The 69,409-nt window shown below is 33.6% G+C and overlaps 10 protein-coding genes and 1 long non-coding RNA gene across 16 annotated transcripts; 5 read left to right on the top strand and 6 right to left on the bottom strand.

The window, feature by feature from the left end:
* The first annotated feature begins 651 nt into the window (after nt 1-651).
* Nucleotides 652-1,694, top strand: LOC125216142. The gene is made up of 2 exons (XM_048117776.1): nt 652-1,263; nt 1,390-1,694. The coding sequence occupies exons 1-2, from the start codon at nt 720-722 to the stop codon at nt 1,392-1,394; spliced, it is 549 nt and encodes a 182-aa protein (XP_047973733.1). The 5' UTR covers nt 652-719; the 3' UTR covers nt 1,395-1,694.
* A 6,586-nt stretch (nt 1,695-8,280) lies between these two features.
* Nucleotides 8,281-10,506, bottom strand: LOC125208866 (aluminum-activated malate transporter 8-like). Its single transcript, XM_048108361.1, has 5 exons — nt 10,257-10,506; nt 9,932-10,072; nt 9,543-9,815; nt 9,269-9,399; nt 8,281-8,978 (listed from the first exon to the last, which is right to left on the bottom strand). The coding sequence occupies exons 1-5, from the start codon at nt 10,504-10,506 to the stop codon at nt 8,433-8,435; spliced, it is 1,341 nt and encodes a 446-aa protein (XP_047964318.1). The 3' UTR covers nt 8,281-8,432.
* An 11,965-nt stretch (nt 10,507-22,471) lies between these two features.
* Nucleotides 22,472-25,265, top strand: LOC125214903 (BEL1-like homeodomain protein 1). The gene is made up of 3 exons (XM_048116122.1): nt 22,472-23,211; nt 24,193-24,494; nt 24,572-25,265. The coding sequence occupies exons 1-3, from the start codon at nt 22,732-22,734 to the stop codon at nt 25,131-25,133; spliced, it is 1,344 nt and encodes a 447-aa protein (XP_047972079.1). The 5' UTR covers nt 22,472-22,731; the 3' UTR covers nt 25,134-25,265.
* A 68-nt stretch (nt 25,266-25,333) lies between these two features.
* Nucleotides 25,334-27,967, bottom strand: LOC125214904 (BTB/POZ domain-containing protein At3g05675-like). Of its 2 annotated transcripts, XM_048116124.1 has the most exons (5): nt 27,690-27,965; nt 27,270-27,335; nt 26,918-26,978; nt 26,623-26,797; nt 25,334-26,456 (listed from the first exon to the last, which is right to left on the bottom strand). In XM_048116124.1, exon 5 carries the CDS (start codon nt 26,389-26,391, stop codon nt 25,519-25,521), a length of 873 nt encoding a protein of 290 aa, XP_047972081.1. In that variant the 5' UTR covers nt 26,392-26,456; nt 26,623-26,797; nt 26,918-26,978; nt 27,270-27,335; nt 27,690-27,965; the 3' UTR covers nt 25,334-25,518. The 2 variants fall into 2 exon arrangements, with proteins under 2 accessions (XP_047972081.1, XP_047972080.1); XM_048116123.1 differs by having other exon boundaries at nt 25,334-26,823; nt 27,690-27,967.
* A 274-nt stretch (nt 27,968-28,241) lies between these two features.
* Nucleotides 28,242-29,968, bottom strand: LOC125209748 (the record flags this gene model as incomplete). The annotated part of the gene is made up of 6 exons (XM_048109332.1): nt 28,242-28,650; nt 28,748-28,793; nt 29,245-29,352; nt 29,444-29,503; nt 29,732-29,838; nt 29,911-29,968. Coding segments are annotated over 6 exons (594 nt in total), but the record flags the coding sequence as incomplete, so codon positions are not given.
* Nucleotides 29,969-29,992: 24 nt separating this feature from the next.
* Nucleotides 29,993-30,823, bottom strand: LOC125214906. Its single transcript, XR_007175182.1, has 3 exons — nt 30,681-30,823; nt 30,108-30,192; nt 29,993-30,007 (listed from the first exon to the last, which is right to left on the bottom strand). It is a non-coding gene; the product is annotated as an uncharacterized LOC125214906 (long non-coding RNA).
* Nucleotides 30,824-31,481: 658 nt separating this feature from the next.
* LOC125214905 (probable ethanolamine kinase) lies at nt 31,482-35,522 on the top strand. The gene is made up of 11 exons (XM_048116125.1): nt 31,482-31,667; nt 32,084-32,175; nt 32,310-32,416; nt 32,595-32,700; nt 32,815-32,937; nt 33,058-33,149; nt 33,901-33,985; nt 34,485-34,590; nt 34,691-34,757; nt 35,018-35,110; nt 35,191-35,522. The coding sequence occupies exons 1-11, from the start codon at nt 31,543-31,545 to the stop codon at nt 35,308-35,310; spliced, it is 1,116 nt and encodes a 371-aa protein (XP_047972082.1). The 5' UTR covers nt 31,482-31,542; the 3' UTR covers nt 35,311-35,522.
* Nucleotides 35,523-40,698: 5,176 nt separating this feature from the next.
* On the top strand, nt 40,699-42,108 carry LOC125210873 (E3 ubiquitin-protein ligase PUB23). The gene has a single exon (XM_048110487.1). The coding sequence runs from the start codon at nt 40,754-40,756 to the stop codon at nt 41,924-41,926; it is 1,173 nt and encodes a 390-aa protein (XP_047966444.1). The 5' UTR covers nt 40,699-40,753; the 3' UTR covers nt 41,927-42,108.
* Nucleotides 42,109-43,493: 1,385 nt separating this feature from the next.
* LOC125213615 (DExH-box ATP-dependent RNA helicase DExH1) lies at nt 43,494-52,093 on the bottom strand. Of its 2 annotated transcripts, XM_048114259.1 has the most exons (16): nt 51,810-52,093; nt 51,046-51,191; nt 50,072-50,171; nt 49,759-49,974; nt 49,580-49,675; nt 48,531-48,806; nt 48,222-48,425; nt 47,970-48,125; nt 46,637-46,729; nt 46,228-46,442; nt 45,582-45,741; nt 45,174-45,447; nt 44,902-45,094; nt 44,597-44,780; nt 44,097-44,465; nt 43,494-43,915 (listed from the first exon to the last, which is right to left on the bottom strand). In XM_048114259.1, exons 1-16 carry the CDS (start codon nt 51,960-51,962, stop codon nt 43,781-43,783), a joined length of 2,970 nt encoding a protein of 989 aa, XP_047970216.1. In that variant the 5' UTR covers nt 51,963-52,093; the 3' UTR covers nt 43,494-43,780. The 2 variants fall into 2 exon arrangements, with proteins under 2 accessions (XP_047970216.1, XP_047970217.1); XM_048114260.1 differs by lacking the exon at nt 51,810-52,093 and having other exon boundaries at nt 50,072-50,175; nt 51,046-51,173.
* Nucleotides 52,094-52,878: 785 nt separating this feature from the next.
* Nucleotides 52,879-57,507, bottom strand: LOC125211650 (nuclear transcription factor Y subunit A-2-like). Of its 4 annotated transcripts, none has more exons than XM_048111536.1 (6): nt 57,352-57,507; nt 56,777-56,996; nt 54,716-54,774; nt 54,551-54,622; nt 54,082-54,225; nt 52,879-53,531 (listed from the first exon to the last, which is right to left on the bottom strand). In XM_048111536.1, exons 2-6 carry the CDS (start codon nt 56,988-56,990, stop codon nt 53,238-53,240), a joined length of 783 nt encoding a protein of 260 aa, XP_047967493.1. In that variant the 5' UTR covers nt 56,991-56,996; nt 57,352-57,507; the 3' UTR covers nt 52,879-53,237. The 4 variants fall into 4 exon arrangements, with proteins under 4 accessions (XP_047967493.1, XP_047967495.1, XP_047967494.1 ...); XM_048111538.1 differs by having other exon boundaries at nt 54,551-54,613; XM_048111537.1 differs by lacking the exon at nt 57,352-57,507 and adding an exon at nt 57,131-57,187.
* A 7,432-nt stretch (nt 57,508-64,939) lies between these two features.
* Nucleotides 64,940-66,940, top strand: LOC125216481 (probable plastid-lipid-associated protein 4, chloroplastic). The gene is made up of 6 exons (XM_048118195.1): nt 64,940-65,344; nt 65,431-65,544; nt 65,615-65,710; nt 66,133-66,207; nt 66,556-66,623; nt 66,705-66,940. The coding sequence occupies exons 1-6, from the start codon at nt 65,000-65,002 to the stop codon at nt 66,775-66,777; spliced, it is 771 nt and encodes a 256-aa protein (XP_047974152.1). The 5' UTR covers nt 64,940-64,999; the 3' UTR covers nt 66,778-66,940.
* Nucleotides 66,941-69,409: the final 2,469 nt, after the last annotated feature.

Here is a 69,409-nt window from a genome sequence, read left to right as displayed (position 1 = left end):
TATAAAGTTAACAATTGGAAAGTGAAATTATAGGATTGTTTTTAGTAAAAAAATTGAACACATTCTTATGTGGCGTGTGAAAAAAATGAAAGAGCCTGACCAATTGTCTAAGGTCTTCCAACTCACTCGTCAACAAGTGAGGAATCCATGTCGTCAATGACTAGAGGTGTCAATTGGGTTAGACCGACCTCGCTAGAAGCCCACTAAAGTACTTAACTCTAATTAACCCTGTCATACGTGGAAGAAAAAAAAAATGTGCTCCCATAATAGATTGGATTTGTGACTTCCTAATTTGTTTGTACTCTTATGTCTTTTAATAATGAACACGTAGTTACTCTCTGAAAAAATCACAACCCCTAATCAATGGGGACATGATTAATAATGATATACACATAAAACGAAACAAAAAAAAAATGAAATACAAGTCGTGTCACATTAAAAATTGAAACTAAATCATTACTTTTAATTAAAAAAAAATAGTTGTGGAGCTGAGCGGTGATTATATTGGCCACATTGTTTGCTTGGAATCCAAGAAATTACCAGAAAGCACCCTCTCGAAGCTACTCCGAAGCCCCACACAATCTGCACGATTATTTATTAAATTCCCCATTTAATCCCCACGCCACAATTTATTGCCACCTATATCCCCTCTAAACCCACTCCCTTTCCCTTCCTATATAAAAACCCCCTCCTTTTTCCCGTGAATACGACGCGGATTCATGGTGGACCACGGCGTTTTCCCGGTCTCCTTCTTCGACGGCGAGCGGGAGATGGACATCGGTGACGTCAGACTCACCCCTGCCATGGACTACAAGTCCTTCCAGCTGATTCTCAGCGAAATGATCGGGATCTCGCCCAATCAGATCTCGATATACCTCGTCAGTCGGAGGAGGACCAGGAAATCGCCGTTTTCCGACGATCGCCGCCGAATTCCGGTCACCGGTAAGGCGAACTTCGCCGCGATTTGCCGCCTGAAGGAGTGCTGCTTCCTCGTCATTCTGAAGCGGTCGCGCAAGTCGAGGAGCCGCAGGGAGAGGATGATCGGCGGCGGAGGAGCCGATTTCGCGGCTCGGATCGCTCAGCCGGAGCCGCATCTGGTCCTGCTTAGGAGGAGTCAACCGGCGCCGCTGTGCGGAGGAGGAGGCGCGGAATTGCAGTTTCCGAGAGGCGATTTGTTTGATCCGACGTGGCTGGCGGTGGACGGAAGCGGAGATCGCGGCAAGGCCTTCTGCGAGGAGTGCTGGAACGCGGAGAAGAACGGAGGTACGACATCGTTTCACCACTGCATCAATGATGCCGTGGTAACTCAATTCGCCACGCGATTAGGGCCGATTAATCGGCCGAATAAATGCTATTAAAAGCAATTAACTCTATATTTTGCGTGAATAGATTAGATTAACTATTTCTGGAAATCGGGCTCTAATGAGCCATGATCTGATGGGTGCGGCCCATGGCAACACCGTGGGCGCGAGCTCCGTACGTAGGCAGCTTCATCTGCGTGATGACATTGCGATTGACCATTATGCCACTGGGCCTATTAACGGTTATTTTGTTCTTTTGCTATTTCAGAAGGGTAATATTGTAAATTAACGGTTGGATTAATATTGAAGATCTTAGATATGAATTTCAATGATATTATCTTATAATTTTTTATGTATCATGATAATGTTATGGTGGATTTAGATTTCGTTTTATATTTCTTGGTTGAACGAATTTTTGTTTTGGGAAGTTTGAAAGTTGAACGACCATAACAAAATCAACCCTCTCTTCTCTATTATTCTACTTATGTGGACCCACTTTTAGATTTATTGACGGATTTAGTGTGATTTTCTGTTACTCAAATCTTAGTCTAATTTTCTTTTTATTATTTACAGTTGTCAATAAAGAAAACTTACTTTTTTATGTGAATAGTACTTTTTGTACTCATTAACTAGGAATTATTATAGTAAATGGAATACTAAAAGCAGATTAAGTAACAATTTCCAAAGAAAGTTTTTTTTTTCCACCGTCCCAAAAAAGTAATTTATTTTATTGTTTTAGTCCATTCTATCAAATTAGTCCATTTCTATTTTTGAATATTTTTGGTTGATTTGGCTCTGGTGATAATTGACATAGTAACCTTACCTAAAACATGTATTACTCCCTCAGTCCATGAAGGGGGTATTCGGTTTGCAAGATTGTATCCGAATTAAATTTGTAATGTGTTTGGTTCATGAAATTCAACCCCACAACTCAATCCTAGATGGATAATCATGGGATAATTAGTCATAGCTAACTCCATAAGATTAAAATAGTCTAACAACTCAATCCTAGATTGTATCTTGATATTATTTTATCTTGAAAACCGAACACTATCGAAATGTTGTCTATATTTGCTCTACCAAGTTTTAAAAAATGTGAAGAAAAGTGAGGGAAAAAAGTTAGTAGAATGTGGATCTCACATTTATATATTAATTTTATAATAGAATATGAATGTAATGAATTAGTAGAAAGTGGGGTCCATTTAAAAAAAAAAAAAAAGAGCAAAATGAACAACATTTCACAGATGGACTGAAATTGAAAAACTAGACAATATTTTACGGACCAAGGGAGTATTACTTAGTGAGGAAGATTTAGTAACATATTCCAAAGAAAGCTTTATATAAAGAAATAACATAACACAAAATATTATCCACATGAATAACTATGGGCTATATAGGGTTCACTAGTAAATTTACAAAAAAGAATTAGTGGAAGCTATAATTATAATACATGGGCTATGAATAGTTTCACCTTTAGCTATTTAATGGATTACTATATCCACCTTTTGGGCTTACAAATTAACATTCAACCTCAGATTTGAGCCAGGCCCATATCCATTAAATGATTAAATCCATCCAACCGAACTGATTCAAGTAATTCATCCCTTTTCAACAATAAATTTATTATCAAAATACCATAAATTTATAAGTCGCCGAACAAAATTATGAGTATGTTATTTAATTTTTTATTGTATGATTAAAAAATTTTGAAGAGCCATTCGATCGAAATCCAATTCTGAAATTTAACTTGAGGTTTCGAGTTGAAATCCTTTCAACTGTTTGGTTTAATTCAACTTTGTGATCAGTTTGGTTTCACATTTACTACTAATTTTATTGTGTTACTTGGGTTATTACGGTTGTAGCAATTAATTAGTTGATTAAAAAGAAAAGATTTAATCCCCCGCCCTTAAAAAAATCATTTTTCTTATAATCATTGTATCAGAATTTAAAAGCAAAGATATAGAAAAGTAGATTCCTAAATGCACTATCTATTGCGTTTATTTGATAAATATTATTAGCAGACTATAGTCCAAAATTTCGCCTTGATATCATAAGTAGGCTTATTGAAAGAATTGATCAAAACAAGCAAAGATGATGCCTAATCATGATTTAATTAAAACATAAAGACATGGCTGGCAAACTTAGTGGATTGATTAATTGGAAGCATAACACTTACTTTAATACTTTAATGTGGTTTTTAGGTCACTCAAACTGTTTGCCTCCTTAATTTGTAAGCATAAAGCGTTAATTGTAGTTTTTATTTTTAATTGAATAAAAGCCTCGAAACACCAATAGCGGTCATCAAAAAAGTTTCAACCCAACCAAAACACGGACAACAAAATTCACCAAACTAGAACAAACAACAAGCCAACAAACAAAGATACAAAAGAAACGAACACCAAAACCACGACCAACACACCTCCCGTCAACAAAGAAAGCAACAAAGAGGCAAAAGCAACACCACTGCCAAAAGCCAAGAACTATCCCAACCGTAAGCAAAAAGAGGCGAGATGAAGTTCACCTTTGTAACATTTGGCAAGTGGTATTGATTCTTTGACAACTTCCAGACCATCTTCTAGCTTTGACCAGCTAGTCACACATTTCTTCTGGTAGGAAAGGAAAGTTCGGGCACCACCCAATTTAATTCATGAGCAGTGTGTCCACAAAATGAGTCTTTTTTCAACATCCCAATTTGGTTCAAATTTTGGAAAATCACTTGTAGTTTAAGTCACAGTTTGGAGTCATTTGTAAAAATTACCCAAATTTTTGAAAATGCTAGGAGTAGTATTTATAATGAAAATCCAAATGATTTTATTAAAACTATTTTTTTAGCTGATTTTTTTTATCACAGCCTGAAACTCTGCGGTTTGTAATTGGATATATAATATAATGTGATTTATTTTACTTAATTTGAGATATTTTATAAACAGCATAATTTTCTTTATATCTTGATATTAATACAATCAAATGATTTATTTATCTATATATGAGTTCGTCTCCAACCCTAGTTAGGAGAAAAGCAAGTTCTTACGCGTTCTAGCTAGCGTTAGGTATCTTGATACTTTAATTTTTCTTTTTATTACTAATGGATTTTGATATCCAAAAAGATTTTCTATCTAGTGGATGAGATTTTATTTATTTATTCATATATATGATGGAGAGTAACATGTCACACACATACACAAATAAATTCAATATAATACAAAAACTTATCTGATTAGCACCCTCTCATTGATTAAGATTTATGAAATGATAATTCTACTCTGATCAGTACTTATAAACTGATATTCTTATCACTTAGAGTTCAATTGTATTTGAAAATTGAATATAATACTAAATATATCTTGACCCATAATTACTTATAAATGTTGATGATTTTTTTTAGAGAATTTCAATGAATGTATATGTTAATAGACGATTTATTTAATTAAATTCCAAACAAATCTCACCTTCTGTCTCTTCATATATAGATATGGATTATGCACTTATAAAACTTTCCTAAATTTTTTTATTCATATTATGAATCAAATGCGAGCTCAAAATATTTGAATTTGATTTGTCCCATTTATAAAGTTGTGTAGAGTTGCATGTTGTGGAAGTGAGCTCTGATTATTCAGATTGGTTTGAATCTAACTTGTTGCTTTTGGATGCTTATAATCATATTAGGACAAGCTGACGTAATGCAATCGCACTCATCTATACATGTCTGAAAATCTATCTCTCTCTCTGTCATTTTATTTGTTTTTATTTATTAATGCAAATTTGAAGTAACTCTTACTAAAACTTCATCCACGTTTATAGCATTTCATTTCTCTAAGATATAACGATTTTGGAAAGTGTTTGCATGGATCATTATATTGGAACTTTTGAGGGCCATGTTCTTAATTGACTTGATGGTTAAGGTGGTGTGGGGTTATTAATGATATGTCTCCACAGATGGATCATTAATATCATAGAAAAAATTTCGTGTATCCAAATAGTCCATGAGATGACATTAAACATGAAAATTCAGTTTTTTTTGTCAAAATTTCAAAAGGGAGCAAAACATAATGATATTACCAAATAAAACTTTATTGAAAATAATTGATAACAAGATATTAATTAATTATACTATATATCCCCTTTTAGGAAGTTTAACAATAGTATAAATATACTATCTCCCTAGTTAATTATATTGCTAATCAACATGGACAACCACCATCAATCTTTTCACCTAACTAGAACAATCCAAATCTATGATCGATTAGTACATGTGTTCCTGTACTAGTAAAAGTGAATCCCACGTCATCCAATTAATTTTATCAATCACATGGGTTAATCATGCTTAAGAATGTTAATTAACAAGTCATAATAGTGATTCTAGAATATGCCTTCATGCACACTGCAATTTGGGTGGTGGAGATTGTCAGTGATGAGACAGAGATACAACAAATAATTTTAAAATTAATAAGTACATCTACTTTTCAAAATTTCAGACGAAATAAAAAAAAATATGCAAGTTGATCTGTGAGGCTATAGATCATCTTAAAATAAATAAGTTGGTCAGAGAATTGCAGTGGGATCTTAATTTGGGACAAAAATTGTTGTACCATCGAAACTATATTAGGTTATAAAAGTATATATTAAAAAAAGTGCAACTAGTTGTATTGTGGCGTCAATTTTAGACTTTCTGAAAAATAAAAGGTGCGATTAGTGGTGCCCAAATGATTTTTTCAGACCCATTAATTAGTTTCTGCAATTAATTAAAATATAGGTTTGAATTAAATTAATATTCTTTTTGTCTTCCATCAAACCTTTTTGTCTTTTATATTGACTAATTAAATCAAGAAAGATTGATTAGGACTAATCTTTATTGGATTTCAAGTCTGCTACGGAGGTCGTACTAATAGCTACATTTTTTGGTCGGTTTAGTGCTTTCCATCCCATCATAAACCACCCATTAATTTATGTTTTGTTTCATTTGTTAATAAATGTCGTGTCTTAATTTTGTTCTTAATTAATGGTATCAAATTATACTGAAATTGTACATAGATTTTATCTATAATCAGTGCACAAAGTGAGAATTGACCTTTGATCTTACGAGGAAATAGTGTAACGTGTATTTGATTTTTTTTCTATTTATACTATAAAGTTTGAAGAATTAAGAATTTAGTAGTCACATTCGACAATGAAAAAACTAGAAAAAATAATTTGATTTTCTTCACTTTAAAATGTATAATCTTATACGTGTGGCAATGTATCCGAGTTCCCCGGTTGCACAACTAAGGCAGCATGAATAACACGTATATTAATTAACACTAAATTGGACAAATATAAAGTAGGAAAATTTACAATATTAGTGGTTAATATGAAGAAGTTAAAAGTCAACCATCATTGACATTTCATTTTCAACTAGACATGGAGACATTAGGTGATTCTTAGGCAATGTAGTTGGCTGGCGTTGTCTTTTACTAAGTTTTATTTTGTTGGAATATTATCGTGTTGTCATTTTTTTTATCTTAGCTCTTGAAATTTGGCTTTTAACCACTTGTCTCAAATCTTTGCTTGCTGAGTATTGTTTCGAGCATTTTCAACTAATAAAAAAAATAGAGACATTTTTAATTTATTTTTGGTATATTTTTGAATGACTATATGTTCTTCAAAACAAGGAATTACCTATATGTTGTTAAATAACACATGATCTTAACTAGATGTTCAATTTTCCACATAATTAATATTGTTTGGACTGAAAAATAAAATTGCAAACTTCAGCAAACATACTTGACAATAAATACTCATCCTATTTTTGACACGTTCTTACTAATATATGTATGAATATTTGACACGTTCAACCTATACTATTATATTTATGGCAATGAGACTTCCAATTAATATTCTGCTAAGGCCAAAAACTTGAGGTCAAATACTAAAGAGTTTCAAAAGTGAAATATTTGCAAGGACCAGAGCTGAATAGACACTTCAATGTTGACTTAAAAGAATAGGATCATTATATAGAGAGTTTTTGGCTTTTTAAACCAAAACATTTCTTCGAATTCCGATTTTTCCCATAAACTATGAGATTTGTTTTTAAAACCACGAACTTTCATTTCGTTAGGATTTTCCCCCGGCGGGTCAACGACGAAACCCGGGTTGTCTACATGTCAATTTTAATCCTATTTGTCACTAAATTGATTACTTGGATCCTATTTGGCACAATATTACATATAGTCACAATTATTACATAACAAATGACAACTTTTGAATAAAAAACACAACTTTAACATTTTGAATTATGCTATTCGGGTCAGGTTGGGAAAATCCTAACGAAATGAAAGTTCGTGATTTTAAAAATAAATCTCATAGTTAATGGAAAAAATCAGAATTCGGAGAAAGGTTTTGGTTTAAAAAGCTAAAAACCCTTATATATATTGGTATCACTTGACTTATCAATTAACAGAATGCATAGATATTTTCCTTATTTGTGAAATTTAAAGTCCTTATAATGGGATCATTCTCTATCGTGCTAATCAATATTCGGTGCTAGAAGTTATACCCAAATATAATTTTAAAAAGTCAAAAGTTCAATTAAATAATTTACATGTGGATACCAAAAAGTGGTTAGATTAATCTTACAAACATTTGCTACGTGGCCGATGTTTGAAAATACTCTAAACTTGCGTTAGAAATATATTGTATCTATCGTCACTTTATCTATTTAAAATAGGGTATAAATTATACACCCAAGTTAATTATTTTAAGAGTTTGATAACAATTTTAATTTGATAGATACATAATGAAGGCCTCATGCTTATTTATATGTGAATCTTTAAGTTATAGTATAATCGTGTGATTAATAGAGATGAGATCATTTTAGAACTATCTTAAAATAAGAAATTTGAGAATTAAAATTCGTATAAGAAGTATCAGTATATGACTACAATTTTCGTATTTTCATATATAGGAAAATCAAATAAGCATTATAGAATTTGGCTCTTGAATATACATTATTTAATTAATCGGACTTATACGTATACATCATCGACCAAATTGTATAAAAATACACGGTCTCATGCATAAGTACTGCGACACTTATAGTATATTTGAACACTAAGCTAAATTAAACACTAAAAATAATAAATAAATAATAATTAATCAAGTAGTAATTATGTTCTTCTCCGGCAACTCCGCCTGAATCTCAACCACCACATGCTCACCATCATCCACAGGGCTAACAATCCCACGCCGATGAGCCTCGGTCGTCTTCACGCCCTCGAAACCCGCCTCCCTCGCAAGGTCGCCGACCGCCGCCGCGATTGCGTCGGCGAATCCAATGACGTCGATGAGCACCGACGCGGCGACGAGCAGCGGCGCCACCTCCTGCAGGTCCGAGGAGTTCTGCAGCACGCTCCGCAGCCGGTCCGCCGCCGCTTTGGCGCTCTGCAAGTGCGCCTCCGGCCGCCTCATTTTTTTCATTGCGGCGGCGATTTCGGCGAGCGCCTTGCCGGATTCCGTGCTCATTTGCCGGATTTGGGCGGTGAACTCCGACGGGGCGAGGGGTTTGGAAGTAATTGTGTTTGTGTTTAGGGATTCGATTAGGCATGCGCATTCCCTTGTTAGACCTCCGATTTTGGAGTATTGCTTCCATGGATGCTTCAATTTGAACTTGCCGTGGGGAGGCTCCCACCATGCAAAATTTGCCTACACACAATTAACAATTTTGACACAAAATTAATTAATTTATAATACCGAATCTAACTCATCACTATATTTGGATTTAAACTGAAAAATGACTCACACAATGGTGTATTTTAGACTTTAAATTTGGATCAATTCGATACAAGGCTACTCCAACCCGACAATTCAAAGGGGATCTCATTTTTATGTTCCAACTAACCAAGAACATAAATGGAAGTGTCCTAGAAAAGTACTATCTCCGTCCGTCTATTATGTTATCGACAAAATAAAAGGTCACTAATTTATATACTCACCAATGATTCCTCCGTAGCCTTGGAATTAAGCACGCTTTTATAGCTTTTGAGAAGCGATTTCTCGACATTCGTCCCACTTGAATCCTTGCTACTCTCATCCCCACCACAAGCCAAAAGTTCACCTCCAAATCCTGTTAACAAAAAACAAAATAAAATTAACACAATTAATTTTTTAGAAAATTCTCACTTAAAGAATCCAACAACGTGATTACCATTGCCATTGTCTCCTATTCCTTCTAAGAAGAAAAAGACACATCTAAAATTCAATAAATACCTTGCAAAAAAGCAGCAAGCTTCTCAATATTTCCAGCAACGAGGAAATGCAGATCCCGACCCGCCCAAACCGGGCAAACGAATATGGATATGATCATACAAGTCGCCCCGCCTATGAGTATAGTCGACAGCCTCTGATGGGCCAGCTCCAGTATCTGCTCGACCCGATAACCCGACACCGCCACAAGGCTGAATGTCAGTATGAATATCAACACCCCATAATCATACTTCCTCTTCACATTTGGAATAAACCTTGTAAATGTAGAAACCGCAGCTGCATTTGCATTATAGCCATTAATTAGTTTTAAATATTTGTCGATTAATTGATTTGTTACGGACCAAATTAGTCTGTAAACTACACAATAGTTATATATCTTTAACAATTTGTACCTAGAGAGAAGACCAGAAGTCCGAGAACCACGGGCTCGCCTTTCTCGCCGCAGGCACCTGCCAAATACTCGGCCCCGACACCCAATGCCCCGGCTAGCAGCGTCGCGCAGCCTCTGTTTATGCTTTTCGATAGCGTCCCGCCTGGTTCAAATTTGAAATATTTATAAATTAAGTTGAAATGTTACATGTTGCAATTTTAAGATATCCACTGTTAAATGTCGCATTTCACTTTCAGTACTACTAGTTAACTCATTATACTCAGATTTTATTAGTGTAGAACTAATATGCAAAAGTAGAATTCATATTCAACTGAATTTTTACTCACCGACTGTGAATTCGAAGACAACGACGACGGTTAAGACTGCCCACATCCCGGCTTGTCCAAAGCCGTTGTAGAGTGGCCGGAAGTAGTAGAAGAAGGAGACTAGTGTCAAAGCCAATCCGACTTTGGTGGAGTGAATGATCCTTCTTGGATCTTCTTCTCCAATTTTCTTTATTTTCTTGATGAATTCATGGAGTTTTGAAGGAATGGAGGCCATGTATGATTTCTCTTGGCTTTGTGAGTTCATCTCCATGATACAGATATTTTTTTTTGAGATGGAGAGAGAAGCTCAAGAAAGTGATGATGATATGGTGATTTATGGTGAACTTCCAACTTATATAGGCAAAGTAGGAGATGATAGTGTGAGTTTTGCGTGTTTGTGTGTGAGAGAGAAAGTGGAGTAAATGTAACCATGGCATGATTTCACAGCTATACAAAGTGGAGTGATTTGTTTTAGAGTGAATTACATGTTTAGGCTCTATATTTTCAGCGACAAACATTTGCGGTCCCTATACTTACAAAATATTATTTGCGGTCTCCATACTATACCAATTGCTCGTTTCAGGTGCTTTTTCACTTTTTGACCAAATTTTATGACAAAAACACCCCCAAAAGTCTAAAGAACATTTTTGTACACTCACCTCCAAAAATAGGTACTTATTTTGATATTTATGTTAATTTAGATACTTTAACCGTGATTTACATTTTATTCAAATATTTTTTGTTTGGATTGGTTATAGTATAAAATATATGCGTAGTTTTAATCTTGGATTTTAACTTAATAAATTCGATTTATCATAAAGCACATATTCTATTTCATCAAACTAAGATGAATCAATTAAAATGAAATTTATAAAAAAAATGATTCACATTTTAAAAATATTTAGAAATCTTTAAAATATTGTGGCTTTTAAGCACAACTAATTTAATAATATATTAATATTTCAAAAGTATAGAGTAATAGCAATTAAAAATAACATTATATTGGTGTTGTTTTTTTATTGCCTACTAGGTTGCTTCTTCCTGAAGCTCAAAATCTTTTTAATTTTTGTCGGTTACTCTCACAGATTCAGCCCTTCTCATTCATTCAACAATGACCATTTACTCTCCTGTAGAATTTCTACAAGGGCTAAACATAATTTGTAAAATTTGAAAAAAAATTGAAGAAGAAAAACTGGAAAAAATAAAATAAAATTGGGTAGGCGCTTAAGCCACACCCTTCTTTTTTGCTAGTTCTGCTCATAACCAATCCAAACAAAAATTATTCGAATAAAACACAAATCATAGTTAAAGTACCCAAACTAACATAAATATCAAAATAAATACCTACTTTTAGAGTGTACAAAAATGCCCTATAGGTTTTTGGGGGCGTTTTTGTCCAAAAATATGGTCAAAAAGTGAAAAAGCACCTGAAATGAGCAAGTGGTATAGTATGGTGACCGCAAATGATATTTTGTAAGTGTAGGGACTGCAAATGTTCGTCGCTAAAAGTATAGAGTCTAAAAATGTAATTCACTCTTTGTTTTATATATGAAATTGAGGAAAACATAGTTCTTTTTAAGTTACAAGTCATATTCGCATTTGCATTTACTAGAACTATTAAATTTGAAAGGAACATCTTACTAATTAATTAAAGTGAGTTTTGTTTGAATATCTTGATGAAAAAACCTTCTATTCTATAGAATGCAAATTTTAGTACTCCTATGCATAACTAATTTTGTACTACTTTTATATCTACTATCGCTGTTTAGAGATGATTTTATTTTCGTACTTCCATTATCAATTGAGTAGTAGATGGAACTAGTTTTTATATAAAATTGTTAAAATAAAAGAAAGAGAAAATGAGATTAAAACTGAAAAAGGAGTAGTATTATTTTTCGTATATAAATTAAAATATAAGATTATGGCTTTTAGTTTATACTAATTTTCTAAAATTTCAATAGGTGTGAATCTAAGTTGTACTTAAATATAATTCATTGTTAATTAAAATCAATAATTTGAGTTGAATTGCAATTGTGGTTCCAACCGATCATAATTGCATAAATATTCACTCTTTTCATTATCTTTATTTACTTTTCTAGAATTGTACTAGCTGAAACTATAATCATATGGTAATGAGTCCGAATTACTGAATTTTACTCCAAATACTAAAGTGAGGTACATTTGATACTGAGTACTCATGATTATAATATATTTTATTGATAATGAATTAATTAATTCTAAATGTTTTATGTTTGGTCATAGTTATGACGAGAAAAGTAGCTACTTTACAATCATCAAAACTAAGAACTATTTTTCGGCGAAGGTGCAGCTTGCCTATTAATTAATTAAACAATAAAAAAATTCACTTTTAGTTCTCTTCGTCTAGTGCTGTTTCCCACCACTTATCTTAAATAAAACTCACTTTGACACATACCCAAATTAATACTCCTATACATACACACACTTAATATTGTATACACTATTTGCTTCTACGCTAAATTAATCTTGTTTTATGCATCCTTATTTTTAAAGCTATAATTTTATCCACTGGTGAAAATATCCCTTTCTATATTTAAAATTAGTATTATTTTGTTTTCAAATTTCATACATACATATAACTAATTAGATGTATATAGTGGATAGCTAATAACCACTTAATAAAGTTGTCAAAAATTAGTGTTATCCCATTCGATATTCCACAAAATTTCTGCAGATTTGCCTAAACCGGTCGAATTTATAGTTGACAAGAAATAATAAATGTGGAGGAAAAGAGGAAATTGAGTTCAATGTATACTAGTATTATTTTATTAATATATATGAAAGGTTGAGTGATTGTTAAAGTGATATTTATGATAAGTGGACTTGAGTCTCTAAAACGTACGGCTCATATCAATTGTTGCGTACGGAAACCAAGATATAATGACGTCATCATGTTGAATTAATGCGACTCCCCCACTTAATTAATTGCGCTTCACACTTTTGTCACTCAAATCTGCCATCTATTTTCATTATATAAATACTAATCGAATTCAAGTCATGACCTTTATACATATGAGTAATAAGTTTTGTTCATAAAGTTGATGATAATTTGATAAAATCGGTGGTATTCTTCTCTTGCAATTAATTTTAATGAGTTTCCTGTTTGAAATATTTGATACTCACACGTAATAATATTAATTAAATGTAATTAATATGAAAATATTTTGATTTTGAAGAGCTTAATTTTCTCTTAAAGTGGAATGGCCTCCAATTTGCTTCATTTAAAAGAATATATGCTAAACAACTTTAATTTAAAATTTTATTTTAAAAAATATATTGTAAAATTTTAATTTTATTCCGTATTACGGAGTAACATTTGTTCTGCTCTACAAATCATTTCCACTAAATCAAATGTCTAAAATTAAATTTAAAATCAGCCACGACAATTCAATTTGACCTATTCTTCGGCTTTGCGAATAAATTGCAACAAATATATGTGCATATTATTAAATGCTATGAGCATTAAGAAGGAAAAGACAAACTCTACGGTTTTATTTTCTTTTTCTTTTTTCCATTTTAAGAGGAACAAAAACGTTAAAGATTCATTTGGTGATAGTTTCCAAGAAAATTCCTACTTATATATGTTTCATTTTCTTTTTTAGTTTGTCCCACTAAAAATAACACATTTTCATTTTTAGTATAAATTCTCTCACACAATATTATAAATATTATATTTTCTTTTTCCACCTAATATACAATATAAAACTTCTTAAAATCTCATTTCCTCTTTTAAGTGCGACATCTTTTATGGGACAAAGTAGTTTTTTAATTTGGTATACGACATTTCTGCTGACGTTTAAGCGTTGACAAAAACTTCTACCTTCTTACCAGCATTGAAGTTGTATCGATATCAACATCTAATAACTCACAATGCTTTTCACCATAAAGTTGATAACTTTCTTTGTTTTTAGCTCCATATATCACCGATCAAAAATGCTCTTCGTTCATTCCTTTAGTTTTATCATTTTTAGCTCTAAAAAGTCGTAGCTGATGTGACAATTTCAATTGGTATTTCACAATTCGATTTTTGGGTAAAATTTTATTGCTTTTTTATTACTCCACAATATATATGGATGTGTTATTACTCTTTGGAAGAATAATGCTATGTAGCCACAGTGTGGCTGGCCACACAGTGGCAGTTTTGTAAATAATAGAAAAATATAATAATAATTAAATAATTGGTTAAAATAGTGCTCATGTACTTTTACATAATCACTCTTTTCCTCCACTCTACTTATTAGTACTTCTGCCACTCTATTTCCCCAAAATAATTAAAATCAGATCCTTAAAACCATGAACAATTAATCCTCAACTAATAAAGTATGTACATTTATCCCTTTATTGCATATACCAAAAATTTCCGATCATAGTTAAAAAAAAAAAAATTATTTAGGAAAGTTTCACTATAAATTAAATCATTTTTATAAGTATGATAGTACTATGTTATATTCCCTTCATCCAATAAAAATATGGACATATAATATAACAAGAAAATTAAGACAAAATTGATAAAGTAAGAGAGATGAAAATATTGATAGTTAAATTAGTGTTAGTGATAGTAAGACTCACATTATTATTAGTGTTTATGGGTAGTATAAGTGGTAAATAATTTGATGTATAGAAGTAAATAGTATTCATTTTCAATTAAATATATTATTGATATCACTTTTAATTGGAAATACCTTACCATGTTTATTTTCATTTTCAATTAAATATATTAGTGATATTATTCCGTTTCAACCTTCTTATATATATTAAATCACCTTCAAGAGAAAATTCCATAATATTGTACTACTAATCAAATAAAATTTGTAAATTATAATTTAAAAAAATTAGATGTGATATAATTATTATTGTTTATTAAAGTTTTTTCTATTGTTGTATTATAGACTATTACAGTGTCATAACATAATTTTTCAAATTATCATTAATTTCAAATTTTAACACTATTATTAATATTTATAAACTTATTAATTTTATTATTATTATTATTTAATTAATAGTGTAAAACATGACACTGCACTATGGCATGTACGGTAAAAATATTTTATATGTTAATTATAATAATAAATTATACTCCACTACATTTACTTAACATTATTAATTCTTATTATAAACGTAAACCTAAGAAAATAAGAAAAGAAAGGGTACGTTTAAAGCATATGTCTATTTCTGGGTTAATATAAGAAAAGGATAGAATAGTCCTGGAAATTTTGATAGTATCTAAGTGCATTAAATTTCATTAAAATGGGCTCAATTTTCAATTAAAAATCTGATTATGGCCAGCCATAATGTGTTAGCATCACTCTATTTGGAAACCATTTGAACGAACTAGGAATAAATGTGCTTCATGGGTTTGAGGGTGAGTTTGAAACGGTGAAAAGTAGCTTAAATGATACTATTACATCAAACTTAATAGAATTAAGAGGATATTTTCTAATGTTGCAAACCAAAATTGATACTGTGACAATATTCATCAAACTTAATAGAATTTAGAGGATGTTTTCTAATGTTGCAAACCAAAATTGATACCGTGACAATATTCGCGGACTAAAAAAATATTCCCTCAATTACATATACATTAATATATGATTATATATTTTATATATCACGTCCTATAGTTGCAAATTATACAAAAAATGATTGAATTTTTTATATGTTTTTATTTCTCTAATAAGGTGAATCTTATTTTGCACCATGATACATTCAAATCTTCAATCATTTTATCTCTCAAGACACTTTTATACTTTACAAACTTTGTATTGAATCTCACGTCGTCCACTACCAAACTATTGATAATAAACAAAGATAGAAAATGGTAATTTATGCTATTATAAGGAGAGTTTATACAAAACCACTTTGATACATATATACACACACTTAATTAGTTAATTAAGAAGAACTCTATGAAAGTCACTCCAATAAATGGAATGAAAGAGAAGTATAAGCATGTGCACGGCCTCTTATATCATCCACACAATTGGAAAATGGCCTATTTTTATCATCCAAAAAGTAGCACCAATTTTGCCATCTTAATCACTATGATGTTAATGCATTTCGAATATTCTATTTAAACCTTTCGAACCCCACCAAATTCTACTATTACATTTACTATTTAATAGAATATTGATTTAACATAAAAATGTCTGTTATGTAATGAATCCCAATTAATATTTATATAAAATTTGAAATTAAAAAAATCAAGATATTCTAATTATGGCGTTATAGATTCAAATAATCAATATTTAATTGATAAATAAATGGTTCTAACTTTAAGACATTGCCTTCGATTCTCAAGTTTTTATTAATTTTCTAACCTAAGACAAGGGTAGGATTGAAAATCAAGCATGATTTCACTCTGAAATTTCAAATATGACGTTTGAAAAGTGGCAAAACAATCTCACAATGTAACACTCATAGCCTCTACTAAAATTTGAAAATTTTATCAGGTTACATTTGATGATTTGAATGATAAAATCTATCAATCGATACATAACTCATTAAGACATATATTCATAACGGGCCTGTTAGAATTATTCATAATGGGCTTTTAATGGGCCTGTTAGAATAATTCTTAGTGGGCTTTGAATCATTTGTGGGTGCAACTCCTATAAAGGGCCTACATTAAGTTGGGCCTGTTCACTAAACACACTTAGCTTCGAAAACAAATGGACCTCTTGAGATTTAAGAATTGAATCCAACAATTTGATGTAGTTAAGATTTGTTGTGATGCATGGCATATTTTGATTCTAGATATTCATTTTTTGCATTTGAAGGTATGGGTTTAGTGAAGTTGTCATTGATATTTCCCGTAGTCACTGCCTCAGTAATGATAGAAAGCATAATGCGGTAAATAGTACTCCCTTCGTCCGATATTAAGAATTCCAGTTGAGCTAGGTGCGGGTTTTAAGAAATGTTTGAGTGTGTGATAATGGAATATGGGATCCATTTATATTATAATTTGCTTTATTCTTTGGATGTGTTTTTTAGTGTTTTATTTTATAATATTTTTATTTCACTTTTTATGAAAATGTCTTACCGGGACTTCTAATGCCGGACGGAGGGATTACTACTAAAGAATTGTAAAGACTATATATACAATGATAAAGGAAGTAAATAATCTATTAATATAATATACACGTGACACTATTTGTATTTCATTTCATTTTTAAAATTCTTTTCAACCATAAAAAATAGATATATAACTTTTTTTATTATTGTAGTAATTTTTCTAAATAAGTACTCCCTCTGTCCTCCATAATTTGTCACCATTTGACCCGACACCGATTTTAAGAAATGTAATAAAAAGTGAAAAAGTTAGTGGCATGTGAGTCCTACTTTTATATTATTAGTTTTATAATAAAATGTGAGTGGAAATAAGTTAGTTGAATATGGGGTCCACTACCAAAAATGGTAAAAATGAAAAGTGACAAATTTTTAGGGACTGACGAAAATGAAAATAAGTGACAAATTTTCAAGGACGGAGGAAGTACTAAGTTTCATTTTATTAATTAATAATATTTCAATTATTTTTAATTAATCTCTCTTTCTTTCTTTTTTGGTTTTAACCACAGGTGTATCGAACCCGCCTTTTTGGCGGAATCCGACTAATCCTACTCGACCGGGTTTGCGGATTAAAGCCGAAAGTCTTTCAGTGGGTGGCGGGATTTAAACCCGTGATCTCATAGTCACCACAGCTCCACGCTGCCAATTGCGTTGTATGGCTATTTTCCTACCTCGTGCTGCTACACCACTCGACACGTGTCCTGCCGACACGAGTCACAATCAATATGCAAGGTGCTGGGCCCCGCACCTCCTCTAGGCTTTCATCATTTTCTCAACTTCCACGTGGGCCCCTGTGATTGGCTGGTAGCTACATCTGATAAAATCAGAGAAGAAAGAATTGAAGGTGTAGGTCCCGTGGCCGGCGAATCTTGTGCCCATCGTGGCCTTCTGTGGGACCCATTTGTGAGGATTCCTTTTCCTATATGCTTTGTGTGGGCCCATATTCAGCTTATCCTTAATTAATTGCCCTCTCTAATTTAGGGTTTTGAGTTTAACATCTAGGCTGTCTCATTATTACTTCCTCCATATGTTATTAGGAGTTTTATTTTTTGATGATATGAATTTTATGAAATACTCTTTTCGTCCCAGATTTATAGTCATATTTAGTTATGGCATGAGTTTTAAGGAATTGGTAGAGTGTGTAATTAATGAAGTGAGAAGTGGAGTGTGTAATAAATGAAATGAGATGGTGGAGTGAGATGATGGAGTGTGTAACGAATGAAGTGAGATGATGGAGTGTGTAATAAATGAAGTGAGTTGGTTGAAGGTGAGTCCCTTTTTGACTTTTTAGTTTTTTATTTTTGTTTTGATTTATTTTAATGTAGATAATGGCATTTGGGTGTAATTTTAATGAATAATGGAGTAAAATTTTATTGTCCAAATATGGAAAATTCTAAATGTGACTATAAATGTGGGACGGACTTTTATGGCAAAATGTGATTATAAATTTGAGACGGAGGGAGTATTAAGAAAATTGGATGAAAAAAAAAGTTAGTGGAATATAAGTCTTACTTGTATAGGTTAGTTTTAAATAAAATGAGGGTAGAATGAATTAGTGGAATGTGAGACTCTATTATCATTTATAGTAAAAATGAATCAGGAGTCCTATTTGTGGACAAAGGGAGTATATTTCATTTTAAGATAAAGTTAAACTTAATACTATTATTTAATACTAGTTCAATTAATTTCTCTACAAAATTTGTGCTAAATAATTGGAAATTAATAATAGAACAAAGGGAGTACACCGTTACACAACAACTAAAATAACTACTACAATTGTAAGTAAGTATATGAAAGAAATAAAGTCACAAAAAATTAATGCAAACTACAAGAATAGAGGAACTCGATTAATTAATAAAAGAGTATATTAACTTATAATGCTACTAATTAAGAACAAAATATGTTGTATAAACTGTCGTGTTCTTATATAGTAGTAATTAATTTTGTACGAGTTTTAGATATTGTGATTGTAACACAATTTTTGAGTTCTTAGTATTCATAAATGAGGGTACTCAAATTGCGAAAATTGAAATTTGATATTTTAATCAAAAGATTGTAAGTAATTTTTTTTTTACTAAATTTACAAATTAATGTGAATATATACTATTTTTTTCAACTACCACACATGTAGCTTTTTTAATGAGAAAGAGAAACACACTGCCAAAAATAAGATAAATACAAGTTAAGCCAGAGAAGTTGTGTCGAGTCCCTCAACAGAATGTTCCAAAGACAAGAAGGACATAAATCACACAATTTAAGTAATAAGTTGTCTTTTACTAATATAATCCCAACATAGCACGATCAATTTGATTGAATGCACATAAATTACTTTTTAAAATATTAACAATAGATCTCATAACCACTCTCTTTTTTCTTGCTTGATTTTTGTAATGGAAAATCGAACTATATTATGCAATAGAAGTATCATTGATCTACTCCCTCGTCTCATTCAAGATGTCCATGTTTTTTAGTGACACGAGACTTTAGGAGGAGTTGTTAGTTGGAGTAAGTAGAGAGAAAAATGTAGTTGAATATTTTAATGACCGGAAAGAGCCAAAAGTTTGGGTGTAGCGGAGGGTATGGATCCCCTGCTGTGGAAGAATCACGGCAGGGGATGATGTTCCTCACATCTCAATTTTTTAAACTTAAAATATAACACTTAAACAAAAAAAAGAAAAAATTTAAAAAATTGGGATGTGAGGAACAACATCCCCTGCTGTGATTCTTCCACAGCAGGGGATCCAAGCTTGTGTAGCCGACCCTAAACCTCTTCATTAACCCTAATCTCTTGATAAATCCCTAAATCGTTAACTAATCTATATTCTTAGGATTAATTATTTCTTAATTAGCTAGAATTGAGCAACCCTTAACTAAAACTTAATAATCAGATGTCAATATTTATCAAATTCTAATTAGGGTGGCCGCACCATGTGGCCAGTTGCAATCCCTACTAGTACTAATTAATTCGAAACCCTCTAATTTTCTTATTGTTCCAACTTAAATGAAGGGCAAAATATGCATGAAGGAGTCGCACAAAATTGGACGTTTCAAGCAATTTAATTCGATTGAAAAGAAATAAATATAAGTGGGGATTGCTGTGATTTAATTCATGGAACAAGAGAGCCAATGATGTTCATCAATTACTACTATACACATATAGATGGCTTTATTGCACGAAAAGAAGTATCTAGACTAGGGTTTGGACCATCCAATGTTCGTGCTAATAAAGACTATACATACCAAAATTATAGAAATTTCCAAGAATATTTATACATGAATAATATGATAGCTAGGGTTAGTTTGTTTTGGGCAATCGGCTAGGCTGAGGTTTTAGAAAGAAAGTTTGATCAAGTTTTTATGTGATTATATAAGTTAATTTCGATTTATAGGTCCTTTGCTAAGCTTATTTATAAACTTATAAATGCAAAGGTATAGTATAGAAATAACAAAACATAACAGGGTTAATTTTTTAAAAATGATTGTTACTTACAAGTTGTTTGATTTTTTTAGGTTTCCAAGGTATCCCTCCTGCCGATAGCTAGAGGACTAACCCTTGCCCCAACGGTCAATGCCGGTACGGGATTGGCCAAATGGTTGCTCCATTCATATGTGTTTGATTTTATTTTTGATCGTATGCTATTGGATTTTATTTTAGATTTTATATATTGTCTTAGATAGGCACTTTCTTTAGTTAATGTCTACTTTTACCACTGAAATATTAAATTTAATGTTAAAAATTAAATTTATCAAAATTAGCAGAACAAATAAATTGAAGATTAAATGCTAAAAATAATTATAAGACCAATTAACAATGATAAGGCGTGCTATTAAAAAATAGTACTCCTATTAGATATTGCCAAGACACATAATGCAGCCTAAATGGACCTCAGTGGGTGCTGATTTTGACAATGTTATCATAATATCAAGATTCCAAATATAACTATATAGTTTATACGTATACAGTTTGCTGGTAATGTCATTTAATAATATTAATATATAAGATCTTTTTGGTGCTTAAATAAGGTGCTTGAGGTACAAACTAACAAAAGCATGCAGCAATTGATGAGGGCATAAGTATTCATGCTTCCAAAAGTATGTAATAAATCTATGCAAATTATGTTGCAAATTGAGATTCATCTTCAGATTGTTTCGTAACATGTTAACGATTACATGAATAAAATTATTCTATATTAATTATACATTAAAGAAACGAAAATGTTAAAGGGTGTCGGCCTTCATGGGAGAATTAGGGAAGTGTGGAGTCGTTCAATTTTTTGAAGAAATTAATTATAAAAAAGTTTTTAATATTTATATCGTCGTATAATGAACTACTCGTACTTTATTTTAATTGGGTGGCAAATCTAATAAAAAAGGACATGCTTTTCTTTTTCTTTGATAGATAACTGAAGATAATTATTGTTCTTGATCTAGAATGTGTAGAATTTTGAAAAAAGATGAACTATTTTGTGTGAGATCCTAAGGTAAATAGTAAATATGCTATACATGTTCAACTGTGAACACTAAACTTTTACTATATGTTAGTAAATTAATATTAATTAATTTATATTTGTAAAATTAAAAGACATGTATGTCCAAACGTTATTAATTGGTTTGATGGACCACATTTCCAATTGGTTATTAAAAGTTATTGACCAATGAACGTGCAGATGGGGTCTCCATTTTTCAACTAACCTTGAAATAAAGGTGGCTCCTTATCCCAAATTTAATTTAATTACTTGAAAAAAGAAAAACATTAGCCTATGTCTATCTATGTTCTATACCTCTAAGCTAATTTGCTTTTTTGGCTCGGCTAATCTATGTAAACTTTATTCTGTATTAACTAACAATAGAAATTAATTTATTTATCGATTACTCACTTATTCACTTTTATTGAAGGTTAAATTTTATTTTATTTTTAAAATTTTATGCTTGATCAAATATTTTGGGTAGTTGGTCCATCGATTTTAATTGGCATTTAAAATGCTTTGTGGCTTTATATGTGAAACTTTTTTCTCCACCACAGAAAAAAACCAAGAATAATATCTAGAGATAATATTAAAATAATAAAAATAAAAAAGAGAAATCAATAATGAAGAGCCCCCACCCCATCTCAGATCATCTTCTTCCACATATATTATCACAACTTTAATTTCATTTTCTTTTCAAATATTGCAATAGAAGAATTTTGAGTGAGAAGTAGACGTTTCCTCGTTTTTCAGCTGTCTGTCTGTATGAATCTTCTGACACACTTTTGTTTTCAATCTATCTAAAACACACATCTTTGTCAGTCTGAAAAAAAGTTGGATTCTTTGTAAGAATGATGAAGAAATGTAACTGAATTCAAGGTCAATTTAATCCCAACAATTCAAAATTAAGTCTTTTTTTTTTCTCCATGGCGAAGTTTTTTCACGGCGACACAGAAATGCAAGGAAACGGCGACGTTTTACAAACCCTTATTCTAAACCAGCACCACCACCTTCCGGCGCCGCCCTCCGCCGCCAACTCTCAGATTGACTACAGCAGCGGCGGTGTGGCGGCGCGTGAGATGAAGCGGGGACTCTCCCTGAGCCTCTCCTCGGATGAGAAGCACGCGGCGGTGCCAGAGAGAGTTAGGGTTTTCGGGGGAGCGGAGAAGGCGGCGCTGAGCTGCAAGTATTTGAAGGCGGCGCAGCAGCTTCTTGATGAGGTTGTGAATGTGAGGAAGGAGGGTGAGAAGGGTGGGGAATCAGGTAGAGAGGATGATGGGAAGCTGAGGAATGATGCGGAGGCGGTGGCCGGAGACGGCTGTGGTAAAGGTGGGGCTGAGCTTACTACGGCGGAGAAACAAGAAATTCAGATGAAGAGAGCCAAGCTTGTTGATATGCTCCATGAGGTAAAAGTGCTTTATATTTTGAAGGATAAATTGTCGGATAAATCATGAAGTTCGTTCAAATTCTAGTTCGTTTTTCAATTTCGTAAATCACCTTGAAAAACTTCCGGTTTGGATTTGTTTGCAATTATCCGATGTTGAAATTTTTGATGAAATTGGATCTGATATGGTAGTCAGGAAATCATATGAAGTTGTTGATTCATACAGAAAACGATGTCGTTTGGTTGAAAAACATAACAGTAACAATATTTTACACGTTTTGAATATTTGGCTCTAAGATAATTGCAAACAAGTCCAAACTTTTGGTAGTTTTTTTTTATGAAATTGTATTTGGCATGGTAGTCGGGAAATCATGGGTGGGATTCACTGCTAGTGAGCTCAATGATGTGTATTCATAGAAAAAATGAAGTCTCTTGGCTGAAAAACACCAACAATATATTACATGTAAATGATTGGATGGATTTGTTCGCCGTAAACAAATCTAAACTTCATGATTTTTTCAACTAATATTTAAATTATGAGTGATCTTAATTTGATCAAACTTCCGAGGTTTTAATCTTCTTTTAATTTGATTTAAGGATTATCTTTCGTTAACAATCAACCATTTACTTCGACATAATTATTGATTTTGAGCTTATTTAACCATCTTATCCTTCAAAAAGTAAATCATACTCCTTGTGTTCCATAAAGATAAACATTTTTTTCATTTTTGTTTGTTCTGTAAAAATATCCACTTCCATTTTTGGTTACTTTTTTTTTTCAAATAAGTTCAGTTTCATTCTCAACTAACAACACTCCAATCAGTTTTTCTTTCTATATTTCTCTCACACTTTATCAATCGGACATTAAAACCCGTGTTATTCCAAAGTGTTTATGTTTATGGGTCAGGGGGAGTATGTTTTATCGATTTATGGTATCACTCAGAAAACAACTCCCCTTGAATAAATATTTCGTAGAAGTAGAAAATGATGGAGAAAATTGCAGGTTGAGCAAAAGTACAAGCAATACGAAGAGCAAATGCAGAAGGTGATAAGTTGGTTGGAGGAAGCAGCCGGCGTGGGATGTGCCAAAACCTACACTGCTTCGCCACTGGAAACAATCTCAAAGCAGTTCCGCTCCCTCAAAGATGCAATAATGCAGCAAATCCGACGTCGAACCACTAACTCAGGGCCGAAAATGGAGGCGTCCACCTTCCAAATCAACAGTCCATGGCGACCTCAGAGAGGCTTGCCCGAGAAATCTGTCTGCGTTCTTCGCGCTTGGCTCTTCCAACACTTCCTCCACCCGTATACATAAACATTCTTTCATCCATCTTTTCTTTTCATATCATTGTTTTTTCTAAATATGATTCTTGATTGTGTAGTTATCCTAAAGATTCGGACAAGGTCATGCTTGCCAAGCAGGCAGGACTTACTAGAAGTCAGGTGTCTAACTGGTTCATCAACGCCCGCGTTCGCCTCTGGAAGCCGATGGTGGAGGAGATGTACGCGGAGGAGATGAAGGCCCAGCAGCAGACACCCAAGATTGAGCACGAAAACGAGGGTTTGGTGGACGAAAACATAAGTTCGAACGCCAACAACAGCGCGGGATTCAGCCTCATCGGATCATCAGAAATGGACAGCGTCGCCACAGAGTGGATGAGGAGCTCAAAGAAACCGCGAAATGCTGAAGTGTCGCGTTCCCCATTGATGATTGTGTCTGAAGTGGAGAGCCAACACGTTACTACCATAACTGGGACGCCTGCGAATTTCTTCGGATTGTATGATCCGATTGTGGGGATCGAGCAGTTCCAACAACCCTATTCGAGGAACGGTGTGTCGCTCACGTTGGGGCTCCAGCATTGTGAGAGCCTCTCCAACCAAAGCTTTATCTCCAGCAGAAGCGTTGAGGCTTCTGCTCAAGGGAATGATTTTGTTTATTACTAGCAATATAGGGAAAAAGGAGTTGATGCATTATGGTTAGTAGTATATTTCTTGATTGGGGGTTTGTATAGTGATTTTGTTGAGACCAGATGTATTGTTGGGTGGTATAGAAGAATAAATAATGGTTTTATGGAATGGCTTTGTTTTACTTTCTTGCATGGGAATTCTTGATGCTATTTTTGTCCAATCATGACAAACATCCATTAGAAAGTAGTACTGTCAAATAATTTAAATAATCCTCAGAACTTAATGCATCAAAACTATGTAGAGTAAAAATTACACTGAAACACACACCTTATCTACATGAATTAGTACACACTGCTGTTGAATTGTCAATTGTCAATCTTACTAGAAGACTGATGCAATTCATCGAGAAAAGCCGGACTCATCATACTCTGTTAGGAGTTAGGTCGTTTCCATCGTGCAATGCCAGCCTTCGCTTGGCAACTTTCGATCTGTAGCACCACACTTCAAATGCTTCAGTCAAGTCCGGGTAGCGGATCTGTTTATTTTCAAACCACTCTGTCAAGATTTCTGCTTGGTCTGATGATGGCAATGCGAGGATCATTGACACAAACGCTGATTCCAATGATTGCCAAAGCTCGTCGTTGGATTTCAAAAGCATGTCATTGTCGTCATCAGAAGCGAGGGAGTCAACTGAGGGCTTCACGAGTCTAACGAATGGAAGCCAGACTTTGACCATTTGAAGGCGCTTCACAGTTGGCAAAATGAGAGTTCCGTACCCTATAGCTTCCAACACTTTGACAGCGATCTCAAGAACTTTCACCTGTACATGTAGTGAACTTTCTCGACACGCTTCCTCAGCAACTTTCACTATCTTTACAGATGTCTCCACCCAGGTGAGAACAAAATCACTAGAGATTTCCAACTTTGTTACTATTTGAGAAGCCCATGATAAATCATTTAAATAGGCCTGGAACAACTCAATCTTCCCTGCTTCAGCCATTGATTCTTGGAGATCACCAACCAAAGAATCCACAAGGTTAACGAATCTCATTAGTAATTTGTTGACGCATAACTTCGCTTCCATTTTGATTTCATCGTCAGCAGTTAACAGAGGAGCGTCATCATCCTCGGTCAGCAGGTACTCAAGCTGCTCCTGAGATGACACCTTCAGATCATTCATTGAAGACGGTGGAGAAGATGTGGCAAATTGGATGGCTGATATGAAAATCTTAACAACAGCCAAAGGATTGACTGGCTGCAAACGAGCAAGTACCACTTCTGCTTGGGATCCCATTCCAGGAATAACTTTCAAAATCTCTTCTTCCTCAGATTCATCCCAAGGGACTGCTTCCAAATAGCCTACACACGTGGAAACAATTTGGGGGCATACCAGATGAATCGCAACTCTCAAAATGCCAAGAGCATTCTTAACACTGCCTATATCTGCCACAGTCACATCTGAGGTGATATAGAAAAGTCTAAGAATGACAATATAATGGTCAAAATCGGATTCTTCACAATAAACCTCAACACAATTACGCGAGTCAAGAATCTGGCATGTCGGCCAACTGTCAGATAATCGGTCAGCAAAATACTTGCATTTATCTACAAGAATATGCGAATGACAGTATATCCAATCATCACGCCCTTCCTGTGTTCTAATCCTTACAACAACGTCGCTCGTTGATCTGTCACCAATCCTGCACGGCGTCCTAGATTCCTTATCCTAGAATTATCGAAACGTTGAAGCAAGAAATGATTTGCTAAGTAATTTCCAGCAAGCATGATTTTTAGCAATTTAAGCATGCAAGAGAACTCACAGATAATTCCATCCACCGATTTTCCAGTGCAAAACGTTGTAGCTTTTACGCGTTGTAATACCTGTAGCCAAACAAGAAAAAAAACATATAAATGGTTAGGAACCCAGTGATGACCTTCAAAATATTAGTCTATCCCCACAGAAAACTCATAAATTCAATGGACCAGAGTGAAAAGACCGGCAAGGAAGGAGAAAACAGCTCAACATGGAAAGCAAAAAAAATCTGAGGAGATAGCAAAAACAAGAGTTTCAAGATTCAGGCTTTTAATCATTAGTGAAGGATGCTTACAATTCAAAAAACACAACAAAAGAAGCTTGTGGAATCGATGGAAGTCAGTAGGGAGAAAACTCACAATATGAACTTTTGCTTCATCAACTTGTGCAGCATAGCGTATTTACCCTTCATTTTTATAGGAAGTCTGCACCGAGGGGAGCAATTAGGCGCATCACCTCAAATCTGATATCTTATCCACAAAAAAACTACAATTCACTAGATTCATCACATTCCAATCAACACATTCATTCGCATGCCTTCATACCACTTCACAGCATCACTGTTTGCTACTATTTCTCAACTGATAAGTGGAAATTTGTGGATAACAGATAGCTAATTTTCAAAGTACAACACTAAACTCAAGCTAAAAAGCACACAAACTTTTCCATCTCATGTAGATTCGAACATTAAGCAACGGAGAGAAATTTGGCAGATAAAATAAATAAATAAATCAAATAAAAGAGGGAAAAGATGCTGGGTTGAGCGAGTAGGGAGGTACTCTTGTAGCGTGGAGTCGCTGAACCGAGCTGAGGGCGAGAAGTGATGGTTAGGCGTCGTCCGAAAGGGAGGCGCGACTGTGCTGCCGCGCGGTTGGGTTAGACGGCGGCTGTTGGAATCGTCATGTGTGGGCGGCTTGAGTTCTCCGTCGGACAGCTGCGTTTGGTGGTCGAACGGCAAATTCTCGCCGGAGAAGAAAAGGAGAGAGAAAGAGAGAGAGTTAGGGATTTGGTTTTGTGAAACCAGAAAAATGGGGATTTCCTTTTGGATTTCAGAGGAAACATGTCTCTCAAAATTCTTTATTTTTTATAAGATTAATAATCGGTAAATACACGTTATATTTCGATTTTTCAGGTTTTAATTATTTAAAAATACATAACAATTTTTCAAAGGTAATTTTAATGTATTGAATGTGAGAATATTAATCTAAATCAAGTCTACATTTAAGCTACTCTTCCTACACCATTCCCTACTCCACCCCTCACAAACATAAAAACTCCACCCCTCACAAACATAAAATATGATGGTAGCAAAGAACTTCATCGACTTTTCATTGGATAAATAAACATAAATTTTGAATTGAACCATTACATAAGTTTTCCACTACCTTTTCTCATTCTATTTTTCCATTCTTCTTCTATTCATAACAAAATAAATACAATTTCATTACAGGTGTTTCCAACAGTTTATAAGCTATCAAGACCATAATTATTAAAGGTAGCTGAATCTTATGTATTAAGACCGGCATCAAGAGCTCATCCCGGTTTTCTTTTTCTCTTCCTCGTCAAGAAGTTTCAGCCATTTCAATCCAAGATCGCATCCTGCATTAGCAGCAATTTCAAATTGATCTCTTGCCATCTCAACTGGATCATACTCATCAGCTCCAGAATCGTTCCTCAGTTTTCTGTTTGAGGATGCTTTCTTCACATTGAATTTGGTTACTGATTCAGGAATGCGAACACCTAAAGCATTTGTCACAAAATGTTCACTAACAAGCAACAGGCGAAACAGAAAGATCTCCATGAATATACCACAGCACAACAAAAGTAAAGAGCAAACCTGCAAGGAGAAGAGATCCATAGGCTATGGCAGAAGCAGCATGACCCTAAATGAATCAAGCCAAGAAAGTTAAATAGTTACTTAACACATAAACAATCAAACCCTTTAGGTCCAAAGACATACTTCCTCCGTCCACAAAAAATAGAGCAATTTGTGTATGGCACGGGTTTTAATGTAGAATTGATAAAGTAAGAGAGAAGGAGAAAAAGTAAGTGAGAAGTAGTGTTAGTGGAATGATGTGTAGAGTTACTATTTGTTGAAAACTTTCCATAAATGAATGTGCTCTATTTTTTGTGGACGGCCAAAAATAGTAATTGTGCTCTATTTTTTGTGGACGGAGGGAGTATCTAATATTCTTATAACATGAACGATTTTAATTAAGCCACTCGAAATCATTTCAGAAACTTCTACAGGAGGCAACACACTAAGATTAGAAAGATCATTGTTTTAGAACAAATAGCAGATATGTCTAAGAAGCAGAGTTGAAGTTGAACTACCTTTTCAGATGCTCTATGGAAACACCAAATGGCGGAGGGAATGTCCTGGCTCACACAATCGCCGGTCAAGTATACAGCTCCTAAGAGATAGAGGGCATCGGGATGCAACTAGAATATCACAAATTCTAGTAAGGTTTCAAACACCTTATGTAATAGGATGAACCAAAAAATGAACTGAAAGCAGTATCACAATATATACCTGGTCAACTGCCTTCTCCAAATAATAAAAAGCTTGCTGTACCGATTGTGCATAAGGGTTCTGCCAAAATATTGCAACGACGAGCTAACAGGATTCAGAAGACTGACACCATTCTTTGGAATAAGATAAGGAAAAGGAGCAAGTGTATGCAATTGAAACTACAATTCCAATTATATTTACAGACACATTTAGCACTCCTCCTAAGGAGATGTGTTTTATCAGTAGAATTAAGTTATTAGTTACTACAGTACGGACAGACTACCATCTCATCTATACTTTTTCTCACACCTGTTTGTGTCTGAAATTTTCATGTGTTTGTTTTAGGGTGGGGGTATTTTGACTCAGTTTTGTCACGAATTGCGGTCCTGAAAAGTTGACTTGGGACTCTTGTTGCTCTGCCACATGAAATAATATCTTTGAAATCTTTCAGCAGACACTTCAACCATTCCAAGCTTAATTTTAAGTACCTTTCTGTGGATTATGGTTCAACAAATTGAAGCTATAGGGTATAGCTGCTCTAGAAAATTCAAGATGAAGGCAACATGAAAAACTATGCATTCCTCTCTGCAAAAGAAATCAAAGAGAAGCATGGTCAATATACAAAAAATAATTAACCAAGAACATAATCATATTTCATAGAATCAAATTATGAAAAAGAACTCACCCACAAATTGAATTGGGGAGAAACAGTAACTGCAGAGAGTTGCCTATAAACCGATTTCCAACGGAATACTTTGAACATTTTTCACCTATTGCAAAACCAATATGAGCAATACACTTAAGAAAACCTTTCTCACCAACTAAAATAGTAAGACATGCCTAATTACGCATATGCAAAGGGTATCTTCTGACATTACGTATACAAAAACCAAACGGAAAATTATCACTGACATACGAGTTATGCTTTTTATATTACTTCAGTTTATTATATTTCCTAAAAATATAACTGAGTGTTCATATTATGGGAGGATCATATAATCTAGGTTGGAGGAAATTACTCCTGGCCCGTTTACATTTCTACTGGATCTCTAACTAATTTAATGTCGCAGACATTTAAATTAGAAAACCGAATTGCAATTCTCCGTTTGTAAGCAAGAGAGATTGGAATACAGAATTCAATTCTAGTTAGAAAGTCTAAATGAGAATCAGATAACAGCCAAAACAAAAAACCAAAATGAAAATTGTATTCACATAAACGAATAATCAGCTAATAGCATAAATGCGAATCAGAGAATACAGTTTGAAGACAGACGGCGGCGGCGTGGAGGAGACACGGCTGAGACGGCTGCGAGCTGAGAGTTTCTGAATTTGGGGGTTTTAGAAGGGGGTGGATCCTTTGCAGTTTTAAAAATCACAGCACCACATGCTGTGTTTAAAACGCACCACAAATTGAATAAAACGCAGATGAAAAAGTGGGCAATGAAGGATATGAAGTGTAAGGATTGCTTCTTTTTTTTTATTGACTGTATGGATTTCATGGTTATAATTAAACCGCAATCTTAATTGTTAATGAGTTTTTTCGTAAACTAACATTTTTCATAATACTATAAAATATTTTAGTATACGTTTTTTTTGGTTTATATTTTTTTTTGTTTTACACTTTTTACTTTTTTTTTTGTAAAACACTTTTTCCATTAAATACTCAAAGCTAATCATTTTATTGTAAAACTAATAGATGGTGTAATGATCAGAGTTTATATATTTAATTGAAATTTATATTGTTTTGAGTATTAAAGTGAAAATAAAAAATTGTTAAAAGGAAAAGATATAATGTGTATGCAAATTAAACGTGTTTGTGAAAAAACGCGGTCGCAAACCTCATAAGCTTATTTTGATCTTAATAATAAAGCTAAACAACAATTGAAGTTAATAGTTGAAAATTGTAAAGACTACTTTTTCATCAGTTTTTAATTCAATGTGTGCAGCGTGGCGCGTAACCCAGGGGCATTTCTGTCATTTGGGTATTAGGGATTGAAACAAAATGAAAACCGCCTTCCTTTCCCGGGTTGCATTATTCATTTGATTTTGGATTTTTTTTGGAAATGATATAAAAATCCTTAACCGTCGTGGAGTTCAGATTTTGCGATTCTTCTTCATCAATGGCGACGGCGGAGAAGATTTGGAACGCCACGGAAGTGGCGGGGACGCATAGCTCCGACATTCCGTCGTCCTCTCGCACCATCGACCACTCCCTCTCTCTACCGGAACTGAAGCCTCGCATCGTGTCAGTATTTTTGCCTCTCTTCCTTACGTTTATGTTTATTATCACCGTTTTGGAATGAGCTGAATTTCTTTTTCTTTTTTTCGTGTTTCCTGCTCAACGCGGAGGTTTTGGTGTATGTTGCAGCTGTATACGCAGCATTAAGTTCATGTATTTGTAGCAACAGTGTTGCTTTGTTCGTATTGTTGAATGATTGTTTGATTGGGCTGCAGAGAGGTGCTAGTTAATGACTAAATTTATACTCTGTTATGTTTCCTCTTTTGATTATGTGTTACTTCGTCGACTGTAGTCTACGAAGACTGCAATTATAGTCTATTCAAGAAAGGAAGAAATCAATCTAAATCAACCAAAAATTAGCTATCTGGTTGTGAATCTTGTGATTCATTTCACTTACCTTTTGAGTAAATGGTTCTTGGCAGGGAGCTTTTCAGAGATTTATTCAAACAATGGTCGAATTTGGATGAGTCGGATTTCTCCCTTGAGACAGTATCTGGTGGCATTACAAATCTGTGTGCGTATCTTTTTCTCTTCCAATAACAATCTTAGTGTACATGTACATGTGTAGTATGAGGAAATCTCATCGAGCTGCTTCTTTTGGAAAATGGTGTCTTAAAAAGAATCTTGAATTTTCTTCTGTTTCGACAGTGCTCAAGGTGTCTGTCAGACAAAGAGATGGAAATTCTGTTAGTACGACAGTCAGATTATATGGTCCAAATACTGAATATGTTATTGATCGCCAAAGGGAACTGCAGGTATGCTATGGTATTTCTGGGGAAAAAGATATCTTCGTTAATTACTTCACTAAACTTGCAATGACTAGAATGAGTGAAACCGCACATTATGGTGCTTCTTTACTTAAACCCTACTGTGTATAATTCCTTTCCTTTTTAGTTAAGTCAAATTATATATGAATCCTCATACTATCTTTAGGCTATCCCATACCTCTCGGCTGCTGGATTTGGTGCCAAGTTACTAGGTGTTTTTGGGAATGGAATGGTGCAATCGTTTATTGATGCTCGTACACTTACTCCATCAGGTAAGCACCTTGGACCACCTATCTATCAGAAATGGGCATTACCTCTCTTTGATAAATCCTCTCCTTTTGATGGTGTTCTTTCGCTTCAGGTTAACACTAACCTTCTGTTTTCAGATATGCGAAAACCAGAGCTTGTAGTAGAAATCGCTAAACAGCTGAGAAGATTCCATGAGGTGGAAATTCCTGGTTCTAAAGAACCCCAACTGTGGAATGACATCTCCAAGTTCTTCTCAAGAGGTAATCTATGATTATCTTTCTAGCTAAAATGTAGTTCTAGTTTCCTATAGCCTGATTTAGTTTCGTCTTGACTGTTTGTTTGGCTTCACCTTTTTTTTATTTTCATCATCGTGCATGCAGCATTGACCCTCAAGTTTGATGACAGCGTGAAGCAAAAGAAGTATGAGATGGTTTCGTTTGAAGAAATTAATCAAGAAATCAATGGCCTCAAGGTGGTCTTTTGCCTGTGTCCCGCATAAATTTGTCCTTTTAGTTCAAAAATTCAATAGATGATATCTTAAGCTCATCTTGTTAGAATCCAAAAGTATCTTAAAAGTCATGGTATACTTTTTGCTTCGCTAACTATATCATGATGGTGGGAGAGGAATTTGTCTTGTTGCTTTGCCCTTCTATTATCATAGTATTACTTATTTTTTTAAAAAGAGAGAGCAGCTACTTGATTTTTTATTTCATTTAAAAGTTTATTGCTTGAAGCCTTGTAATTCAGTACACCCTTTGCTTTGAAGCTTTGAATGACAAGGTGTACTTTGTATATCTATTGTCTTCTTTTTATTTGAAAATTCAGTTATCTTCCAAATAGTTTTGTAAGATGTGCTATGTATGTCTACTGCCTTTCTTTTATCATAAAATGCAGTTATTTTCCAAATTGTTTTCTAACTATATTTGCTTGGTAACTCTGGAATTTCTTTTGTATCGTTGTGAATAGAAGAATAAACCGAATGTGATGAAGTGTTGTTTGCTAGCGATTTCTCCATTCTTTATTTTCCAGATCAGGAGTAGCCAAATGCAAGGAAAATCCCTGATATACTTCTATGGTTTAAATTTCACTTTGGTCAAAAACACTTTTTTATTGTTTAAAATCCTGATGAAGTCTTGGAAAATCCTGATATACTTCTATGGTTTAAATTTCACTTTGGTCAAAAACACTATTTTATTCATAAACTAAATATGTTTTTGGTACAGGCAATGACAGATCGTTTTAATGCTCCCGTCGTATATTGTCACAATGATCTGCTTTCTGGGAATTTGATGCTTAATGACAATGACGGTACATACCATGCATAAATTTCTATATGAATTATTCTCTCTTGCTTGCTTGCTTGGGTATGGGTAGTTTGGAAAATCTTTGGGCTGTGTTTTAGATTATCCTTCTCTATTTAAACATAGGTGAGTACTGTGGTGCAAATAAATACAAGAATGATTTGTACAACCTTAAGTTATTTGTACTTGTCAAGTCATATGTTTTGTTTATATACATTAATGGTGCTGAACATTTCCATAATTAGATTTCATATATGGGAAAAAGATCTTGAGATTGAAAAATAAAATAAAACTGGGAATTTTTGCTACCATATATGGTACTAGTAATTCATTTCTCAGTGAAGCTGTGAAAACTCCGGGAAATGAAAACTCTTTCCTGGACAGTTTTTTGTTTTTTTTGGAGGAAATTTCTTGGACAGTATGTAAGCTATTATCAGCTGCTTTTATCATATCCCTTGGTATATTTCATTCTTCTTGACCTCCCATGTATCCTTGAAAATTTTCAGGTAAACTCTACTTCATCGACTTTGAGTATGGATCATACAATTACAGAGGCTTTGACATTGGAAATCACTTCAATGAATATGCTGGCTACGACTGTGATTACAGTTTGTATGTTCTGTCCTCTCTAAACAACAAGCTAAGAGTCACTTTTCTCTTTTTAGGCTGATTAAGATACGAAGTTTTACTGTTGAACTTTTTCATGTCTCAGATACCCAAGCCAAGACGAACAATTCTTCTTCTTCAGGAACTATCTAAGCCCTGATAGACCACATGAGGTACATGAAAACTTATATTACATCGTATTCATACTACATAGAACAAGAACCTCATGAAACTTGAATTATCTCCAGTTTTTTTTATATATTTTTCTCTCTGCCTTCTCGGGAATGAACATAACATCTTGAGTGAATTTGCCTGTGAATTGTACTTATTCAACCTTGCTTATTGGGACAATGAGCTCAATATGAGCATGATGACTTATGCATGACTTCCCAAGTTCATAATCTAATAGCAAAAACGGCGGAAAAAACTTCAGGTTTCCATGGAGGCGATTTCTGCTCTTTACGCTGAAACAAATGTTTACATGCTAGCTTCACACCTATACTGGGCACTGTGGGCTTTAATCCAGGTACTGATGATTCTCATATGCACGTATCAATTCGAATGAGTGCAGTAATTGGTATGACAATTTCGTCTTGTTTCTGACAGGCAAAAATGTCTCTGATCGATTTCGACTATCTGAGTTACTTCTTCCTACGCTACAACGAATACAAGAAGCAGAAGGAGAAGTGTTTTTCGCTGGCACACTCATATTTTCAAAGTCGCTAAATGACTAATTCTACCGTGCAGCATGTTGCCATGTACTGATGTCGTTGTAAAAATTTTGGTTGCGGATTCTGTTGTACTTGGATGAATGAAGCTATGTTTGTGGTGTTGTTATACCACCTTGTGTGAAGAAAAGATCCACGGAACGACTCCATTGTTACGAAAAATGAGTTGCTGCTTATCAATGCCAGTGATGTTTTCTGTGTTGCTAGTTATTCTGGTGTTTCTTCAACGATTTTTTCCTTTTTCTTTTTGTTTTTTTAAGGTCTGCAATAGGCAAATGATTATTGTTTTATTCATTGTTATACTTGCATTGTGTTGGTTCTGATTTTTTAATTTCACAATTCAAATATGTTGCGAATTCTTTTACAAATGACAATGAATGGTGACTACACATCAGTATGAAATCAATACGAACATAGCTCGGTGACACGATTTTGTTGATATTGCATGATATGATAATAATATGATAAATTGACCAACTACAAATACGTAATTAATTCAAAAATGTTAGTATTGAACACTATCCTTATAAATTTCGTTGTTTTCGTGTCATAGGACACCATTTTTTATATTTTGATGGCGGGCGATGGTAATTATTTTACAATTGTATTATCTTAAGTCTATCAGAATAAAATAAAAATCTAAATAGTTACTAAAATAAAGTTGCAATAAAAGAATCAAACGGTTGAAATTGTTCTTCTAGACTATCGTCATTCATGACGTCACTGCAATAACATATTAAGTGGAAGAGTGCACATATGTGATTATGTTCTCAATCCCATTAATAACGAATTAAAATCAAAATTAATTAAATTCGTAAATATTATGAATGTATAGTTCTAGTTTCACGTTTTGGTCGTATTTTAAAACCCAATAGTGGCTACATCATTGAAAGAGGAGGCAAATCATTAATAATTCTAGATGATCTCATGTGTTTTTCGACACTTACTACTATTTAGATAATACTAATATAATATTCACATTTTAAATAAATATGAGGATTAGAATTGTCCACCTCGTAAGTGCTTGCGTGTAACATGTAGGGCCATAGATTCGTTCTTGTCTAAAAATGATGTTAAACAAGTGGTTCCAAATTATGACAAGCTAAGTGCGCGTAATTAAATAAATTGTTGGAATCAATAATGGAATCAAGAGATTCAAAACAAGAAAAGAATAGAAACAGTAATTCCACGTAATATAACACATGTTTATGGCCACCGGCGCTTACTTTGATTCTAAACCACAATTTCAACTTTGCAACCTTAATTTTGTCCTATTTTTGTAAAACTAGTCTAAACTCATTAATTAACTTAGAAAGTCTATCTAAGTTCTAACCATATTTTATTCCATAATTTTATTAAAATTTGGCACGAATTTTAGTAAAAAACGATGAGACTCATATAAAAAATGAGTTGTATAGTATAAGTAATGGCACCCGCAACATAGCCACTGCGGACACACTCGAATCGTGGATGCATTGCATGTCGAGGCATGCAAAAAATATTGATGTGATGCTTTAAAAATGGAGTTGTGGTTGGATATAGTTAATAATGAGGTTATGTTGAAAATAACCTAACGGCGAAAGAAATGTATTATGAGTGAAGAATGATTTTCACTGAAAATAGGCGAATAATTATAATATAAAACGAAAATGATAAAAAAAAAAAAAATTCTATTGTTTATAAATTGAGGAAAGTTATAGTAATCTCGACATCGACTCAAAAATAAGTTGTTAGAATGTCACAAACCTAACTATCTTTGAGTTGACCGGACTTTTACTTGAGTTAATTAAAAGATAGCTCACGACTATTTAAAATAGCTAACACTTATTTTAAGTACGAATATTTAGTTTGAAACATACAAAGTACAATGCTTAATTTTAGAAGTATTATTGAATAAATAAATGAAGTGAAATACTCAATTTCTTGATTTTATAGAGTATAAATTAATTCTAGCAATTTTGCTTTTTTTACAAATAAAAATGCTTCCGCCAAGGAAATTGGCTAGTAGCAAGTTCTATAAAAAAAAAAGAAAAAGAAAAAATGCACAATACAATCTTCCCGTTAATTCATGATGAATAATTCGTCCTAATTAAGCCTTGACTTCCATTGTCAACCCCCACTTTAAGTTGACTTTATTAAAAAAACCTTATTTAAGATTTAAAATATAAAGTCAACCTCTAAAATCGAGTTGACAAAAATTGTTAAATAGAGGTGAGGGAGCCGATTCCATGGGCTTAGTTAACTGAAACGGCCCGGCCCGAGCAGGCATAACCCAAGCAGCCAAATATGAAACCAAATTCTGACTTTTTTTTTGTTTAATTTTTTTTAAAATTTCCACTCATTTCATTTAATTGGTACCCACCATTTTTTGTCGGCAGCCAAATACATGCATCGTGATCAGAAGTAAGCAAGACTACTATTTTGTTTATTACTTATTAAATTTTGGACATAAAAATTCAAAAGTTAACACTTTAATTTTGTTTCTTCAAATCTTTGCTTAGGTGTCTCATTTTCACATTATTTATCGGGGATTCTTTATTTCAACTTAGAATGTGTATATCGATGGTATTATTTTTATATGCGTCGATAGACTTTAGTTGTTACACTTTTATTGTTGGGTATAAAACATCTTTAATTGAGTTGGAATTTATAGAGAGGCTATCTTCTAGTAACTAATAAGTAATTGGTATAAAACCTCTTTATTTGAGTTGGACTTTATATAGAGGATAACTTCTAGATTCTAATAATGTCGATATATTGTTGAGTTTTTGTTTAGATACAGTTTAAATTTTCAATTCATAGTCAGCAACCCGTTTTAATATCTTGATAGAAGTTTGGTGAGTTCAATCTAAAAATAAAATTGATGATAGGTTGACAGCAGAATTAACCCATAAAATTTATATAGTGATTTCAATTTTCACTCTGTATTGATATTGTAAACTGTGTGCATTTTATTTGTCAACAAATATATTTTCCAATTAGAGTTAAATGACATACTAATAATCTAAGCTACATTTTGGTACACATGGGCAGACACGCCTTAAAAAAGTAAGGGCTTAAGCTCCTTCAAGTTTACCACATTATTATTTTTCTTTTTTATTCTATTGTTAATTTGCCGATATTGTTGGAAGTAATCTTTTGGATAACTTTTTCCCTCTAATGGAGTGAATTCTTATTATTCACTAACAATAATCTAATTATTTTCTTTTTTATCTTATTTACTTTAATAATTATGTATTAAATCTGAATCAACCCAAAAATGACTATTTCTATAAGATGGGGGAAGTTTTTTTTTTATGTACTACATCATGATTAAGTAGGAGTATTAATTGTGATAATTTATAACACTTTTTTACTTATAATTCACACAATATTCACTCACTAAACAACTTAATTCTTCTTTAATAGTTGATGGCAAAACATCTTACCATACTAATTGTGGTTGCTAGTTTCATACTACTATTTCACATATACACAAATATGGCATATTTTTAAGAGTCTAGAGGAAGTACTAATGTAATATAATCCTATATATTAGGCCGCATGGCAGCGCAGTTGACAACAGATGGGCAGATATTGCTGCAATGAACCCGAGTTTAAATTTCACTGTTGTCGTGTAGTTGCTTCTATCTCTCAGGCATAAGTGTGAGGCCTTGGGAGATGGGTCTCTGGCAGCCAGTGGATTAAGGTCTCTCCCTTAATGGGCTACTGCGTACCCTGATTGAATCCTCTCACATGATATCGGGCCGGAGTGTGGGGACGCCAAGACAATGGGATTCACCTTTTTGTTGCAATAGTCCTATTAATTTGAAACCCTAGATTCATGCGCATGCAACAGAACACTTAGACCATCTCCAACCATTACACTAAACTCAAACTTATTTTAGTGTAAATATCACACTAAATATTGATTTTGCTCCAATCATTTACACTAAACTCAAACCAAAAAGAATATTCTCCACTCACTTACTTTTTATACTTTTGCAATCATATCTATATATTTTATCTAAATTGCACACTAATCCCACAGCAATTTGTCAATAACTTTGATTAAATTAAATTATATCAAATAACATATAGACTTATTAATTAATATGACTATATATAAAATTTATTGTTTATTACATAAATATAATATAATTAAAAAACGTGTAATTTTAATTATTAATCTTTCTGGTTTTTTTTCGTATTTAGCTTATTAATTAATACTCCATCCGTCCCGCTTTAGCAGTCCCATTGACTTTTCTGCACTCGTTTTATAAAAATGATAATAAATAGTTAAAGTGGGAAAATAATAAAGTAAAAAAGAGAATAACGTAGATAAGACTAACTTTTAAGTTTATTGTATCTTCTTAATCTTATTTTATTTAGATCACGTATCTTTTTATGCATATTTTTTATTAGGTTGTGTCTTTATATTTTTATTCTTAATCATATTTTAGATTTTTAGTGTTTGCTTTTGAATTAATTTTTATATAAAAAAAACGTGTATAAGGAAATGGGTCAGCCCACTAATCAATAATTATATAACATTAATAGATTTATTTAGGTTTTTATTTGTTATCTTCTTCTCCAACCTGCCGTGTGCGTATTTTACTGAAGTACTGTAAGTTTTTTCCATCCTTTCCTTCTTGCTTTTTCATTTCTCTACCTGCCTTTGTTCGTTTGATAAATGTAAAATGATTTGGACTTGAATGCAATAAATCAAAATCTAAAAAGGTTTTTGGTATAGTTTTAGTGTAAACCTAAAAATATGTATTTTTTCATCAAAAAACTATAATTGGATTGGTTTTGCTGTACTATTGGAGATGTTTTCCTACTGCATTTTAAGTTTTGCAGTACTGTTGGAGATGCTCTTAGACCATCTCCAACCGTACACCAAAACTCATTTTTGGTGTAGATAATTTCTCCAACCATACACCAAACTCAAACTCATTTTTTGGTTTTTCAATAGAATAACACCAAATTTGGTGTTTACGCTAAAATTTTGTTAGACAAATACTTAAAAATGGTGTAAACTTAAAGATGATGTAAATGATTAGAATAAAACTACTTTTTAGTGTGAGTTATACTCAAAAATGAATATGAGTTGGCGTAAATGATTGGGGATGAGAAATGGGCTGGTGAACTCCATGCAAAGTGTAATAATTCGAGTGAGTGATACAATAACTGTAAATAACTAAATTTAGCAGGAGCATCTATTAAAACACCACGTGCTCCCTTCCTCCCGATATACAAAGTCAAACAATCATCTCTGACACCATCTCACCTTTGAAAAGTCCTAAAACACACAAGTACAACCAATCTCCAGCAACACACAATTTTCCCGTGTTTTGACTTTCACAAACGTTGAATCCCTCCCATATATAAACCCAACTCCCCCAATTCCATCCCTCATCAAAATTCAATCAATCTCAAAACCCTAATCAAATTCTCCAGCAATGGCGGATACCGAAATCGAGATCGAGATCCCATCCTACTTCCTCTGCCCAATCACCCTCGCCATCATGAGAGACCCCGTCACCGTCTCCACCGGCATCACCTACGACCGCCACAGCATCGAGAAATGGCTCTTCACGCAGCAAAAGACCACCTGCCCCGCCACCAAGCAGCACCTCCCCTCCCTCGACCTCACCCCCAACATCACCCTCCGCCGCCTCATCCAGTCCTGGTGCACCCTCCACGCCCTCCAGCGCCTCCCCACCCCCAAGCCCCCCCTCACCCGCCCCCACCTCCTCCGCCTCCTCTCCTCCGCCGCCCACTCCCACTCCCTCCAATCCCTCAAATCCGCCGCCGCCGAGAGCCACACCAACCGCCGCATCATGGCCGCCGCCGGCGCCCCCGAATTCCTCGCCTCCTTAATCACCACCCCCGCTGCAGAGGATGCTCTCAGCCTCCTCTGCGCCCTCCAGCTCCCCGAATCCAGCCTCAAACCCCTCTCCACCCCCAATTTCATCCAATCCCTAACCCTAATTTTACAAATCGGCAGCTACGAATCGCGATCCTACGCGATCAATCTCCTCAGATCCATCACCGAAATCGCCGATCCGTCAACCCTCACATCCCTAAACCCCCAATTCTTCACCGAAATCGCTCAATTTCTGAAATCGGATGACATCACGAGAAAGGAGAGGAAATCGGCTTTAAAAACCCTAGCCTCCGTCTGCATTTGGGGGCGGAATCGAGTGAAGGCAGTCGAGGCCGGAGTTGTATCAGCGGCGATCGATTTACTGCTGGAGACGAGCGAGAAGAGGATGTGTGAGATGTTGATGGGGGTGGTGGAGGTGCTGTGCCAGTGCGCGGAGGGGAGGGCGGAGCTGGTGGGGCACGCGGCGGGGCTGGCGGTGGTGTCGAAGAAGATACTGAGGGTGTCGGGGGCGGCGAGCGAGAAAGGGGTGAGGATACTGCAGGCGGTGTCGAGGCACTCGGCGACGAAGGCGGTGGTGGCGGAGATGATGCAGAGCGGGGTGGTGGGGAAGCTGTGCTTGGTGGTGCAGGTGGATTGTGGGGTGAAGATAAAGGAGAGAGCGATGGAGATTTTGAAGGCGCATGCCAGAGCCTGGAGGAATTCACCTTGCTTGCCTTACCATTTTATCTCTTCTTATCCCTCATGAAAAATGGACTATAATTATTGGATCCATGCAAATTTAGGTTTTTCATTTTTTTTAATTTCCATGTCAATAGTTGGATTTTTGGAGTCATAGAATTTGTACACGAGGGGCAGGAACTGCCCATTTTAGTTACATTAATTAGTTGAACAATTCTATAAGTATCAAGATTTCAGAAATTCGAAACATACACACTTCGGTTGTGATCTTATAATTTTTTTGGCTTTTCATATCCTACATTTAACAGTCAAGCAATCAAATTAAACTTTTACAAGTTACAAGCATTAAGTTAAAATATTGGAGCATTTATGCAAAGCTATTCCCACTCACTTGATAAGACGTTTCTCCTCCAAATTGATGGTTGAATGTTCTGAGCATTGAAGCATTATCCTAGTATCAGAGTAATGGTCACGGATTAATGACCAAGTTGAAAAATATAACGCAAAATCGTAACTAGCTTAACTAGTAGTAGTATAATATTCCACAATATGAAGTTTTCCATATAACTCGATGTCCGAATTTTAAAAAATGTAAAGAGGAGTGAGTGGACAAAATTAGCAGAATATTGGTTCTATTTTTATATATTAAGTTTATAATAATGTGAGTGCAGTGAGTTAATGCAAATATGCAATGAGAGACCCACTAATCAACAATAAAATACTTCCTCCGTCCCATAAAAATATAGGCATTTGAAACGGCACGGGAATTAATGCACAATTAGTAAAGTAAGAGAGATGAGGAAAATGATAGTTAAAGTAGTGTTAGTGGATAGTGAGACTTGTGTTATTATTAGTGTTTAATGAGTTGTAATGGTGGGTCATAGTTGTATAAGTTGTAAATAAATTGGTATATATGGATAATGAGTTGGTAATAACTTTCTATAAATAGAAATGCCCCGAAAATTGAAAGTGCACATATTTTTATGAGACGGAGAGATTATAAGTATATATGGAACTTTATTCATGGACGTCCTAAAATGACAAGATGGATTATTATTTCGTAGACAAAGGAATAAAAAAATTATTCAACGAATTGAATAAACCAAAAATTCGGAAAAGGAAAAATTTATACTCCCTCACTCAACTACCATTGTTTTTGTAGTGGATGACATGCAAGATTAGTTTTAATATAAAATTAAGATATAAAGTGGTCGGAGTATTGTTAATAAAGAATATGAGCCGTGGATATCTCAGTTACAGACTTAATCCCAAAAGAGGACTAGTTAAGAGCTTATTAAAAAAGAGAGACTAGTTTTTGCTGAAGAACTAAAATTAAAAAATAGAACTATTAATCATGGAGAGGGAGTGCTTTTTAGTGTGTACTTTTGGATTTAAGAAATACGAAAAGTATAAGTGAGTAACAATGTCTATTTCTAGACTATGAATTTGGCTTGGCGTATGCATATTCTTTTTTCATAATATTGGTTTGCACCAATTTTCCAATTTATCATGCGGAATTGAAAAGGTCATTCTTCATTCAGAAGAAAGTTCGAGTCTTTTCCATAGACGAACAACATTAATTTATTAACCTATGCCCAAACACACAAGTTAAATATAGAGTAGAGACGCCGACGTCGAATATTCTTTTGAATGAACATTAAAAAACCAGCCAAAATAATGTTCATAAATTTGAATTTCCAACACATCTAGATCAAGTCCTCTCTTGGGTCCAAAGACGAATGCCAAATTAGAAACATCAAGATAGTGATTTTATGTAAATGTTACTAGTATCTAATAATTCTATACGTAGCAATATTCATTACATTTGCTCCATAGCAAATTACTGGTACCATATGATAAATTGCCAAAGTACTAATAGTTTGAGATATGGATTTAATAATACTGAAAACATCATTATGATTCACCTAATCCGCACATTTTGGCTGTGCAACAATTCCATAAGTGCTGTGACTACACCTCTTCCCTCCACCGAGATATCTAGTGTCGGCTCCTTGATCTTTCTTGTTAATAGCCCGTCAAGCTCCCCACGCAACCTCTGCAAATTCATTATCAAGAATCAGCTTCAACTAAACACAGAATACACTCATCTAATATTACGAGTTTCAAGTCCATTTGTGCAAATATATACAGAAAAGATACAGATATCAAATGTATAAAGCTGTAATTAGGATATGTATATGTACAGAGAGATAGAGGGGTTAGAGAGTCAGATATACCCGTATCAAGTCCAATACTGTCTTCGAGGCTGAAAAGTGAAGGTATCCACCAAGCATTTCAATGCCATCTCCACTCTGGCTAGGCAGAAGATTGCCACCAAACATCAGCAGAGCATAATCCGAAATGTTGGTGGAATCTCTTATGTATATGCTACTGGTTTTTACTTTTTCACTGTAAACCAAATAAGGAAGAGGGAACATGAAAATGCCAGCATTGACAGATCCCGGATGAATGTCAACTTTCCCAACTTCTTTAGTGTAGAAAGCTGTTCGCTTTCCTCTCCGTTTGCACTGCACAATATTTGGGTAGAGTCCAGCACAGAGTATTGCACATATCATCTCTAAATCATAACTGTACTGATTGTATGCCTGCTCAAATATAGCATGAATAAAAGATCAACAGAAAGACATTTGAAACTCTTTCACTGGAATTTGGTTAATATGGGCCAAGTGAACAAGACTTTATGGAAACTGGATCTCTTATAATTTTAAACACTTACATTGACTTGTGATTTGTTCACAAAACCAATCCCGGCCAGTAAGTCCAGAAACTGAAATCTCATATCTTCAATCATTTGCATAGTTACTGGTGAGAGAAAATTGTCCCAACAAAAAGATTTTTCATTTCTATATCGTTTCGCATCTTTCCACCCATGATATGCTTTGAGAAGTGCAATGTGGTCACTGTCCCCAAAATAGAAACAAGGAAACAAAAATAAACAAAAAAGCCGATTTAGCAGCAAATCATCAACCTAGCAAACTTATTTGTGAATTGAAGAGATTATGAACTTTTCTGTAGCCTAACCTGCGAGAATCACCAGCAAATGATCTTTTTGCAGCTTCTGCCTCATCTTTCCTACTTAATGGAAGGACAAATGGGCTACGGTAAGCAAGAGCAGCGGCTATTGTTAGTGCGGGGTCAAGACACTGGAAAATGGAACCCATCAGAAGCATCTTTCCAATATTTGGGTCCAAAGGCAATGTGCTAAGATGATGTCCTGTTGTGTCAGGTATTTAACAATCAGTTAGTTTAATGATTCACAAACTCAAGGACAAAACAAACCAGACATAACATACCAAGGGGAGTGAGCTCTTCCCTATCATCTAGAGCACCAATTGTTTTAAGAAGCTCGATTGCATTTTCAACTGATAGAGGATCAGGTGGCTGAATTGCTTTGGACAAAAATGTACTAACTACTCCGAGCTGCAAACTCTTGATATGCAGACAAAGCTCTTGCAAAGGTGTTCGAAGCATTTCTGGCAGTTGATACTGGAGCATAGCATCATGAATAAGTTTAGGATATAACCTGTAGCAAACTCCTGGCTGCACACGACCAGCTCGACCACGTCTCTGCATTAAACCAAAAGATAGCATTAGTAAAAATGCTCAGAGGAAAACAAGTTTCATTTACCTTGAAGGCTACCTACAGGAACAAATACTTGTAAACTCAAGATACTTGCATAGTAAAATTATTTGTCAAATACCTGGTGTGCTGAAGCCTTGGAAATCCATGAAGGTAAAAGACAAGCCAGCTTATTAAGAGCATCATAACTAGTCTCCTTTGCCTTCCCGCAGTCTATAACATACACAACATCATCTATGGTAATACTACTCTCAGCAATATTGGTTGCCAGCACAATCTTTCTGCAGGAAAAACATCAATGTTATTTTACGAGGTACTCCAAAAGGCCTAGATGTAATGAAGCATGAATGTAACTCTGAGTCTATAGCTAGAAGCCTAGAACTGTAGAAATCCAGACTAATGAGAAATACTTTTTCTATGACTATTAAGAACAGAAGGGGACACAAGCAGTGTCATGATACCAAAAGAAAATTGTCAAGCGGTAAATTCCAGGAAATTGTAATACTGTCATGCTAGACACTGATTATCTTGATTTACTGAGTGCCACACAAGAATAATGATGGCAGATGGTCACAACAACACAATGATAGGCGTTCCATCAATATCCTGTGTATGGAGTGAAATACCCGACCATTATAGAAGATTATCAAACTATTCCTGTAATGGGATTGAATATCTCCATGTATCATGAACCGATATATTGACCACTTTGTGTGCCAAAAAATATTGCAAATGTAAAATTAAATATAAAAGGTATCGATGGTTACCTAACATTAGGGGGTGGGCGATCAAAAATTTCACGCTGATTGACTGTAGGCATTGAACCATGAAGAGGAATAACTAAGAACTTGTTTGGGTCTCCAACAAAAATGTTAGCTCTGAGTTTATCAAGGAGCTTGGAAATATCATCCCAACCAGTAAGGAAGACCAGAATTGCTCCAGCACCTTCATGGCGACAGATATGCTCAATAGTTGCTTCCACCTGTATGACAAAGAAGCTAACTTTGTCAAAAATATAAATTTTGTACGACTATCCCACAAGATACAGCAGCAACTTGCTGTACTTGGAGGCCCAAGGTGTCCAGATTTTCTTGTTTCTAATTGATCCATTCATACAACTTGCTGCTCCATTATGTATATGTACAGAGTTAAAATATAAATATTTCAGATACATACAAGGCCCAAATCCAGCTGAGAACCAGACCAAGAATCGAGAGATTGCCTGGTGCTTGCACTGTATGATTTGTAGAGCACATCAATATCTGCATCCTGATGAAACAGATAAGAGAACATGTATAAGGTAGAATATATAGGAGTTCCAGAACAGAAAATGCAGCATCAATAGTTACTGGACATATTGTTCTTCTAAAGTAATCTCACATCAACATGTGAAAGGAATACTAGCAGATAAGCAGACATAGGACAAGGATAATTGTTTTTATCAAATTGGTTGAAACAAAAAGAAAATAAACTGAATATCTCTGGTTTTCAAAATTAGATCAGATTATCATCCTCGATGTTCTTCAACTCAAAAGGGATGTACAAAGATGATCTTTTAACTTTGACTTCAAGTCCTCAACTATTTATCTTTACCACATTTGTTGACAAAAGAAAGAAAATACAATAATAATAATAATAATAATAATAATAATAATAATAATAAATTCTGGTTTCCAGATTTACACACCAAGAAATGTGAAGCAATTTTCTTTATGATCATAAACTAATTTATTTAGCTCTTCTTTCATAGTTTCCATTAAAATTGTGAAAAAAGATCTCTTGAGTAAAACATAGTACTCCCTCCGTTGCATGTTAATAGAGTCATTTTTCTATTTTGGGAAGTTTCAAGTTCCAACATAATTGAGTCATTTCTATTTCTGACAAAAAGTAATCCACCTTCTTACTTTATTCTCTCTTAAACTTCGTGCCGAAAAGAAATGCCTCTATTAACATGGAACGGAGGGAGTACTATTGGTTGTGGGAGATGAGTAAAATAAATCCTGTGTGTTTAACTTTAACCCAATGAAACAGAAAGAAAACCCTAAAGTATTCTTGTACAAACCCACACTAAAAGTTAGCTAACATCGATATCCATTCCCCTCTTACTTGCACTAAGTTGAGCATTGTACAACCTATATGGCTATATCATGTCTATTGAAAACTATTTTGGCACAAATTACCTATATATACTAAGAAAACAGTTAGAGCCCAATCTAGATAAATGAATAAGTAGCAAATTGTCTACAACCTATATGGCTATATCATGTAAAATTATGCACAAACTTGAAAGAAAAATCTAGATAAATGAATAAGTAGCAAATTGTCTAATAAAAATGTCAACATATTTGTTTAATATCTTAACAGACATAATTTAATAACGTACATAAAAACAAGGGGTCTATTTGAACCTTTCCCTAAGGGTTCATCTGACTTTCTCAAGGAATATTCTAGTAACATTCCATTTTTAAAAAATTAAGTTGTTATAAGAAATAGTGACAATGAAGTAAACCTCAAATAATTCTGTCAAAGGATCGTTTTTAGACTCCTGTTGCTGACGGCCTCTTCTTGAATTTCTTGGTAAGTTGCCAGACTCTGGCTGGACAGTATAACGAGTCTTCTCCAACACATCTTCTAAATAAAATTCCTCAACAGGAAACGTTAATCCCTGGAGGGAAAATAAAGTTATTAAAATCATAGGACATCACATAGAACAGTAAATCTTGCAGAGAACTGTTATGACACTTAAGACTGTTGTACATACTGGAATATGAATAGTGGGAGCATTTCCAAAGTATTTGGAGAATAGCTCTGCATTAATAGTGGCACTCATAAGGATAACACGAAGGTTGGGACGGCGAGGAAGGATATCTCGCAATATTATTAAAAGGAAGTCCTCATTCATTCCTCTTTCATGAATTTCATCAACCAGCAAATGGGTAATTCCCGTTAAATCTGGGTCCTGAATCTGTAACAATGAAGACAAAAGTAATTAACATCCTGAACCTCAATATAGGACTATATAGTCTGAGAACTTGGGCCAAGACTTGGAGATACCAAAGGAGAAAATTACCAGCTGTCGAAGTAACACCCCAGTCGTGCAAAAAAGCAATTTTGTTTGAGCTGAGCGTTTTGATTCAAGGCGAATCTGATAGCCTACAGTTTCACCAAGCTTCTCACCTCTTTCAGCGGATATTCGAGCTGCGACTGATATCGCTGAGATTCTACGAGGTTGAGTGCATATTATATTACAGCTACCACCTCGTAGAGATGATATCTCCTCTTCGAGAATAAATTGAGGAAGCTGGGTTGTTTTACCACAACCAGTCTCTCCTGAGACAACCAGTACCTGCACTTGCCAATTGATACAAAATAAAGGTTCAAGCTAATGCTTCAGATAAACTTAAAGATTATTCCTTCAGTTAGAATATATACAGAGAAAATTTGAGCATGCATTCTTTTTATCAATAGAAGTTATGCAAGAGATAAATAAGTTATTAAAATGCCAGCATTACTAAAATAGGCCTCATTGCTCAAGGTGCCAACCAAGCGGGTTCCTCATAAGAGGGAGGTCCAAAAATAAGTGGTTTTAGTGAAAAAAAAATTAAAAATTAATGACATCAATAATTTTACAAAGTACTCCACAAAAGGAATCAATTTCAGCAATCTCAAGTGTAAATTTACCTCAATAACATTACAGCACCTTGAAAAACATAAAGAAATCCCTAATCACAAAATATATATTTATATTGAAGAAAACCTAAATTATGATTCAGAAATATATACCAGAAAAAATAGGTGGACAAAAAATAATACACCCTCCGTCTCCTAAAAATAGAAACTCTTTCTTCTTTGGTCCGTCTCCTAAAAATATAAACTTTCCATTTCAGGAAATTTTTTCCAATGAGGTGGGACCTATTTTCCACTAACACACTTTTTTTTTCTACATCTCTCTTACTTTACCAATTTTGCATTAAAACCCATGCCATTTCCAAAGTTCCTATCATTAGGGGACGGAGTGAGTAAGTAAAAAATAAAATAGAGACTGCTGTTTAGCAGATAACTGAATTCTAAGATATGAAATGACACATGGAAACGGCAAACATGAAGAATTTTATCTACCTGATTATTTGTAACAGCTTTCAAGAATTCTGATTTAACTTTGAATGCTGGAAGCTTTTCTCTAAATGCTAGCATTGCCTTTACACTATTACCTTCCTTCATGTCAGGAGAAAATCAGCATTAGCAAAATATCTGGAAAAACCATATCAGAACTTCAGGATATCAAGCCATATGTATACCCTCATTTTTTCCTGCTTTTGTTTTAATTCAATACTAAGTCTCTCGAAGTCAGTATCATTGTATTGTACTGGTGCCTCTCTCTCCATTTCAGCAGGTTTGGATTGATATGTCGCAGGCCCAGAAGATGATGAAGACATGTTTTGTACTACTTTTGCCACATAGGAGCTTCTTAGCAGAAATCCAACTCTTGCTTGGGTCTCGGTGGACATTGATATCTGAAATGATAACCAAAACGAGAGATGCAATATGTCATATCTGCAACATTAGCAAGCAGAGATTTTATACTTTCCCTTAAAAAAAATGATGAAATACCTCATTCTTAGTGGAACCGTGCTTTTCATCAAGATCTGCACGATAATTAGGCAACGGGACTTTGCTCACAACAAGGACCTTTCCTTTATTATAAGCATGACTTCCTTTCCACAAAACAAGTAAAATAAATAGTCAGTTAAAACCACATGATAATATCTTCAGGAAGATATATATAAAGTATAAACACATTTCAAAGTAATAGGTTAAATAGCAGGCTATTATATCCATTTACTGGAAGAAGGTAATATAACTAAATATAAACCCCCATCTACAGTATATATGTGGCTAACTTCAAGGGTATTTTTTCTCATCCTAGCAATGTTTCTCTTTTGTATTCTGCCTTCCTAACTATTCAAATTTCTGTAGTTTCAATACCAAGCCTGCTGCCAGAGGATTATTTCACTAATGCTCATTTATTTTCACTCCACTAACAAGAACACTAGATGGCAATAAGATTTGGCCAAATTGGCTGGCAATGGCAGCAGAGAGAATATGTATTGCTGTCAAGGCTTGGATGGCAAGAAACAATCTATCAGGATACTAAACCTTCATCCAAGCCCATTGAATAAATGATAAATAAGTGAAGTTCATAACTGTGGTTTCTCAATTACAAATTTTAAGCATATAATTGGATTTCAAAAAGCATAATGGCCACATGTTGATTCTGTACATCAAGTGTTTAAAATCATTGTGTACACGACAGGAACGTGAAACTATTTCTATGATCAGACGATTCAAACCTTGATTTGAAGCTCCCAGATCTAAATTACTGTATTCCCAATTTGAAAATTTGTTCAACTTATTCTAGTAGAAAATATCATACCAAGCCAGAAAGACAAATTTAAGTCACCCAAGTATTCCAAGCCAAATCCTAAAAGTAAATGTATGTACATAAATTTAAGATAGATATATTTCCGGCAGTTCTTCATAAGGAACTGTAGTGTGCAAAATACTATAAGGATAAGTGAACTTACAAGTATAGACCCAATTGTTGAGCCATATCAGCCAGGATTTGCTGATCATCTTTACCAAACTTTTGCCTTATTACCATCTCCTGCTCATTTCCAGTCTTCATCTGTTCTATTTTTTTACACCATTCATTCGGATCCATTGTCACTTTCTACAGCCCATGTTCGCATACCAAGTTAGACAAGCACATATTTTATCATATATACTGATATACAGAATAAGTCATCATCTATTCTACTATTGCTCAGAATTCATATCATCATCTATAGTTACATACATGCAAACACATTCATAGCATACTAAATATGGCAAGCATAATATTTTCCTAGAAATACAGAATATTCATGTCATCAGCATTTCCTCTAGCGTTGCTCAGCATCCAATCTGATCGTGATCTATACTTCAAGGTATGCCAACAATTGCGCAATATTCCATGCAAAAAAAATAACACTAGTCGTATGAGTCACCTCAGAAGAAAGTAAGTTCAATTGTGTTCGATAAAAGGTTTCAAACATCTGATTACAGAATTCAAGCTCCAAAGCTAGTGAATCACGTTGATTAACAACTTATTTATTCAACTACAAAACCTATTATGCCCTACATAATTTCTCCATTGTATGTAAGTCAACATCAATTAGCCTCTTCAATTAATTGCACCAGAAACTCCATACCTCTACAAATTGCTTAAATAGAACTGACTAGAAACCTCTACAAATGCAAGTGGAAACCGAACCTAATCCGCACACACACGAAACCAAAATAAACCTACCTCAGCGGACATCTGGCGCAGACGCTCAGCTCTCCAGACAGGATCCCACCATCGCTGCTCGCCTCGGCCTCCACGGCCTCCACCTCTGCCAGCTCCGCCGCCTCCACGGCCGCGACCGCCGCGACGACCGCCTTGTGCGTTAGGGTGGTACATAGAAGTGCAATTCGAGATCCGAGCTAGCTTGATTTCTGGATTTCCGAGCAGCGGAGGGGGAGCGGCGAGTGAGATTGAGAGAGGAGTGAGCGTGAACACGCGGTGGTTATGGCGGAAGGGGTTGGGAAATAGACGGCCCGACATTTCAAGTACGCACGTGCCGTCCTCGACGTTTTGATGCCGAAACCGAAGCCCGGCCCGCTTTTCTCAGATGGGCTTACAGATTGTGCCTATGGGCTTTTTTCAAGGCCCCATTATTGGGCTAGACATCCCTATATTTCGTTGTTTGGTGGAGCCCATAATAGTAATATATCCACTCACAAATTTATTTCCTCTTTTTCCATAGCGTAATAGAATTATTTTGTCATTTTTGTACATTTTATAGTAACAGAATTAGATCCCTTTTTAGTAAAAATCAACACATTTTTTCACACTACTTTACTCTTTCTTACTTTTTTTCTCTCTCCATCTCTCAACTTTTTTCATTTTCCACTTTATTCTCCTTTTACTTAACTCACCTAGCACAATTTTTCTTAATCTTCGTACCAAAAAGAAACGTCTCTGTTACTACGGAACGGGGGAGTATTAGATAAAATATTTACTGTATATAAAATGTGCAAAATAGTACTCTCTCCGTCCATAAAATATTGTCTAAATTTGATTCGGCACGAGTTTTAAGAAATGTGAAGAAAAGTGAGTTGAAAAATTAGTAGAATGTGAGTGTAAAGAGTTAGTAGAAAGGGGGTCCATTTACCAAAAATGGTAAGAAAGCAAGTGGACAACTTTTCACGGACGGACTAAAATGGTAAAATTGGACAACATTTCACGGACGGAGGGAGTATTTACGATTTCAATTATACTAACATATATACATGTTCCCCACACAATTAGTGCATGTTTGGTAGCAAATAGAATATATACAACACAGTCACACCAATATATTAAAGTAGTAGAGTACAAAACAAAAGTACACCATTTTACAATGGAAAGTTGTTTACATGCGACAGGAGAGTTGAAACACACAATACTCACCACATGATAAACATAACAAACAAAGTAGTACTTCAGAAAGGGAGAAGCAACATCAGAAGCTCTGGAAATGCAAGTCCCTCCAAATGTTATTACAAACCTCAACACACTTATGTTTTGAACAAAGGAGATGATGATTAGCCAAGAATGAGTTGCCCAAGTGAACAAATCATATCACTCAACAGCGTTAGCCCCATCGCTAGGGAACCCAACGCCATCGACCGAGTAGATTCGCTCACTACACCCTCACACTTTGAGATAGTTACTAGCCATAAACGGCGGAAACGAAGGCTGGAGAAGATCGAACTCGAAGTGATGGAGATAGCTAGTAACCTCGGAGCCACTGTTTGTTTTCGTGGAACGATGGCCGCCATCGGATTCTAGGACTTCAGACATCTGTGACTCAGTTGACTGCGGCTGCTCATGCTTTGCTTGCTTGTTTTTTTCCTCAGTGTTGGAGCCTTTTGCGCTGAGGAAGCGGCCGCCGACTCCCCTGTGGCGGCGCACGGCATGGAGATGGCGGGACAGGTGCATGTAAGGCTGTGGAATGGATTCAACAACGTTATGATTGAATATGACTGAATAACTTACTATATTGTCCTAGGCCAGTTTGGAATGGGAAAGAACCGCCAAAGAAAATCCAAAAATGAACTTATTCACTAAGAATAACATGCGTACCAAGCACATGGATAATAGCTCTTAACTTGTTCTAACATAGCCACCAAACGCCCCCTAACAATCAGTGTGATCGTACGTGTAGAAAATCACTATAGAATTATAACTTTCTATGCATCATTTTCCAAAGCACATGTTTAAATAATATTCTCTCCATCCACAAGTAATAGTCTTATTTTGTCTATTTTATATTGTCCACAAAAATTAGTCATCTTCCTATTTCTTGTAAGTTTTTTTTATAATGAGATGGGTCACGTTTACTAGCAATGCTCTGATCACTCTTTTTCAATATCTCTCTCTAACTTCACCGATTTTGCATTTAAACTTGCTTCGGCAACTGCCAGGACAAGATTGAGTCACTGAAGCATATAAAATGTAAATGTTGTTGAATCCTAAGTTAAGGACCTATTATTACCTTGCGAGTTTTCAGCTCTTGATTCTTTGATTCTGCCTTTGCACGACACCGTCGACGTCTCATGATTGCATTGTATTGCTTAGCATTCACAAAAATGGGTCCTCCTTCAATAGCCACGTTCGATGGCAGCATCATACGACTTCCCTGAAAAAGATCGATGCATAAGTGGAGATAGAATAAAGTAAAACGGTTAATATAGTGGAAAAATTCTAACAACTATTTAAATTTGTGATATTATAAGTCAAGTTTAAAGTTTGGGAAAAAAATTACAAAAACAGGTAAAGATCTACTCTCATGTGGGCTCTACAATACCATGAGCGCTACTAAAAACGAAATACGACTCAGTTATGATGGCACAGAGGAGAATAAGTTTCGAGTCTTTCAAGCTATTACTACCCATCAAATTATAATTAAATTATCATATGTGAAACAAGCCTTGATTTCAGCTATAGATTATATAGGGACGAACCTCGATTTGAGCTGGATATATACCATAGCTTTGCTCTGCGTTATAAGGATACTTAGCACATATCTGTATTGCCTCCACAATATACAATATTACATATATATACATGTAAAAGTTAATGATGTAAAAATTAATGGAAATGTATTAAGATTTAAAAATGGAGTTTACCAGTGGTTGCCCAAATCCGAGCTTGAATTGTCCCTCACGTTCCATCGACGCATCTTGGACTTGGAGTGAAGGAACAATGTGATAATTAGTTTAATAAACAATTTATGATCTTCAATTAGGATTTGTTTGATAAACAATTTACTCTTTCCGTTCCATTAGTGTTGGCATATTTCTTTTTCGCACTCATCTCAAAAAAAAATATTTTAATAAATAGTTAAAGTGGAGAGAGAGTAAAACGTATTCTCTCTCTTAACTACATTATTCTCTATCCACTTTAACTATTTATCATTTTTTTTAAAACGAGTGTGAAAAAAAACGTGTCAAACGCTAATAGAACAGAGGAAGCATGATCTTATCTGGTAGTACTTCAATTTGATAGTTTTGACTCTTATCAATCAATGAGCTGTTTCATGAATAAGTTAGACATGCGTCTAAGAGTTTTTTTGATTTATCATTGATAGATTAGGCTCGTACCGAGGAGCTACTTCAATTCTATCACTTGTGTGGTTCAGGCTTGTACCAAGGTACTACTTCATTTTTCATTCACATTTTTGTCTCTTGTCAAGGTGCTTTTCATAAAAATGTACTACCTTCGTCTCACAATAAAAGTCACACTTTGTCATTTTGGTCCGTCTCATAATAAGAGTCATACTTCATTTTTACTATAAATGATAAGTAGGTCATACATTCCACTAATTCACTTTACTGAGTTCATTCACATTTTATTATAAAACCAATATAAAAAAGTGGGTCACATATTCCACTAACGTTTCCATCCCACTATTCTTTACATTTTTTAAAACTCGTGCCCACAACAAGAGTAACTCATATTGTGGGACGGAGGGGGTATTTTAAAAGAGGGAAACTGATGGTTATTATTTACACATGTCATGACACAAACTTTCGATTTATTGGTTGAAGGGAAAGTGTCTTACCAACTAAGTTGCGCTTTATCATCGTCAAGAGACTCCTTCTCAATTCATCATTATAGTTTAGACACATATGAAAGATCCAAGTCAGATAGGTTTTGCTCGCGTCTAGTTAGGAGCTAAGTTGGATGGTTTTTGCTCGCACATAAGAGGCTTTTTGTTACTCTTTCAAAACACAGAAGTCCTATCATGAAATTCTTCCAGAAACTAAAGGATTACAATTTTCTAAATGTTAAATGACTTTATTGTAATTATCGGAAATTGAGAGACTTTTCTATAGGTTATCAAAAGTTTAAGGACTCTTATAATTTATAAAAAAAAAGGTCTCATTCATTGAAGCATATGAGAATGGTAGACCAACCACCGACTTCTAGTACCTATGATTTTATCTTAAAATTAATTGATGATACGAGGAGTAGATCAAATTTAGGACGGACCAATACTAGTACATTTTGGTCTTTTATAATTCTTCATTATAATGTTCTTCCTAGTAAATAGCTCTTAATTATCATGTTATCAATTAAGATTTTCTCCCTTGAACCCAAATCCGATTATGAAAATAACACTATAATGTGTGCCAAAAAATCCTACAAGATTAAGAAGGCACACTAGCTTGATTCTAAATTCTAATCATATAAGATCACAAAAATAGATGATTAAATTCGATTTTCCATCGCTATTTTATGTAACATCTACTTTGCCAATGTTTACAATCGATCTTTTCTACACTACCATACAAATAATGAAATACAACTTAATAGGTAAAAATACTGCATATTAATCTTATAAATCAAAGTTTTGACTCATCTAAATGTGTGTAATAATGAATGTGCAAGTTGTAACTCAAGAAATAAATAATAAAAAATCACTGTTTAAAGAAAAGCTTATCTACAAATAAAACTTGTGGCCAAACAACCTTCGCTTCTACTACAACAAAAAGTAGGTACCCAGAAATAATATCAATTTTCACTATTTCTAATTGTAAATAAGAAAATGAATGATATGCATACAAATAAATTATGAGTTTTCAAAGAAGGCTTTTTCATTATTCACCTAGTAATTATTGACGGTTGCTTTTTTAGTTTTTACCAATTCAAGTAAAGGTCTAAAAAAGGGTTTGAGAAATAATTACCAGTAAAAACAGTGAAGTGAGTGGAATCTTCCTTTGCAAGAACTCGCCGATCTTCACCAGATTCCTTAGCCACACCTAACTGAAGATTCTTTCCGGCCAGAGACAGCACATTCGGCGGCGGCAGCGGCGATCCCACCACGCTCCAGAGAGGAATCTCCTGTGGATCTTGGAAAATCCCTTCATTTTCTTTGAAGCATATTGTGTGCATAGTCATTTTGATCTAGTAAAGAGAAGAAAAAAATTCAGCCTTTTTTATGCAAATTTTACTTAAAGTTTGCAAGAACAAGAGCTAAATCAGATGATAAGAATGAAAGTAGGGATTAATGGGAAAAGGAAGGGATCAATTCACATTACTTTGAATAAAAAATGGATTGAGGTATTGTCGATTTGTGCAGATGTAAGATTAGTATTTAAATCATAATAAAGCTGCCTACCTAATAATTAATGGAATTGATAATCAATTAGTTTATATACGGATAGAATTTTCTAGCTAAATTTAGGTTATTTAAGATTTAATTGAAGTGATCTCAAATTAGTGAATTTTATCATTCAAGTGATTTGAGTAGAGAGATTACCTGTAATCTTACAAGGGGAAGAAAACAGCCGTCTAATTAATCCAAAACTGTCGGTAAATTTCAAACAGAGCCGCCTAGAGAGAGAGAGAGAGGCAAACAAGGGATGTGTATAGAGAGTAGTGGGAAGAAATGACAAAAATGGAAATATATAAATATTTCATGATGCAAGAGTGCTTAATTATATCATATAATTTGCAATATCTGTCTCTTTCTCTCCTAAAAGTGTGTTTTAGTGGAAGTTAGGAGTGCTTGTTGCAATCTCTACTCATTTGCAATAAACACTTCTACTCCCTCACTATTGAAAATGAAAGTATTGTTCTTCCCAAAAAGTATAGGAGGATGATATATAATAAAATTACAGTTTTGGAATATATATTCAAATATATATAGGCATATGAATATTTCAAGTTTGCAATACTAGACTTTTAACAGTATATGATGTCAAATCGCTCTCAAGAATGATTGAACATATTAGTGAAACGACACCAATCAATAGAGAAACTTAAATTTATCTTATTTATTAAAATTTCCAAAAAAATATTTCATTAACGTTAACCGTGTGACTTTTATATAGACAACAAAAAGTCCTAATACTAATCGAAAATGAAAAGAGAAACGCAATTCCTTAAGGGAATAAAATTAAATCCAAACTCAACTTCTAATCCTGATTGGAAACTACTACAAATAAATTCAATCCCTTAAAATTAAAGGATATAGAATTTGACACAAACAAAATAATTGAAATAAGTTTTTATCTTTAACGCAAGAGGACTCACGTGTGAATCAATATAATTTGCAAAATGAAGATAACTAAAACTCTTAGATATGCACATAAATGAGAGTTGCAGGTGTGTTAACCTAACGATAGAATAATTGAGAATCTATATGTCAAAGATTTAAGATTTTAATCTACAGTGATGACCATTAAAATTTTTTGTTTATTAATTCCATAAAGAAAATGTGGAGGAGTGTACGCAAAATAATTAATGTAATTGTGCTCGAAATGTTGATGTTATTAGTTGGGTGGAGTTTTCTATATTTACAAAATGCAAATACAATTGGTCCCCATTTTAGTGGGGATGGTTGCATTGGATGCCTCCCAATAACATATGGCTCTTTGTTACCGGTATTTGCTCCAAATTTATTGATCCTTGTGTCACCACCATTAAATCTTACTTACTGCAAAACGAGAATATTACCATTCAAATCGAGAAAAATTACTAATATTAATGATAAATCAACAAAAATTATTGGCCAAGAATTAGTCGATGGGGCATCTAAATTTCTAATTAACTAGAGATAACACCCAAGAAAATTGAACCCTAAACTTCACTCCTGTAAAATGAGAACTGAATAACAAATTTTATAAATGCAACATGGCATGTATTTCATGTAATATGTAGCTAGTGTAATTGAACTTTTATTTAATTTAGAAGATACTATTAAATAGATCTCTTAATTAATTATATATATTATTCAATAATTAAATTGACATATAAGTTTATTTATGATCATGTGCTGTTCCAACATTGATGGGCTCGCTACAGAAACACATTTAAATATCTAAGAATCTTGTCGTATCATCTTTGGTTTTTTCCTCTTCTTGTTATTCCTTTTATTTGTTCATCAGTTTAGATAAAAAAAATATATATATCAGTTAGAAACCGGCGATTATAATTCTATAGAATTTTTTTAATTCATATCAACTTGTGAAACTGTCTCACCATAAAATTGTACAAAAATATCTAAAAATTAAAATTTCTAAATTTAGTTTTCTAGAACTTACACTAAAAACTACTCCACAAATCAATTATTCACCAACATATCCAAAGTTCCAAACAATTACAATCTTCACAAAAATATATATACAATAGCAATCATTAAATGCAATATCTGATCAATAGATTGATAATTAAAATAAAAAATTGTTTAATATAATATTTATAATTAATATTTATTACTAATATAATCGTAAAAAACACATACCCTGATCATGAATAATAAAATCCCACTAATTAATAATTAATATGTACTCATTAAAAACCCCTGGATATATATGCGCATATTATTTAAATATTGTTAAATTAAATCAAAACAGCGAAACTAAGATTGAAAGAAAAAATTAAAAGAAATAATAATTGCCATGATCTACATATATTGTTCTTTATTGAATTGAGAATTTCCTATACTACTTCAAATCTTCAATCTATGTACTAACAAATTGGGCCTTGGAAAAAGAACTAGCTCGCGAGCTTGAACTTGCCAAAAACTAGCCCATTTAGAAACAATGACAGAATCAAATGGGGAAAAAAAAATCCCAAAAATTTAAATCGAATGCATTTCGAGTATTTGGTTTATTCCTATATTTTGGCACCCAATTAAAACTAGTCTTTACTCAATTTATACCAAAAATTGTAATAATTGTTTTATTTTGTATAAACTAGTAGCACAGATTAATATGGAAAATATTTTTAAAATATTAATTTTCAATTTAAATTAATTAAACAAAATTAGAATCAATAGTAATATTAATTTTATGAGAATCAAATATTCACGATGAACAACATGAATTTTAGTTAGGAGTATATGAAAATAAAAAATCTATACAAATTAATATTGAAGAATAGTAAATCGCCTAACAACTTGTATAGTTTTCAATAAAATGAAAGACAAATTAAATTATATATTAAATTTACCGTAACCCTTTCATATGACTCAACCTACTTATAGATATGTATAAAAAAAATTAGCTAATTATAATTTCAACATAAAATTTTTAATATGGATCAACTATGAAGTAACATAGATGGACTAAGAATCTAATCATTACTATTAAAAAAAAGTTATAAGTATTAAAAATAAAGAAAAAAGATAATGGATAAAAATGATCGGAAAGAAATGAAAAATATAACTGAAAAGAAAAATACCAATAAGTCATACTATAATATTAAAAATAAATACGATGTTGTATCAAAATTGATATATAAAAATGAATGAAAGAAAACAAAAAATATAAGGTAAGTAGGTATACTTAAATTGTGTAAGGTAAGTAGGTATGCGCAGGGGCGGAGGGAGGGTGGGGCCGGGGGGCCCATGGTCCCCCACCAATTCTTAAAAAAAGCTAAGGGTATTTTAGTAATTTTACATTAATTATAATTTATAATATATATATATATATTATTAAATATATGTTTCGGCAAAATTTGTATGAATTTTTTCCTCTCAACAAAATTTATATGAATCATTTCCTTTTATAGCTTTCTCCTTTTGCCGTTTTATGTGTAATCTGAAATCTCCTTTTGTTGTTCTATAAGTCTGTAATCTGAAATCTGGTTATCTATAACTAGGTATATTTCAAACTAAACATAATTCAATTGATTTTTCTACATATGTTGTTTCTTTGTTCGGCGTCAATAATTATGTAAATTGAGGCCTAAATAATCATATTTCAAGCTCTAAATCGGTACACATAAAATTCAAAGGAGGAGAAAGAAGATAAGCTTATGTAATTCAATGGCTATGGCGGTTCTGTCGTTGGAATTCTTTAACCCCAATTCTTTATTTGATGTGTATGTGTTAATAGTTTTATACTATTTTTATTAATTATTGTTCGTAATTGCAACTTTTTAGATTTGAGCAGATTGTATATTTTGGTTACTCATTATTGTTTTAGTTATGAAGTATATATAATATGAACTTTATCCTTTTTGTATATAATTTATATTTTGCTATTCTTAGTATAGAAATATCAAATATTTTTCAATGGTTTATTTATTAGTTAAGTTGTCATTGATCTTACCTGTTGCCACTGCATCAGTAGAAAGAGCATTTTCAGCAATGAAGATCATAAAGACTTCTCTACGTAATAGCATGGGAGACCAACTATTGAATGATTGCTTAGTTCCTTACATCGAAAAAGATGTGTTTGTTAAAGTTAATTACTAATAAAACTATTATGCACCGATTTCAGAAGATGAAGAATAGAAGACAAATGTTATGACGTGATTACATTTAACTTTTACATTTTGAATCTTATAATTTAATTTATTACTCCCTCCGTCCCGCTTAAGATGACACGTTTTCCTTTTTAGTTTGTCCCAATTAAGATGACACATTTTCTATTTTGGAAACATTATCTCCAATTAATACACCCAACAACTTTTTCTCACTTCTATTAAATTATTCATCTTTCTTTCTCTCTCTATTTTAATACTTACACCCACCTTTTCTCTCTCCAATTAAACACTTCAATCAATAACTCCTAAAATCTCGTGCCGGCTAAAGAATGTGTCATCTTAGCCGGGACGGAGGGAGTATTTTTTTTTAAGTTTAATTTTGGACCCCCCATGATAAAATTCCTGGCTCCGCCACTGGGTATGCGTGACATATTTATAGGCTAAACCCAACGTCAGTTCACTTTTCACACTATGCAAAAAATGTCAATTCAGATGGATTAATGTGATATTGGTGAATGGTGTGTGTGTGTGGCAGGGATGTGGGCTATGATGAAAAGAGAGTGAACATGGTGAGGAGGATAGACTTTGCCTGGGCAGTGGAAAGAGAGGATCCCAGCAAGAAGCGGAAGAGTGAAGCTGCGAGTGCCAACATCCAGTCATCAGCAATGGCATTGGCAGAGCATAGCTCACCAAGAGCTCTCCCTCATAATTCATCTCATTAATCCACTTAATCACCCGTTAATTATACACTATCATTTCTTAACTCCCACACATACGTGTATTTATAAAGTATACAAATATATTTTAAAAAATATCTTCATTTGTAATTACCCCACTAATTTTATTTTACAGTTTCTTTTTTAAAACCTCCCATCACTCCACTTTCATAGTTCACGCAATTTTAGTTGCCCTTTAATTATGCATTTTTAATTTAATTTTTTTTAAACTTTGCCAAAACTCTCCTTTTATATATTCTATAGACGTGAACACTTTCAAGTTTAGGTAGAGACATAGATGGGTTTATCTGCATGAGACTAATGGATAGGAAATGCAAAGTGCCATTTATAATTGAATTTATTTCTTATAATTAACATGTGATGTTATCAACTTATCATCTGTGCCTTACTAAAATGCCTTATCAAATTCATGTTGATTTATTTCTGTATATTTGGATAACAAATCAATCTCCGAAAATTGCATCTCTTGCCAAAGTTATGGAGTAAGCAAATCAAAAAGAAAACATTTCTATTGAACGCAATTAGGAAAAAATAATTGCGAAATGAATTCATCATTTTATTGATGGATATTACTACGATTCAACCCAATGGAATATAAAATATTGATGTCAATAAAGTCTATCAATATCTCTCTTCACAAGATGTGGAGATCCATCACTTAGTTTCTTTTGATCAAATATGCAGCGACAATAGCCTCTCTTGCTGCATAACGCTTGATATCCTTCGTTGCAGTAAAGCACGCAGTCTTCGTTAATCTTGCATTTCTTCTTAAACGACATATATCAAGTGGCAGTTTAGTAGAAAAGATAAATAAACAAAATATACTAACAAAAATAAGTTTAGATATTTTTTGTCGCGTAATTTCAAGATAAGAGTTATCTACTATGTAAACCTGATGAAACAAGCAAGATGATGGCGACCAAAATAATCAGTTTCTGCGAAGCCATGATTAATTATTTCTCTTGTAATGAAATGTTGAGACTTGAGATAAGTAGAATAAGGTTGATTAAATATGTACAAATATCAAGAATATACTATATAGTTTCATACAGATGCTAACAAGGAAAATACTTAATACTAACATTTAATGCAATAAGATCTTCTTACCGCATAGACCATAGTCTTATTGCAAAAGGTTTTTTTTAAAACATAATTAATTAAAGAACTTTTAGAATAAGAAGTCTATCTCTTCAAATCCAACTCCCTCTTTAATTCTTGATCTGGATCAAATTATTTTATCGATAATTGTGAATATCTTCTATCATTATGATAAGTTAAAAATGAATCGAAATTGAGTACAGTTCACCAAAAGATTAGGCATTCAAAAATTTAATGTGCAAATATGTAAAGAATAATTATAGTGATGATTTTATGAATCAAATCAATGTTGAATTTCCTAATATAAAATGTAAAAGTGATAAATTAGCAATGGGGTAATATACTTAATTATAAATAAAATAAAATTGAGGAGTATTATGTGTATATAATTATGCTTCCTCTGTTCACTAATACAAGGTCAATTTTGATCGGGCACAGATATTGAGAAATATAGTAGAAAGTGAGTGGAAAATGTTAGTAGAAGGTGAGTCCTACTTTTATATATCAATTTTACATTGAAATGCGACTGAAATAAAGTTAATGAAAGGTGAGACACTTATTGGTGGACAGACGAAAATGGCAAAATGTGATACTTATTGGTGGACGAAAGGAGTATATATTTATCTTTGGGATATTGGCATCTAATATCATGAAACTTTCAAAAACTTGGATTTTTCCCACGAACTTTAAAATTGACAAATAATATCACAAACTTTACCACGGGTTTGTTTTTTCCCACGAATGAAAAAATTCCCACCAATAATATTATGATACGGATTTTTTTTTCGTAATTTCTTGATAACAATTTTGAGAGCTTCAACTTTTTCAATCTTTGAAGATAGTTTTTCTTGAAGCACACCCTTCAAAATTGTTCTTCAATCTATTAAAATCACATGAATTTTTTCATTCGTGGGAAAAAACAAACCCAGGGCAAAGTTCGTGATATTATTTGCCAATTTTAAAGTTCGTGGAAAAAATCCAACTTTTTGAAAGTTTCGTGATATTAGATGTCAATATTCTTTTATCTTTTATATTTTTATAAAAGTGACTCAACTTTCTTGAGATAGAGAGAATAAAGAGAAAGAGAAAAATATCATATATAGATATAGATTATTTGAAAAAATGGGCAAGAAAATATAACTTATTTTTATAGAATAAGAAAATCCCACCACACCCTTCATGTCAAAAAAAAGTGCTACTATAACTCCATTATTTTATAGAGTTGTGCTAATATAAGAAAACCCCACCACCCTTCACGTCAAAAAAATGTACTACAGGTCTATTAGTATTTTATAGAGTAGTATAAAATGGAGTATGTAACTTTTCTGAGTTTCTCCTTTTTAAGAAAATGTCGATGTCAGTATTGTCAGATACGTAGAGGAAAGGTTTTATATGATTCCCAAATTAACAAACGACGAAATAGCACTCAATTGGTAAGACGTTCATCTCCAACCATTAGTCATGAGTTTAAGTTCTAAAACCTTAATACGAAAGGTTAATTAATAATATTTCCTCTGTCCCATTGAAATGATCCATTACTAAAAATAGAAACATCTTTCTCTTTATTTTATTTATTCTCTCTTACTTTATTCTCTTCAATATATAAAATAAAGTTGCAAAAATTCTCATGCCGCCCAAAAAAGAGGTTATCTTCCTGAGTTAGATGGAGGGAGTACTTTATTAACAAAATATATAATTTGCTATGAAGCAGCAAGTTACAAATACCAAGTGACAGAGTTCGTAAACCTCTACGAAATTCATAAACAAAATGCGACAAATAATCAACAGCAAAATGTCCTTCCTATACGCAATAACCCGACAACTAATAGAGACGTCATAACCTCCTAAAATCATTGTATGTGTGTAATTCTCTTTCATAAAGCATACACACCTTCTTCAATCCTTTCCCATCTCCCATGGCCTTATCCGCCCTCTCTCCGCCGTTCGCCACCGCTCGGGCCCGCCACCTTCTCAACCCCGAATCTCCGCCACACTCCCACCACAGCCGCCCCTTTCCCGGCCAAAAGCACGACACCTCCATCTCATCGTAAATGGACCGCGAACGCCTCATTCTTCTCGGGTCCATCGAAAAACAAGAGGAGCAGCTACGCAGAAGCTGTAAAGCAAGAGCTCCTCGACGCCATTCGCCCTCTCGACGGCGGCGCCGACGCCACCCCTGAAGATCAGAAACTCATCGATCGTGTACACACCTTTCCTTTCCATTTTCTTGATGAATTGGTGATTAGTTAATTAAGTAATTAGAAATATGTCTCTTAATTAATCTTTAGATAACTAGGAAGCTTGAAGCAGTGAATCCGACAGCGCAGCCGGTGAAGTCTGATCTGCTGAATGGGAAGTGGGAGCTTATTTACACCACTTCACAACCTATTTTGCAGACATTGGTATCACATGTTTTTTTTTTCATTTAATCATAGTAGTATGTTTTGATGGTTTGTTTTTTGTGATATAAAGAGGCCTAAGGTGTTTAGAAGCAGAAGAAACTATCAAGCAATCAATGCAGATACACTTCGAGCTCAAAACATGGAATCTGCACCTTTCTTCAATCAGGTTAATCTTAGTGAAAACTGTGAGAAAAATCACGAATTTTGGTTAGATTCTTATTCGTGCTGCAACTTTAAAAATCGGCGGTAAAAATATTGAATTTACAAAATTTCTCAATTTTTTAGCGGATCTAATTGTGTGACAGGTGTGCATGTGGTTACTGAAAAAATCTATGCGAATTTTATCATTTTTCTCAACACATTTTTAAATTTTATTACTCGCTATTGTATATTGCAAATCTATAATATATTACAAGTAGGAAATCAGATTATTTCAGGAAATCAGTTCATGATTTTTACCTCTGATTTTTAAAGTTGTAGGACCGATTAGAAATAGACAAAAATTCATGATGTTCTCGGCATTTTGCCTTTTATATAGTATTGACTATTTCTTGAAGCATTCATAGCTACATATATGATGATGTGCAGGTTACTGCAGATTTGACAATTTTGAATGCTAAGAAGGTGGGTGTTAAATTCGACTATTTCAAGCTTGGAGGTTTGGTAAGTCATCTAGAAAGAGAGTATGATATATTTAGATATGTCATTGTCTTAATTATGCTACAAATCACATTATCATGCACTGTTCCACTTTATTAAATGGCTCATGTTATTAGGTGCAGTTGTTAGAGTATAATCATAGAGAAATGTGGTTGAATAATTTAATAAAAATAAAAAGAGAAGAGAGAAATTCTATTTGGAATATAGACATTTGGGGGGAGGGGGGGTACAAACTAACAAAAATTTGGACATATTAAATGGATGGATGGAGTACGTAACTCGGAATATTTTCTCATTCTCTTCTCTGTTATGTTTTATCAATTACACATTAAAACTCGTAGTGATTTGCAGATACCTGTAAAAGCTCCTGCAAATGCTGTAGGTGAGCTTGAGATCACCTCCCTAGATCAAGAACTGAGGTAAACACACCACCTAAATTAAAAGGGCTTTGATTAATACTCTTATTACTATTAATTCATGGTATGGTTGGGTTGTTGCAGAGTATCAAGAGGTGACAAAGGGAATCTCTTTGTCTTGAAAATGGTCGATCCCAAATATAGGATACCTTCTTGATCATTCGCCTCTCTTTTTCGTTTGAGAAGGTCTTGTAACATGTCTTTATCCATTGCTAAATTTGCAGCACTATAAAACCAATGGGCAACGGCTACGTAGTTAACTTATATTTCTACTAAATTTGTTATGTAAAACAAATAAAATTTGAGTGAAATTAGTGGGATGCGCTGGACCCATGAAATATAGTGCAAACACCATAATGGGGGTTTTCCTAGAAAATAAATGATTAATACTGTATGGGCTGATGGCCCATGTATTAGATACTAAACTGATACATTTGATCTTAGCCAACCAAGATATATGAGCTTTTACTTTTCAAAGATAACTTTATTATTATATCGAGTGTGGGGTACGAGATTAATCATGTCTTGAATGTCTTCTTCTTATTATATGCTATAGTTGTTGAAATGAAAAAAGAAATCAATTAAACTCTATATGTTAGTATGATTTTTGTCACGCGTCACATTTTGTACGTGAAAACAATTCAAACTCTATATACTCCCATCTTTATCAAAATTGATAGATGAGGGTTATGATAGAATTACTCTTTCACAAAAATAATCCACGTAGTGGAGACGGGGCTTTTTTTGGCATGCGTTTCAAAAAAAATTGTGTTAAATGGGTTATGTAAATGAAGAATAAAACAATAAATGAAAAAAGTTAAGAGATGAAGAGAGAATTAAATAAGAGAGTGTAAAGTAAGGGACAAGAAATATGTTACTTTTACTAAATAGAGAAATGACTCTACTACTGTGAAACATATATGAAAATAGCAAAATGTCTCCGCAAAATGACTCCAACGGAGAGAGTACTATTATTTTTTATCAATTTATACCTTTATTTAATTTTGAAATCTTTATAAAATTTAAGATTAACTAAGATACATTATTGATATGATCGTTGTCACACTCACATATGTACATCAATTTACTTTGTATTCAAGACTTGTTCTAGAGGAGAAGACTGAAGACTGATTATGTTTACTTTGTGAAATTTGTTTAAAACTTTCCCTAATTAAGAGATTAATTTAATTCAGTAAAATTAAGATGCAAATTATTTAAGTAGTATCGAAGGATATAAGGATGCATTTTTCCTATAGTTTTATCGACTTATTGAACATAGCCTTGCGCTGTTTGGGCTAGGGCCTAATAAAATTTTAGACTGTTTATAATGTGGATATATGGTTTCCAATTTAAATGAGAAATAGCCAAAAAAAAAAAAAAAAACTCATATTTTGCACTTTGAATGCTTTTTATCAAACCAATGATTGTCACGTTGCTTGCCCTCTCTGGACTTAGCTTTCTTCTTCACAATTAATTATGAAAACTAAGTAAAACGGAAAAAATTTACTCCCTACACAGAAAAAACAAATACTACTCCATCAAAATAGTAGGTTTTTTTAATGCTATGAGATAATATGCTCATCGATTAATATAATTTTATTAAAAGAGTTTCTAAATCTTATCATTCTAAAAGTCTCAAAATCCGGAGGTTGCATGTAAACAGTGGCGGATCTAGACATTTTATATTAGGGGTATGAAAAATAATTATATTGACTTAAAAATGTAAAATCCAATCAATCTTTTTTCTTATGTTATCTCAAATTTTCTATTAAGTCATTTTATTAAAAAAATAATCATTTTTAGTGTTATTACTTGAAAAAAAATTCAATATTAAATTAGGGATTCTTAGATATTTAGATAACAAAGAATTTATTTTAGTCTATAGAAAGTTTAAAATATTTAAACTAAAAATAAAACGCATTATATTTTCTATATAATCTAAAATATAAGTATAACAGAAATTATAAATAATAAAGATTATATTCAACCATGCTTAATTATTTACTTTATGAAGTAAAGGAGAAAACAAATAATAAATAATTATATTTAATCAAACATTATTAGAAACTATATGAAGTAAATGAGCAAACAATTAATAAATGATTGTATTTAATCAAACATTATTGAAAGTGCTTTGGAGGACTTGATCTCGGGTCAATGCTGCAGAAAGATGATGCTTCTACCACTAGACTATTTGCATATTTTGGGGGATATCATGGTACCCTTTGTTCTTAATTGAATCCGGCAGTGCATGTAAAGGGATCACATTAATACGCTCAAGTACTAATTACAGATGTAATTCAAATTCTAATCCTATTACACTCAAGTAGAACTAGCTAATTACAAATATATGTTAGTATAATTCTAATTTACTTTAGATTGAAACTTAAAAGTTAAAACTTAGACGGTGATAGCGTTATTTTATTTTACTTTTAGTAAATACGGAGTAGTTTAATGGTGTGCATGGAAAATTGGGATGTGTGGACAAAACAAACCCCAACATCAATTTTAATTATCATTATTATTGATAGTTACTCTCAATCATCTCCACAAATCTATATTGACCGTAATCCCTTTAAATTCAAAAAAACATTGAGCCAATCATATCCACAAATCTGTATCGACTTCAAAAACGGTATTTGAAAAAAAATTGAAGGCAAATTACCCATAAAAAACACTATATCAAATTTAATAAAGTTTTAGTCAATTCCCCAACTTTAAAAAATGACCGATTATATTATAATTTTGACTTTTTTCTTAAATGTCTCGTAGCGAAATTTTTGACATGA

This window comes from Salvia hispanica, chromosome 3, assembly GCF_023119035.1.
Source record: "Salvia hispanica cultivar TCC Black 2014 chromosome 3, UniMelb_Shisp_WGS_1.0, whole genome shotgun sequence".
In the NCBI taxonomy this organism is placed as follows: Eukaryota; Viridiplantae; Streptophyta; class Magnoliopsida; order Lamiales; family Lamiaceae; genus Salvia; species Salvia hispanica.
This window is presented reverse-complemented; position numbering and strand designations above follow the sequence as displayed.

What these genes read in the sequence shown, in the direction of transcription:
- LOC125216142 (XM_048117776.1), top strand. Translation starts at nt 720, where the DNA reads ATGGTGGACCACGGCGTTTTCCCGGTCTCCTTCTTCGACGGCGAGCGG.
- LOC125208866 (XM_048108361.1), bottom strand. Translation starts at nt 10,506, where the DNA reads ATGGAGATGAACTCACAAAGCCAAGAGAAATCATACATGGCCTCCATT. An exon ending in GCTTGCTGCTTTTTTGCAAG is followed by an intron (nt 9,400 to 9,542) that starts GTATTTATTGAA and finishes TTTTGTTAACAG; the next exon opens with GATTTGGAGGTGAACTTTTG. An exon ending in AGGCTACGGAGGAATCATTG is followed by an intron (nt 8,979 to 9,268) that starts GTGAGTATATAA and finishes AATTGTGTGTAG; the next exon opens with GCAAATTTTGCATGGTGGGA.
- LOC125214903 (XM_048116122.1), top strand. Translation starts at nt 22,732, where the DNA reads ATGGCGAAGTTTTTTCACGGCGACACAGAAATGCAAGGAAACGGCGAC. An exon ending in TTGTTGATATGCTCCATGAG is followed by an intron (nt 23,212 to 24,192) that starts GTAAAAGTGCTT and finishes AGAAAATTGCAG; the next exon opens with GTTGAGCAAAAGTACAAGCA. An exon ending in TTCCAACACTTCCTCCACCC is followed by an intron (nt 24,495 to 24,571) that starts GTATACATAAAC and finishes TTGATTGTGTAG; the next exon opens with TTATCCTAAAGATTCGGACA.
- LOC125214905 (XM_048116125.1), top strand. Translation starts at nt 31,543, where the DNA reads ATGGCGACGGCGGAGAAGATTTGGAACGCCACGGAAGTGGCGGGGACG. An exon ending in GAACTGAAGCCTCGCATCGT is followed by an intron (nt 31,668 to 32,083) that starts GTCAGTATTTTT and finishes GGTTCTTGGCAG; the next exon opens with GGAGCTTTTCAGAGATTTAT. An exon ending in TGGTGGCATTACAAATCTGT is followed by an intron (nt 32,176 to 32,309) that starts GTGCGTATCTTT and finishes CTGTTTCGACAG; the next exon opens with TGCTCAAGGTGTCTGTCAGA.
- LOC125210873 (XM_048110487.1), top strand. Translation starts at nt 40,754, where the DNA reads ATGGCGGATACCGAAATCGAGATCGAGATCCCATCCTACTTCCTCTGC.
- LOC125213615 (XM_048114259.1), bottom strand. Translation starts at nt 51,962, where the DNA reads ATGTACCACCCTAACGCACAAGGCGGTCGTCGCGGCGGTCGCGGCCGT. An exon ending in GGAAGAGCTCACTCCCCTTG is followed by an intron (nt 45,095 to 45,173) that starts GTATGTTATGTC and finishes CTGACACAACAG; the next exon opens with GACATCATCTTAGCACATTG. An exon ending in TGAACAAATCACAAGTCAAT is followed by an intron (nt 44,466 to 44,596) that starts GTAAGTGTTTAA and finishes ATATTTGAGCAG; the next exon opens with GCATACAATCAGTACAGTTA.
- LOC125211650 (XM_048111536.1), bottom strand. Translation starts at nt 56,990, where the DNA reads ATGACTATGCACACAATATGCTTCAAAGAAAATGAAGGGATTTTCCAA. An exon ending in TCACTTCACTGTTTTTACTG is followed by an intron (nt 54,775 to 56,776) that starts GTAATTATTTCT and finishes CTTCACTCCAAG; the next exon opens with TCCAAGATGCGTCGATGGAA. An exon ending in TATATCCAGCTCAAATCGAG is followed by an intron (nt 54,226 to 54,550) that starts GTTCGTCCCTAT and finishes GATCTTTTTCAG; the next exon opens with GGAAGTCGTATGATGCTGCC.
- LOC125216481 (XM_048118195.1), top strand. Translation starts at nt 65,000, where the DNA reads ATGTGTGTAATTCTCTTTCATAAAGCATACACACCTTCTTCAATCCTT. An exon ending in AACCTATTTTGCAGACATTG is followed by an intron (nt 65,545 to 65,614) that starts GTATCACATGTT and finishes TGTGATATAAAG; the next exon opens with AGGCCTAAGGTGTTTAGAAG. An exon ending in ATTTCAAGCTTGGAGGTTTG is followed by an intron (nt 66,208 to 66,555) that starts GTAAGTCATCTA and finishes AGTGATTTGCAG; the next exon opens with ATACCTGTAAAAGCTCCTGC.